At 42.4% G+C, this 72,089-nt stretch overlaps 1 long non-coding RNA gene across 1 annotated transcript; it reads left to right on the forward strand.

Annotated features, from left to right (window-relative positions):
- Nucleotides 1–2,403: 2,403 nt before the first annotated feature.
- Nucleotides 2,404–45,221, forward strand: LOC141370890 (uncharacterized). Its single transcript, XR_012375370.1, has 5 exons — nt 2,404–2,584; nt 2,681–2,769; nt 41,327–41,880; nt 43,913–44,004; nt 45,164–45,221. It is a non-coding gene; the product is annotated as an uncharacterized lncRNA (long non-coding RNA).
- The last annotated feature ends 26,868 nt before the right edge of the window (nt 45,222–72,089 follow it).

Here is a 72,089-nt window from a genome sequence, read left to right on the forward strand (position 1 = left end):
AATGAGGTAGATGAAAAGATCCTCAAAACATATTTTTAAGTAAACAAAACAAATTGCAGAAGAGTTAGTGTCATGCCAGGTAAAAACAAAACAAAAGCACACAACAGAGCAAAACCATCATTTTTCTATCTGCACATGTATGTGTGAAGTCACTTATTGAGAGTATGGAAGGACGCAGACCAGAGTGATGCTAGCGGTTACCTCGGGCGTGAGGGGAACAGTCAGAAGGCAGGACTGATGACTAAGGACGGTTTTCCTTTTATCTGTGTAGTCTTAGCTTTCACAATAAGAATGTGTACATGTATTATTTAATTAAAAAGTAACTGAAGAGAATGGATACTTTTGAAACACACAATTACCATCAGTGGAAATAACATAATCAGAGTTATCTTGGGATTGAAAGTCCTTCCTCCAAGGAAAAGAGAACATACCGTTGCCATAATTCTCAACCTGAGCCCTGAATGTCATTGAGGGATATAAACCAGATTGGGTTACAGAGACTTGCAGCCAGACGAGCCTAATATTAAATAGAAGAAAGTCCAACGGGCAAACGAAATTGAAGGGAAATCTGCTCCCCCCCTTCTCTGACATTATCTCCTCAAGGAGAAATATAAAACAGTTTAGAAATGCCATAGATCCTAAAGGTCCATAGGTACCGTAGCTTGGGATCATCTAGAGCCTCAGTAAATAATGGTGAGATCAGATGTGTATTTAAATCCCTTTCTGGTCTATTAACATCCGCAAGGCTGTCATTTCTGGCCAACTGAGGTTAAAATATTGGAATATTTCCATACTGGTTAGTAAATAGCCACTGTCATGTGGATCAGACGCCTCCCAATCCACCCCCTCCCACCTCACGCTGTTGCCTCCCCCTAGACCTGCACCTCCGCAGGAATCAGCAAGAAAAGGGGAAATGTCTGGCATACCAGGAGCGCCAGGACCTTGCTTGACAGGCCAGCATCAGTCTGATTGGCCAGTGCCAGGCGCCTGCAGTTGGTAAATATATATGTTTACATATATAAAGTTTTAAGTAATTCAGGATGTTTGATGCACGGCATCAGGTGAGAAGGATGCCAACCTATGTAGAACATTAAAAGCAGGTACAGGGTTAGTGTAAATGATAACACCTCTTTCCCTCTCCCTTAGGTCATGATGGTGATGGGAGGAATAGAATTGGAAAGAGATTGGAGAAGTTCATATACTATCGGGGCCTATGAAATTTGGAAAACGTGTCCCCTCTGGCTCGACTTGGCTTAGACATGTCAGGTTATAGATTCCATGCTATTAACAACACATCCTAAGATTTCTTTGCATAGGTCAATATAGATAGAATGCAGTGCAACATAGGAGTGCTGTAGTGAAAGCCTGCATGGGCTTTGAGTACCATGGGAGCCGAGACAACCGGATGGATCAGGGAAGGCTTCCTGGAGGAGGTGTTGCCTGCACCTACTTGGCCTTTGGAGGACAAATAAGAATTAACCAGCTGAAGAGAAAGAAGAGTATTTCAGGCAATGAGAAGAAAAATGACGGGGGCGGGGGAATAAGAAGCAGCCTTAAAAGAGAAGTCTAACAAGGTTGGAGAAAAGAGTGTGGATCGTGGGCTGGGAGGAGGCTGGGCATAGAGGCCAGGGCAGATGCAGGTGGGAGACCTTGGTGACAAAACTAACTCCAGGACAAATGCACCGTGCTGGACCTAAGGCAAAGTTCCACATTCCCCACCTTTTCTATGCTGCCTGAAAGTATCTCTTTATTCTTCTTAATTCTTGATTCTCCTTCTCCAGAATCAAACTCTGTGCCTTGCCACCTCCCGCCCCAGGGGACAGATTGACTTTTGCACAAAAGCACTAGCAGAATGGGAATCTTAAGCAGCAACTGAATTTGAGCTTCTCTGGCAAAGATGTAACCCATGGCTTAAAGATGACTGACCTGGGATCACAGGCTCTTGGTTCTTGACCCCCAGGGGCAGACTGGAGTCACCTGAGACAGATGAATAATCATGGAATATGGAACTCTTAAGTCCAGAAGGGCTGGTCTCAGGGGACCGAGATGGACACCCTGCTCCCACCTCAGACAGAGTCTTGGAGGTAACCCCATCACCTTCAGCATCTTCACCCTCTCCTATTGATGAAGGTGCTGGGACGGGTGAGACTCACCAGGCTCTCAGGAGGCCTGGGGGCGTGGTTCATGTCTTCTAAGCAGAGTTTGGTGGCGAGAATTCTGATCTTGGTCTGTTAGCTACTTGAATGGTTATTGGCGTGGGTACTGTGGACAAGTTGTTTACGTTCTCTGAGCCTCAGATTCCTCATCTGCAATTTGAAGAAAACAGTTGGCGCACAAAGCCCCTTTGTGGTTGTCCTTGGGCCGTGTGTAGCGGGAACAAACTCCTTTTGTAATACCTTCTCATCACCTTTCCGGCGGCTCCTGGGGATAGAGTCATTTTTTTCGGGAAACCTGTGCTGTTAGTCTTAGACAAAACTTTTGATGGCCTTTTGGGTCATATGAAGGGACACCCAGCCCCTGTTCCCAAATAGCAAGTTTTGAGGAGATGAGCAGATAAACTGCTTTGTGCTGGGAATGCCTCTCTGTGTGTGGTTTGCTGGCCTGGTGCCAACATGGGAGCTGGCTGGTGTGGGGCAAATGGTTTGTTTTATTTGATTGTTGTTTGTTTCTTTTCTTGCAGGTCCAGGGAGGAAGTTGAGGTGCCCAGGTGAAGCAGCACCCCAGAGGATGACTTGAATACTGATGGTGGTACCAGTGAGGAACCTGGAGGTGAGGAATTTTTTTCCCTTCTTTACTGAGTCCAAAAAAGTTTTGAGGGGTGTGTTTCAGGATAGAAACACATGGCCAAAGGAGCTCCCTGGTAAGGGGATCCCTGCAATATGGTGGCAGGCAGGGAATGGGGGCTAAGGTTGGGGGAACCGCAGGGGCTCCCCGTGAAGGGCATGTCTGGCAGTCTTCAGGAGCTGTGATGCCCGGTATTCAATTGGAGGTTTTTTTCTCTTTTTTCTTTTTTTCTTTTTCATGTTTTTTATTCTGATTATTCTCAAATCCTCACCAACATTCTGCTAAATGTTTAGTTTTTCCTAGTCTTACAACGAACGTGTAGGAAAATGAAGTCAGAGCCAAAGTCTCCCTGGGGCAGAGAGTCCTGCTGATAATGCAGCGCTAGCAGGCTGAGGCTGGTGTGGAGGAATGGCTGACAACCCCTGGGCCAAGACAGTGGCTGCGAGGCCCAGCAGGAATACGGGAACCTGCTAGAAGAACAGGCTTCCTCCAGTTGCCCAGGGATGGGCCTTGAACTCTGGAGCTGGGAGTTGTTTGTGTTTTTCAGAGCGAATTCGTCACCTCCTCCCCTTTCTGGATTCTGAGAAACAGACACAGGGTCAAGGTGCAGTGTCAGCAGCCCGGCTGACAGGCACCCAACACCAGAATGAGAATCCTAATCCACATTTTAGTCTAGATGTCAGCTGCCTGAGGGGAGAATTGGGTTCCTCAGACAGATCTTTACCCAGCAGCTTGTGTGGAGAATCATAGCGCCCTCACCTGACATAGGAGGGATTCAACAGCCCTAACCAGGGAAGCCACCCATCGCTTTCCTGTTACAAAGGGATGGACCAATGGAAATCACATTCCCACCCACGCCACCAGTCCCCAGGCAGAGAGCTTAGCAGAGGGTGAAGCAAAGAGCAGAAGGTTTCTTCCTAACATCTTGAGGGAGAGAGAGAATGGTCCCCCTTCTAGGTGTTCAGATTAAAGACTATCCTTGAAGGAGGTAGGACCCGGAGACCTATATTTACAATGAATGGTAAATTAGGAGACGCAGATATGGAACTGGTACACGTGCGCACAGAGGGATCATCCTGGCTCCGCTACTAACTAGCTGTGTGACCTTGGACATGTCGCTTAACATCTCTGAGACTCAGGTTCTCATCTGTAAAATGAGGGGTGATGATAATATCAACTTAATTTTTGTTGGATTGAATCTGCATTGTTATAAGACTTAAATAAGCTAATACGTGGAAAGCGACCGGATCACTGTTAACGCGGTTGCTTTAACTCTTCTGATACTTACATGCTCTATGCAGACCCTGGCACACAGCTGGTGGTCAATGGTGGTCGAATCCTCTGTTTTATCTTTGGGGTAAAAATCGTCACTGACAGTGAGTGGGAGTGGTCAGTGGGAGGAACAGTGGTTCTGGGTACCGTCTGCTTTTCAGAGAAAATATAATAGATTGTTGCAATAATAGCATTTGGAGAGAAATTCCTGTCCCAAGTGGAGCCAGTGATTTACTCTCTGGTTATGAGTATATAACGTTACTAATGTAGTGTGTGTGACCCCGGCTCTTCTAAACTTTCAGTGTCTGTGGGTTTTAGCAATCCCTGGCCTCTCCTAAACGTCCGGGGCGGGGACGTGTGTGTGTGGCTGTCTCCCCTGCCCCCCCCCTGCAGCCCCTCCCTGCAACGCTCTAATGAAATGGCAGTCCTTGGGTGGAAATTCTGAGCTTTCAGGGCCCTCACCCACGGGAGGCTGGCTCGGCTTGCCCGCTTCTTTACTGAACGCAGGACGAGGCAAGAGGCCAAGGTGATTTCCTCTCTTTTACTGCATCATAAAAAGGCATCTCATTCTGCATGTGACACCTCTCAAGTGCTCATGCCCAGGCCATGATTAGCAGATAATTTCATAAAGGCCTGTGGTCCAGCTGCTAAGACCCACCTGGGGACGAAGTGAAGGCCTACAACAGAGACCCTTTCCTACAGCTTCGAAGACTTGTTTCCTTGAAGTCACTCTTTTCCCATCTGGGGATAATCTAGGCTCTCCTGCCCCTTGCTGGCTTGGCTCCCTGGCTGCCATTTTCCTTTCTCTAAGAGAAGCTTGCTCCCAAGCACTCAGACCCTTCTAAAGAGAGGACCTCATTCTCTGACTAAATTACAGAAGTACTGGGCTGGAGATTTTGGGAATTGTCCAGTAGCGAAACGCTTTCATTGTAGTGATGGGGCAAATGAGGCTCAGAGACATCAAGTGACTACCCCGGCATCATACCCCAAAGGAATGGTAGAAGGGGGCTTGGAATCCAGATCTCCTAATGCTCCTCTGAAGGAGCCAGTGTCTACATTGCTGCTGACCGTAAGTCAGGCCTCTGTCCTGGCTGAGGGTTTATTGCGTCAGAGCAGCCCAAGGACTACCTGCTGAGATGGGGCCTGAGCTCCCAGGCTGGCCCTGGAGCCAGCTCAGGAACTAATCAGAGCTGCATTTTGCCTGTTCAGCTCATCAAGGACACCGAGGAGAGGGCAAGGGGATTCACAGACTGGCTGGCAGCAGAACCCCCAGAGGGAGCCTGACTCTCCACTAGATCTGGGTGACCAGCCCTGGCCACTCCTCTTCCAGCCTGGAAGGAGCACAGAGCAGAGGCAATGGCGTGGGTGTGGGCGTGGGATAGACTTGCGTTCCAGTCCTGACCCTGCCTCTTTCTAGTTGTGTGACATTTGGCCGTACAATTCTCTCGGAGCTACGTGTCAAAAATAAGAGTAAAAATTGCTGGCATCATAGGCTGTTTTGAGGGTTAAAAGGGCTTCTTCACGGATGCATCCAGCATGGAGCCTGACTCAGGCTGTGAGCTCCGTGCACAGTTATTGTCACTATTATTATCTTCCCTCCGACTATACGAAATCAGGCAAATCACACCCTATCTGAGATTGAAATTTTTCATTATTTTCTCTATAATAGTGAGATTATTACTACCCCACAAGCCTCACCAAAAGTTTATGGAAAAGCACCTAGTGGGTTCTCCAGTCAGCTTTAATTTCCTTCCTTCCATCTGGCAAGCCCACGAGGGAGTTCTGGTAGACAGAAAGAAGGGCAAGTTAACTAAAGGTTAAGGCTCAAGTTCTGTTATTTCTGCCATGGGTGCTAAACATCTATACTTGCATCTGTACCTGATGTGTTTCTGTGTCTGTCTTTATATCTCTATGTCTATCACCATGACATGTATGCTTCTAGTTTTTCGCTTTTTTTCTTTTTTTTTTAAGATTTATTTATTTATTTGAGTTAGAGAGCATGTACAGGGCCAGGAGGGACAGAGGGAGAGAGAAACTCAAGCAGCACCGACCCCCCACCCCCCGCATCCTGATGCGGGGCTCTATCCCATGACCCTGAGACCACAACCCAAGCTGAAACCAAGAGTTGGATGCTCAACCGACTGAGCCACCCAGGAGCCCCTCTCTTTCTTAAAACAAAGGCAAACCATTCACTTGTATTTGAAAAGAAATGTTCGTGCTCCTATAAATAATTAATATAATAAAGTTTAGACATGAAAGTAATAAAATAACCCAAATAATACTACTCAGAGATAACTTATATTGAGAATAAATAAACGTCATCACTGTTGTCTTTGTATTTGCATACTGAGATAGAAAAATAAATATCTAAGAAAAACTTTAATAAAAATGAAATCATAACTCTAAACACTATTGTAAACTGTGAAGCATTACCTTTAACTTTCCTGGAATTTAACAGAAGAAAACACACCAATGTAAAATTACAGGCTATTGAATACATGCTTCTTTGCTGTATTTTTTTTTTTTTGAAACACAAGTATTTCCTGAAAAATCTTTTTAAGGTTGATGGAAGTGATAATAAAAAGCATCAAGAGATGGCACTCATCATGCCTTTTGAAACTCCACATTTCAGTGTTACTAGAAATTGTGTTTGGGCCATGAAAGGTAAGACATTAACACCCTCAAAATTTGGATTTTGTCATATGATTATTTGTACATTGTTCAGACTTTAGCTCTGTCTGCTCCATAACTAGAATAGTTCTGTATTTCTTGCAACCAGCTCCCCTGACTTACTTACCGTGGGGCAGGGGCAGGTAAAAAAAACCACAAAAGAGTAAAATACACGCTGTATTAGAAAATGATACATGCTCTAGAATGAAAGCAAAAAGTAAAGCAGGGGAAAGGAGGTCCTGCACACCGGAGCGGGGCGAGCACTCTTGCCCTAGTAAAGAAGGCAGTTAGTGTGGGCTTCCCCGCGGACGTTGCTCGTTACCAGTATAGATAGTAACTAGACCTACCACCCACCACTAATGCTCTTTCATGGTGTTTCTGTTCCAAAGTTATTTTTTTCCTTTATTTCTTAATTGCCTGAATTTCATTGTCACATAGTTTTGTTCAAGAAGGGCCCATAGGTGCTGTTTTACTGGTTTCTCAGCTTTGAGAAAGTCTGTTGCTTTTTATATTTCACAGCATTCTTGTGTGGTTATAACACCTGGGGTGCATTTTCTCTCTTATTGTGAACACTGCCTTTTGGCCTCAAATGTTCTGTGGCGAAAGCTGAGTCCAGCTTGATTTTAACCCTTCATAACGATTTGCTTTTCCTGATTGAATGTTTCAAGTTGTCATTTTTTTAAACTCATATAGATCTATCTTGAGCTGTCTGTATGAAATTTTCCTGGAATGTGGCATATCTTCCCATCTGCATATTCAATTTTTTTATTTATTTAGATAATTTTAAAAATTTTACCTTCTGGTTTGGAAACTTACTTTTTTTTTTAACGTACTGGGCTTTAAAAAAATCGATTAGTTTCCCTGTAGCTGTTCCTAATATCGTTGTTTTAATCCGCATTTACTCTGATTATTTCAAACTCTCATCCATCTACTTTTATTTTTAGTGGAATATACCTGCTCCTTGCTCTAATTTTTGTATTAGTTCTATAATGATGTGGTGTCCTCAGTTTGTTTCCTTAGATCCTCCATCTCCTTTGTTTGTTTTCAACCTCATTATCTTGTCTTTCAGCCCTTCTGTTCTTGAATTTATATTCTTGTTAAGATGTGCTATAGCCTGAGAGGACTGCAAAGGTTTCCTTTTGTTCCTTCAATGTGTTTTCTCCCAGGTTGGTTTTCTGTCCCTTTTCCCTCCCTGTCTTCCTCCCTCCCTCCTCCCTGTCTTCCTCCCTCCCTCCCCTCTGTCTTCCTCCCTCCCTCCCCCCTGTCTTCCTCCCTCCCTCCCCCCTACCTTCCTCCCTCCCTCCCCCCTACCTTCCTCCCTCCCTCCCTTCTTTCTTTCCCTCTCCATCCCCCCAGCTCACTTTTCTTCTTTCACAATATGTTTGCATAGTTCTTTCATAAATAAGAGAAATTCTTATGATGCTCTTTCAACTCACCAACATAACATCTGTAGAAGCTCATTATAAAGGGGCTGATTCCACTTCCCTGCCTTAAAAAGTACCACCTGGGGAATACATCTGAATCTGTGTTCGTTGCCTAAGACCCTGGAAGAGACTGGGGGTCTCCATTTCTACCTGTTTCTTGCCTGCATCCAGTATGGTGGGCTGAGGCACAGAATTTAGAACAGGGGACGTCACGGGGCATCCTGGCTGGCCGGTGGGCGGGGACATAGACCGATGGGGCTAATGTTAGGACTAGAAGCTGTAGGAACTAGAAGAAACTGACTCGAGGGAGCCAGAATCCAACTTTTATTATCCACATTGAAAACTTGGAATTAGTACCTGTGGTGACTGAGAGAGCTTATGTTCTGGAGAGAAACTGGTGTTTAGTCCAGGCTCTGTAACTTAGTGGTTTTATAATCTTGCTCCTCTGCCTTCCCATCTGTACGAGGGTGATGGCGATGGTATCCTTCTCATAGAATTATAGGGGTTAGATGAGGTAATAAAGCAACACCTCAGTGCGGTCAGTTTTGTAAAGGCTAGCATTTTCTATCATTATAATTAATGAGACACAAAGTTCTGATAGGCATTGATATCACAGAATATCTGATCAGAAGGCACTGAGCAGCAGAAATATGTATCAAAAGTGACATGGGGGGCGCCTAGGTGGCTCAGATGGTTAAGCGTCTGCCTTCGGCTCAGGTCATGATCCCAGGATCCTGGGATCGAGTCCCGCATCAGGCTCCCTACTCCTTGGGAGCCTGCTTCTCCCTCTGCCTCTCTCTCTCTCTCATGAATAAAAAAAAAAAAAGTGACATGGGGCCCCTGGGTGGCTCAGTCCGTTAATCCTCCGACTCGATTTCGGCTTAGGTCATGATCTCAGGGTCATGGGATTGAGCCCCGTGTGGGTCTCCGTACTGGGCATGGAGTCTGCTTAAGATTCTCTCTCTCTCTCTCTCTCCCTCTGCCCCTGCCCCCACTTACATGCTCTCTTTCTCTCAATCTCTTTCTCTCTCTCTCTAAATAAGGGAGGGAGGGAGGGAGGGAGGGAGGAAGGAAGGAAGGAAGGAAGGAAGGAAGGAAGGAAGGAAGGAAAGAAGGAAGGAAAAAAAAGTGACACAATGTTCATTTGGTGCCAAGAACAGTATTTAAGGTTGTTGGTTAATTACTCACAGTAGGACCCCAGGCTGTGGCTGGGGGACCACGGGGCTCAAACTCCTTCCTCTATGGTGCTGGTGAGAGGTGAGGGGAAAAGAGAAACCTATGAGAGCCAGACAGGGTGGCTGGCCACAGTCCAGTGGTTTTCAAAATGTGGTCCCCAGAACCCTGGCATCAACATCACCTGGGAATTTGTTACAAATGCTAGTTCTCAGCCCCCACTTCACACCTACTGAATCAGAAACAGAAATTGAGACCTGGACATTTGTGCTTGAACTAGCCCTCCTGGTGATTCAGAGGTACTCTTAGGTTTGAGAACCACTCTGACTTCTCCTTTCCAGCTAGTGTTTGGGGAATTGAATGGCCAGAATGGGAAGGCAGTAACCCTAGAGTACCGTGGCCAACATCTTGGAAACTTGAAGTAGGCTTGAAGTGATTTTGTGGGCAGAATTAGACTGAGTTGCACTTGTTAATAGTCAGTGAGCATTTTAATAGGCATATAATCAACCTGTAAATTTATTCCTCTAAATGCATGTCTTCTCTGTATCCTGTATCTAGATGTGGATACTGCTATGCTTAACCTGTTTTTTCATGAACTATAATTTTGATTATAAAATGATAAAATGCAGAGAAACATTTGACTCTCGTGGTAAAAATCTGGGGCTTACCCTTAAACCAGAGTATCATCTGCCATCTGGTGGCAGCATACCCCACTGACAGGTTCCACCAGTAATAACTATAAATTGAAGATGTCAGAGAGATAGGAATGGGGGGGCATCTTGGGTCTGAAGAAATTAGGGGAAGGTTCACACTCATTTCAGGTTGTTATGGTTCCCTCCCAGAGGAGTGAGGTGGAGTGGGGAAGAATATGGGCATTAGCATCAGACAGAACTAAGGTAGAGCCACTTTTGGAAAGATACTTAACATCTTTGAGCCTCAGTTTCCTCATTTTCAAATGGACATGAGAGTAAAATAATGCTTCAATTTCCAGATTAGGGTGGGGGTCAAATGAGGGAATTGGTTGCAAACAGCTGGACCTGTTTGGAAAACTGTTAAGAGCTACCCAGATGTGAGTTGTTTATTATTTATGTTTGAAACTTGGTCTTTAATTGTGGAATGTAATGTTCTCTGTTGGAGGAATTCTAGATATTAGCAAGCAGGTGGAGAAGGTATTTGGTGTTTGGGTTTGTCTTGAAAAAAACTTTTAAAGAAGTTAGGGGTGAGAGTTTCTGCCCTGAGATGACCCCGACTGTGATTTAAGAAGGAAAGTGGAATGACCAACTCTACACCCCACCAAGGGGTGGGGCAAGAAGACTAAGTGTCCGTGGCCGTGAGCCATTGTGGTGTCTTTTGTCCTTGTGTCATTTGGACTTGGGAGGAGGAAGGTTGGAGAGGAAAAGAGGAGGCTGGATGGAAGTTTGAAGAGACAACAGTGGGAATGAGGGAAAGGGGGAGAAAGAAGGAAAGGAAGGAAGGAAGAGAAAAAGAAAAGAAAGAAAGAAAAAGAAAAGAAAGAAAAAAAAGGAAGGAAGGAAGGAAGGAAGGAAGGAAGGAAGAAAGAAAGAAAGAGAAAGGAAGAAAGAAAGAACAGACAGAGGGCAGGAAGGGAGTCAGCAACCAAGAGAATAAGACCGAGAAGGAAGAGTCCTTGGAAGAAACTAGGTTAAAAGAAGCCTCAAATAAAGGGAAAGAGGAAGGACGTGTGCCCTGGTGCTATTGCCCTAGTGGGTTCCAAGGCCTTTCCAACTGGCAGCCCTTTGTGAGTCCACTTTTTTCTTCAGGGACCTTGTGCTTTTGTACACGTGAAGTGTTTGGATCCAACGTGCTTAGTGAAAGAGAAGAGTCATACGTCGCTGGAAAAAGAGACCAGATGTCTTTGAAATCATCTAAATTGTCTCTATTAAAAAAAACAAAAAAAGTTACTCTTTCCATTGCTACCAGATCTGAAAGTCCAATTTGCCAAGATAATATATCCGGTGTGGATAAAGATTTCCAAACTTGAAGTGTTTGTTACTTAGCAACCTGGAGGCATGAAGGGCCCACTTGGGCTCCACCATTGAACCCTTTGGGAGACCAGGCTTCGCTCAGAAGCAGGGATGGGCTGAGTAGGAACGAGGGCTCACTCAGGCCTTGAGCCCACTGTCCCTGCCCTTGCAGATTCCTTCCCAGGTACTTGAGGCCAATAAAATGTAAACAGAGAAGGAAAGGGAAGCAGAAAGAGGCAAAGAGAAAGGGAGCCGCCTACAGAGAAAGGTCCCAGGGACGGACAGAATCAAAAAGAAAAACACCAATTGTGCGGATGACCTGATCCTGGGCTTTCAGCACACGTTCTTTAGTGGTGTGGAGCAAGAATATTTTTGTAGTTTCCAAAGGCTATTTTTTAATATTAACTTTAAAGAAAAACTCCAAATATTATTATTATTATTATTATTGCCATTTTCCCTGTCTCTAGTTTCAATGGAGACTCGCCTACCTACTCATCTGTGCCCCACTGGGGACCAGAAACATGAAGGGTGGGCTTTGTGGTAGTTCCCCCAATATCCCTTCTTTTGGTAATTCCCCCCAGTTGACCCTTCTTTTGGTAATTCTTCTGATGTTCGGTCCAGTTTCATCCTCCTGCCTCTGCACAGTTCTAACAACAGCAAAGAGGTGACACTATACCCAGGGCCTGTGGTTCAGACCAAGGCTGCTGTGCACAATCCCATCTTCGGGCCATAGTCAACTGCTTCAGGGACAGGCCTGTGACTGCATTCTGGCTACTGAGCTACAACAAGAGAAGTTTGCTGGGGGTTCCTAGACGAGCTCTTCCTGGGGTACCTGGAGAAATTTCTGGCGGTGGCCTTGTGTTTTTCTCTCCAGATACTTGCAGCCATTTTTGGGATCAGGAGAGGGAGACAGCTTTAATGAAGCTGATTCTGGGAAGGGCAGGATGAAGGGAGAGGAAATAGTGAACAAAGGAACAAATTCTTGGTGGCATAGTCAGGCTACTGAATCAAACTGTTCCTGAAGCCCAGCTTGTTCTTCACTCTCCAGTTATATAACCCAATAATTGTCCTTTATTGTTGAAGCCAGTTTGAATCGGGTTTTCTATTACTTAGAATCCAACATTTTTTACTGATGCAGTAACATTTATTGAGCACCTACTCTGTGCCTGACACTCTATAAAATGCTCTTATGTGTATTATTCTCACCTAATCCCCATGGTAACCTGGCAAGGAAGGCATAACATCCCCACTTTTTCTGCTGAAGAAAACTCCAGTTCTAATACCGCAGTAGTCTGTAGCAGAGCTGGTGTTTTAATCCAAGGTGGTCCGACTCCAGAGCTCGGTCTCATCCCCATGCTCAGATTCTGAGCTGGCAGAGGAGGAGATCTGCTCTGAGCAGAGGCAGGAGGGAGAGCAGAATGAGAAGTCCAGTGTGAGCTCTGAACTGACAGGATCAACAGAGGTCAAGACAAGGGCCTTAAGTAGAATCTGCAGTGGGTTCAGATGACCTGGCTGGTTCAGGGTCCTTACGTGGTAAGCCATCTTCTGACACCATGTGGCCCCCACTCTCTGGCCAGGCCACAGCTTGCTTTACCAGTACCCTGGACACCACGAGGAATAACAACTTAATGACAATTACTCAGCCCTATAAACATTTGCAAAGGCTTATGAAATATTATTTTATTTCACTCGTTTTTCCCAATTTCATATCTTCCTTTCAGTCTCCCTCTTCCAAGTTAAGACTTATTAGCAGACCCCTAGAATGACAAGACCATGGATGCGGACATGAAGGTACTAGTTAATGTTCACGGAATAGTTACTTTGTGCCAGCCACTCTTCTAAGAGCCATCCATGTGCAGCTTGTATGTTATGGGTTAGTGTATTGTCACCCCTCTACTACAAATGTGGACATGGAGGCTCAGAGAGGTTAAATACCTTCCCAAGGCCACACAGCTACATCCTGTGCTCTCAGCCACTACCCTATTATATTGCCTTTTCATACAGACAGAATGAGCGAAACCTCCCGCCAAGGTTCTTGGCCAACAGGATATAATAGATCAAATGATAGATGGGGCATGCTTGACTCTAAGCACCAGAATTACCCCATTCAGTATGGAAATGAACGAAGTGTGGCTATAAAGTTGTGAGACTGATTTTTTTTTAAAAACACACACACTTTATCATGCATATTACTGCCACACTTTTAAAAGTTCTCCTCCACCTTATACCCTCACTTTTGAAAGAAAGAAACCAGAAAAAAATCATATAAATAGCTTTGAAAAAGAAAAATGATAAGAGACTAGCATTGCCAGATACTCGATATACTACAGAGCAACAGTAATTAAAACAGTGTGGTCCTGTGGGTGGAAATAGACAACTAGATCAGTGGAAAAGAATAGGAAACTCCTTCCGACTATTATTTGGTATACAATAGAAGTAGTATTTCGTATGTGGAGATGGTACCTAGAGACATGTTGATCTGGATTCTTTCCTCCTACCACATATCACATTAAATTCTGGATAGATTAAAAAATAAGATATAAAAGGTGAGGCCACACAATATCTAAGGGAAAATTTAGGGTCATGATTAGGAACGGCTCTCCTAAATATTGCATCAACAGCCAAAACCATGAAACAATTTAATAGATTTCACTCTATAAAATTAAATATTTCTGTAGAACAAATATACCATAAAATATACAACAGACAAAAGGTTGATCGCCTTGACATATAAAGACCTCTTATAAAACCAGTAAGATAAAGTGGAGAACATAGCTGTGTAAAAACAAATGTCAGGGCACTTCCACAAATTGTAAATGGAAGTATAAATTCACACATGATGAAACACAATTGGGCCACATATATCAAAGACCTTAAAAATTTGACCCAGCAGTTCCCCTCCCAAAATCTATCTTAAGAGAATGACTGGACAGGGACGTCTGGGTGGCTCAGTCAGTTAAGTGTCTGACTTTGGCTTAGATCATGATCTCAGGGTCCTGCGATCGAGCCCCACATCGGGCTCCCTGCTCATCCAGGAGTCTGCTTCTCCCTTCCCTCTGCCCCCCTTCCCTGCTTGTGCTCTCTCTCTCTCTCTCAAATAAATAAAATCTTAAAAAGAGAGAGAGAGAGAGTGACTGGACAAATACACAGAGACATTTGCGCAAAGGATAATCATCACAACGTTATTCACGATAATTTTAAAAATTGAAATTAAGCTAGGCGTCTGCAGAGAGAATAGGTTAATAAATGATGGTATCTATCCATCTAAAGAACACTTAACAGTGACTAATAAAGATGGTATGCATACGTGTATGATGACATCAAAACATGTTCTTGATCCGTTGTAAAGTGGAAAAAGGAACTTGTAGGGGTACCTGGGTGGCTCAGTGGTTGGGCATCTGCCTGCGGCTCAGGTCATGATCTCAGGGTCCTGGGATCGAGCCCCGCATCGGGCTCCCTGCTCAGCAGGAAGCCTGCTTCTCCCTCTCCCACTCCCCCTGCTTGTGTTCCCTCTCTTGCTGTGTCTCTCTCTGTCAAATAAATAAATAAAATCTTAAAGAAGGAACTTATAAGTACATATCAAAATATGATCATATTTGTGTATAGATATAACCCTCTTCCTCTAAGGATAAAAATGCCTAGCATGCTATTTACCTAAAAATAATTTTATATTTTATATATATAAAAATATATTTTATATTATATTATATATATATATATCTGTGCTTTCCAGTATTTTCTAAGATAAATATACATTTCCATTTAATAAGCTTAAATACGTTAGGAACTTATTTTGTATATATAAAGTACTGTGTAATAAAAAACAAAAACTGGAGATGTGCCTATAAATAACAAGACCATTACTTCCCTTCTTCTTGCCTGAGTGACTTGTGAATTGGCCCATTAGGTTGCAAGGAAAAGCACAGGTTTTGGGAACCCCACTCATGTGGTTTGAAATTTCAGTTGTAAGATTATAGGCACATTTCTTAAACTCCTTGAGACTCAGTATTCTCATCTGCAAAATGAGAATAATATTTACCTTGCGTGATTATTATGTGGAACACATTAAAATGATAAAGCCCCTAGTTCAGTGACTGGTACTTAGAAGAGTCTTAGTAAATTGCAGCAAATATTATTCTCCTTTAGTTACTACTCAACTTGAATGCCTCTCTGGATATCTTCCCCAACTACATCAGACAGTTGGTTCTTTACTGACAACTTTCTCAGAGCTCTTTATGGACACCTGCTCTTGCCTACTCGGCATTGACCCACTAGGTGTGAGCTCCTGGAAGCCAGGGATCAGATATCTCTGGATCCTAAGTGTTGGGCACATAATAAGGGCACACAAATATTTGTTGAGTGGATAAAGGAATAGATGAATAACAATTAAGATCATTGACAGCAAGGCTGAAAAAGGAAACATTTCCCTAAGAGAACAACTTTTAAGGCCTGCACTCACTGGTATGTATATTATGGTGCGTTTAAAAAAAAAAAAAAAAAACTACACGAAGGTCATTTTGGAATGGAATCCCATTTCATAAGAAATGGGACTCTTAAGATAAAAGATATATCAGATATATTATAACAATAGCGATTGCAGATATTTATTGAGTACTTAACTGTGTGCCTCACACTATGCTAGGCACTATTTATTTATTTATTCCTCTCAATAGATAAACAGTGAAGAAACTAATGATCAGAGAGTCTAAGTCACTTGTCTCCAGTATCTAGGAGTGGCAGCGCCAGGATTTGAACCCACGTCTTACCGGCTAATTTGGCATCCTATGCTCTTACCCGTGACTCTCCCCAGCTTGGCATTCTAAAGACTTTATCGAGAGGAATGTTGCAAACCCTGGAGCCGCTGGACCAATGGGTCTCAAGGGCACTCTCGAGACACCGAGAGCGGTGGACGGGGAGGAAGAGGAAGGGTGTGATAGGAGGGGGTAAAAAGGGCGAACTGAAGGAAGGGGGTGGGTAGGGCGAACTGAAGGAAGGGGGTGGGTAGGGCGAACTGAAGGAAGGGGGTGGGTAGGGCGAAGCACGATGCGGGCGCCAGACAGAGTGGGGAAAAACCCTCCGTTGACCACCATGGCCTGCCATTTTGGGAGGCAGCATTTTTACTCTTTGGGCAAGATTTTGAAGCAGGCAATTCGAATGGTGTAACCAAGGCAGGGACAGCAGTTCTGCAAGTGCAATTTCGTTTTGTTTTACAGTTTTCAAAGATCAGCCGTCATTAAAAGAAGTATATTGATTTGTTGTGTTGAATTAAAGCACATCGACTGTCTAGGAAAATGTTGGCAGTAGGAAGAGGTCTTTTACCCCGCTTCCCCACAAGCCCTAACCTTCCCCCCACCCCCCCAGCCTTTTCGGTGTTCTATTTCTGCTAATCCTTGCTAAGAAGTAACGGGTGAGCAAGAGGTTAGCTGGTGGGGTCTCAAGGTGCGACCTTTCCCAGGGGCATTTGCATGTTAATAGAGGATACTGGGAACTCAGGAACAGCCTCCAGGTCCCAAATGAAAGCCGTCCTGAAGGTGGAGGAGAGGCCTGGGCACAGCCCCCAGGGCCCCCACTGTGTAGGCCACATGGATTCGGCCCGTGTGGATGGCCACTGCTCTGGGCTTCTCTCCAGCTGCTCTCACAAAGAAGTGGTTTGGAGAAGAACAAAGCGATTGTGTTTATCCCCAGGCAAGTGCTCCCTTGCCAGGGCTCTGCGCACAGTGCCCAGCTCGGGGTCTGCACCCAGACTCTGCTTTGCTTAACAGTTATTTGTTGGATGAATGAAGAAAGCCCTTTCCTCCTCCCACCTCCCTCCCCCTCACACCTTTAGCCCCGCTGCCCATGAGCCCCTGAAGCCCAAGAGCCCAGGCCCAAGACCTGGGCGACTGCTTTCTAGTGATAAGAACATTGCCAAGGAGAAATTCCTGCCATTTGCATTTTATTAGTTTTCCTCCTTATAACTAGAAAACCTCAAAACTTGTGCTGAATTGCATGACCTCACTGACCACGTTTCATGTTCCTCGTTGAACTGTGGTTACAGCAATCTCCTTCCTAACTACGGCCGACCTGCAGAAAATCCCTACGTGGACACGTTCTCATGCGCAGGCACATTGCAGGGTGCTGGGGAAGGAAGGCGGGGGGGAGAGGAGGGAGCAATGAGGACAAGACTACTTTTCTGTTTGGCTGAATTCATCAAAAATGTCCAAACCCCATACCGAACATTCATCGCTAATTAAATCCTAGCACCATAATTCAGAGAAAACAATTACAGCATTTAGAATTTTTAAAGGAACCATTATTGCTGCCTTGGCCCTTTTAAAAATTATGCTCCCCAAAGGACAAAATGTGATCCATTAATATGTATGTATTATTACTTTTTTTGTAAGGGAAGATTGCTGATGCCTGTGAATATGGAAGCATTTATCGGTTGCCGACAGCCGCTGAGTTGACTTGCAGTTTTAAGTGCAGTATTTTCTAGAATCTAAGAGGCTGTAACATTAATTACCTTGCTGCCTTTAGCTGGTGGCCCTGCTAGTCTCTGTCCCGTGTTCTCGTCTCTTACCTTGTCACACTGGCAACCTGCTTATGGAGTGAAGGGGTCAGTCAGACCCAGGAGTCAAAATGATTACTGGGAAAGATCACACAATGATCCGTTCAACTGAGGGCCGTTCCCCCCGTTAATACACCTGGTGCCTGGGTGAGTCCTGGTTCTACATTTTTCAGGTGAGGCCCCGTGTGCGTTGGGTCCTTTGCTCGCCCCTGAGTGAAAGGCATTCTGAATTTCTAAGTCAAGTCCGTGGTTCTTCTATGTCGAGTATGCCCAGCTAAACTGGGATCTGACTTTTTTTCTCCTTCATTTTATCCTTCTTTGTCTTGATAATTGAACAGAGTTATTGAGAGGTAAATTAGATGAGTGTGGCCCCAAGGATCATACGGTTGGCCTCCGTTAAGGTATACTGCTTACTTGACTTGTGTGTGCGTGCATGTATGTGGGCACGGGGTATACATATGTATGCGTATATGTACGTATGTATATACATATAAAAGCACGACTCAGAAATTTCCATTCGGCTCCCTGATCAGTCTATTGTCACATGCATTTGGCATTCATTATCCATGAGCCTCCGGCGCCTCTGGTCCTGTGCCCTGGCTAACAGTGATTTGGTTTATAGAGATCATATGGCAGGGAAACAGACCTTGAAAGACAGAGTTCTGAGAAGCACACTTGATGAATTTCCTATGATTTGAGTCTGGGTTTATTCTTCCCTGTGGCGGGGCAGATACCCCAGAGCACACACAGCCGGCCTGGGAGCCCAGCGAGGAGTGGAGGCTATGACAATAAGCACACTGTTTTTTTCTTCACACATCTCGGGTTGCATTTCCTATCTGGGAAAAAAAGAAAAGAGAGCCTTGTAAAGGATCCAAAATCTGGGCAGGAAACCACACAGAGTGAAGGTTGCCATTGTCATTAGCAATTAATGTAACCACCAGGGCTGGAAGGAGAAAGCCCTGCCAAGGCAGAGGGAGAGGGGAGGGGGCGCATAGGCTGTTGGAGGGTTGGGGGCTGCTCACCCCATTCACCGGAGGAATGAGCAGGACATCTCCCTAGGCATTCTTGAGAGATAACACAGTACTAGAAATTTTTATTTTAAAACAAGGTGCCCAGGACTTGATAAGTGAGTTATAAAATGTCTCTGCCACCCATTTGCAGTTTCTGTGGCTCCAGGTCCAATTCCTTAGTCCCCTTTATAAGTGATTTTTTTTTTTTTCTTCTCTTTTGGTCTGTTGAGACTCATTTCTTTGCCGGTATTTACTGAGTGCCTTCCCTGTGCCAAGTACTTGGGGTACTGGACATGATGCTGATGCTAATCTGCAACATGTGTTGAGTGTATGTGTACCAGGCATGGTGCTGGGTATTTTTTAATCATTACCTCATTCGGGCATCGCTACAATTCTGTGAGCTAGGTTTTCTTCTTACCCCAATCTACAGATGGCACAACTGAGGCCCAGGGAAATTCATTTAGTCTCTCCAGGTCATAAAACTGATTCATGGGCTAACTGGGATTGGAGCCCAGGCGAATTTGTCTCTTCAAACCTATGCTCCTAATCCTTGTTTTATGCCCTCGAAGAGCCCACGGTCAGGGGGGAGTTTCCAGCAAGTTACTCAGTGATTAAATGACAAGGTGATGTGGGCTGTGATGAGGATAAGCTTAAGAGTCCTCAGGCGTCCTGAGAATAGACACCTAATCTAGCCTGGGGAGACACTCAGGGAAGGCTCCCTGGAGGAGGTGAGTTTGACATTCCTCCTGCCATCTCTTGTGTCCCAGTAGTATGTTGGCCAAACTAGTCAGTCTGGAAGTGGACGTTAAAGTATTAGTATCTCTGCATAGCTTCCTATATAGGCGTTGGAATGTTCTGCAGATCTGTCTAGTCACCAGAGATGTCTGCTTCTTGTGTCCTACGCAGTGAAATCCCAACTGGGTTGGTAAGAGCTGGGACTGCCAGTATTTCTTCTACACTTGAAATGGATTCCAACCTCTCTCCTATTCCTCCTTCCCCCTCCCTGCTTTGTCTCTCTTCCTCTTCATCCCTCCCCTTTCTGCCCCCACCCTCTTTCTCTTTCTTTCTGGTAGTTTAAATAATGCCACTTTTCATTAATGTGACCAAAATGTCATCAAGTAGTTTAATGCTCTTTAATGTCCTTGTATCGTTTACGTTTTGCGAACAGTGTGGAAATGAATCCCATCTGTGGGTTCAAGAACATCAAAAAAGTTGGACAGGCTATTTAGACGTGCTACTTCACATTGCATTAGAGTGTACAATGTCAGGGGGCTGAGCCAAGCATGGCCTGTCCGGGCCTCAGCCCCCGCCCCTTCCCCAGCCTGGGAGGGACAGATCGCTTACCTCTAAACCCAGAGGCAGTCCTGGGGATGGGTTCTGGAAGGCTGCCCAGAGGCCCCAGGAAAAGTGTGAAGCTTAAATAAAAAATGAGAAATGATTCAGGAAAATCCCTCTCTTCCTTTCTGGTGCCAAGATGCCCCAACAATAGCTTTTTCATCACTTGGGTGAGAGGCTGGTTATAAATCTGTTTGACTTCTTCAAAAGTGATTGTCTAGTCCCTCTGTCTCTGTCTCTTTCTCTCTCTCTCTCTCTCTCTCTCTCTCTTTCTCTCCCCTTCCCACCCCCACTCCAACTCCCCAGGGAATGAAGTTCTGGGGCCCAAATTAAGCTGACAGTTTGTAAGAAGGTAGCTATAAACCAAAACTGACCCGAGAGCGTCAAGTTCAAGGCCAGCAGAGCTCATAAAAGAGGTGCTCTCTGGATGGCCTTGAGAGGGTCTCAAAACCTCAGTCAACAGGGTGGGGATTCCCTGACGACCCTGTTGCTGTAGCCTCCCAGGGAAGGGTGCTGATGTTGGAGTCACACCTCTTGAATTCTGGCCTCTCTGGCTTTCTAGAAATATGGTCGTGAGCAAGGGAAGCCCTGTGTCTGGTTCCTTTCCCGCAAAATAAGGATACCAATTGTATCAGCCTACTTCGATGAGCTAATTATGTGAAGCGCATCGACTAGTGTCTGGCCGTAGTAAGTCCTCCATAACGAGTAACTACCTGTTGTTAATAGTATGACTTTGTTATCCTGCTCTTGCCACCTCACGCCACCTACACGGTGCCCCTTCTGGTGTGCTTCCAGGTGGAGGCAGCCCCTTCTTCCCTGCCAACTGAACTCTCAGCCTGAGCACTTAGCTTACCCTCCCCTGCCAGGATGGCAGTGAGGAGGAGGGGCAGGGGACCTTGACTCCCCAATATCCTGGCTTTTTTCCAGCTCTGTGGAAACTCCTCATTTTAATGCATTCCCTGGAAAGAAAGGTGGCTTTTGCTTTCAGAAAAACAAAAAGCAAAAAGCCCCCACATCTTCTATTCTGCCCCAGATATGGGGAAGAACATAGAGTGGTTTTTGAACTGTTAATCACTGTAGCCGGATGAATAATGATCCACCCCTCTAAAGGCTCTTAATCCTTAGCCAGTATTCTAAACCACTCCCCTTTATTTTGCATTTGCTCTTATGAATGAATAACCCTTAATTTTAAATACAAACATAAGCAAATAACTTGATTGTTATTTCCCAATTTTCAAGACAGGGTCATTCTGTTTTAACTTCTAAGTTAAACAAACAAACACATTCCTTCAATGCAATTGCCAGAAAAACAATTTGCTTCTAAGTTCTTTATAGGATGTGCTTTATGAGATGTGCGCCCATCAACCTGTTGATTATTTATGCTAGGGCGACTGGGAGAATGCCAAGGGGTGTTATATCTGGACTTCCCTGGAGGCTTGTGAACACAGCTTATAGCAGCCGCTGCTCCAGCCTTTGTGTGAAGACTGGTGGGAAGGACCCTGGATTCCAAGAATCAGCAGGCCTAGCTCTAAGACCTGCGTCTTCCCTTCTTGCTGTGTGAACTTGGACAAGTCACACAGTCTCACCCAGCCTGGATTTTTCCGTCAATGCAGAAGGGTGTCTGCCTTGTAGTGAGCTTGGTGTCTTGTCGTGGTGACGTTAAAATGTGCTCATCCTTCAAGCTTCAGTTAAGAAGGTCTTTTCTGACCTCCTGACTGGATTACATGTGAGAACCTTCCTTTAACCCATCTACTTTCCATCTGCACTCTTATGACACTTTTGTTGGCTGGGGGAGTAACACTATAGCTACTAGCAGAGGTTTGGGAGCCAAGCTACGTGGGTTTGACTTCTGGCTCTGCGGTTTGCTGGCTGGTGACCCTGGATAAGTCACCCAACTTCCAAGACTAAGAAGAGTATCCATCTCAAAGGACTATTGTAAGGATTAACTGGTTTAATATGTGTCAGGCACATAGCCCAGTGCCTGACACATAGTGAATGTTCTGTATAAGTACATCAGTTTTTATTCTCTCTTCAATTACTTGCTGTCTCTCTTTAGTCCTTCACGGAGAGTTCTCTGAGGACAAGGACCGTGTCTGCTTCCACTGCCATAGCTCACGCACCACTGAGCATAGTGCTGGGCACCTGGAAGACTCTCAGGATTATTTCTTGATGTGTGTTGAAGTGAAATCATGTAAAAATGCTTTGTAAACCGGGATGCAAGGAATTTTTTTCTTACTAGCTCTGGAAGAAGTTTATTGGATGAAATATCTCCAGGGCGTGCCCTGAATTGCTGCCGCTGTTGAACAGAACAGCATGTGATCAGTTGACTAGTCAGTTTATGAATCACACTTGTCACCAGGCTTCCCTACATTCAGTTCTTGTCTTCCTGGTTTGTGCTGAGGGGGTCCGCCAGAAAAAACGTTTGGGTTCGTGAATACATACGACTCAACCAATGTTTACTGAGTGTTCCTCACAGGGTGGCCCCAGGCTGGGAGAGGCTGCAGACAGGAAGCAGAGTGGGACTCATTTCCAAGCTCATAGTCTAGGAAGGGAGGCAGATGTACGAATCCAGGCTTAGCCGTGCATATTATAATAAATGAACACTCGATTCAACCTGGGCCAAAGCCCTTCCTCAGGATTTTATATATGGTGACTGAGAGATGCAAGCTCTCTCTTTCCTTTGGGGTCAGAGGCTGGTTAAATGTAAGCCTGGACACGTCTGGAGACCATACTTCCTCTTCCCGTGTTGCCTGGGGAGAGCCCATCTGACATAGCAAAGGATGAAGATGACCCACAAAGTGAAATGGGGTGGGGAGTGAGAGAGAGCTTTGGGGATTCTCTGTCATTGAAGCAAAGCCAGCCTACTCAACTAATATAAATGCCATCTTGCCTAAAGGTCTTTCTGTTGCCACATACCATGACCTGAAATTCCCACCCTTTGGTAAGCTTGGGAAATGAGTTAAGGGATTCCAAAGCCATGGGATGTGCAGGAATCTTCAGCAGAGTTCTATTTGTATCTGTCTTGTTGTTGACATCTTAGTCCCTAATGAGGTCATTTGAACATCTGTAGCATATCTGCCAAGAGCCAGTTAACTGGAAATGACATTAGTCACTGTTAGCACAGTGTCTCTTCCCCTTTCTCCCTTGGATCTGTGCCTTGGGGACACTCCGGCACAGCTCAGAGGTTCTTAGGGGCCAGACATCAAAGGGAGGGATATAGTCACCAGGAGACCCCTGTCAAAACATTCAACATTTTGCTTGCTGGCTCCCAACCTTTCTGATAGTGAAGACCTCTTTTACTAATCCTTCTGTCTGGGTGTTGAAAGATCAAGTCTTCAAACATAAATCACTGATTAAATCATAATATATTTATCTGCCCATTTCCTATTAATCTGCCTTCATATATAGTACTGATCAGATCACACTAACAACACAGAATTGATTAAATTTCAGACCAAAGAAATTTTAGTTAGGCTGGGTGGGCTTAACTATGGTAAGAGGAGTGTTTCTGGTAGGTCTCTTACTTTATTTTTAATTTGCTTTCAAAAATGAACAATTATTGTTACACCATTTAAATGAGTGAAACAGCTCAGGAATCCCTACCTTTGAGCACCTTAAAAATATGAGATCTAAAACTGCCTAATCGTCTACCATTAATGCTCACTTTAGCTAATTGGTACCTATGGGGCATGGGGCCTGAGGTGCAACACGGTTTGCACACTCACTGCCAACCAGGCCTGGGCCTGAAGCTTTAAAGTCTTAAGATTTTTTGCAGTAGAACCACAGGAGTGTCCCAGCAGGGCCAAGCTCTGGGATTCTTAGGGTAGCTCTTACTTAGCTCTTGGGGATGAAGTGTCAAAGGAGGCCAAGAGCCGCAGATACAAGAGCCTTGTGCCCCCTGTGACCAGACTCAGTACTCAGAAGGAAGGTGGTCACAGCTGCTCTGATAAGAGCAGCTTGGTCCCCCTCCCTGGTTGTGTGTATGTGTGTGTTTGCACTGAGGAGTTGGTTTCCTCACAATTTGCTTTCCTAGAGGTTTTCACTATTTCCATCAACACAAGTAACCAGGCAACTCTGCTGTGACTTAATGGAAATGTTGGAAGGGGCCGTAAATCTTCAGCTCAGAGATGAGGAAACCGTAACAGAGAGGCACTCTGAAGTGCCGAAGATCACACGTCAAGGAGGGGAAAGTCAACATTTCTCTCAGAGCTTCTGGTTCCAAAGCTTGTGTTGGGTCCACAGAGACTAGCTCAATTTTCTCAATGTGCAGATGGGCAAACTGGGGCTCAGAGAGGATATGACCTGATCCAGAGTTATGATCAGTTCATAAAAGAACCAGGGATAAAACCCAGGCCTCTCAATCCTAATTCCAGTGTACCTAAAGAATTTGCATGTCTATTACAGATGAATGGGAACTTGGAAATCCATTCATTTAATCATCCATTCATTCATTCCACCAACCAACCAGCCTTCATGACTCATTAGAAATGAGGACACCTTTCCCAGAGGCCTCCTTCAGCCATATCTCTTTGGCTAGGATTGCGTCCCATGCTGAAGCTTAACCCATGGCTTCATCCTCAGTGCCTAGAACTATGTCCAACACAAAACAGGTGTTCAGTAATGTTTGTTGAATGAATAAATGAGTGATTAAGGAATAGATGATTGGCTTAGACCCATGAGGATCCACCCCTTGTGGATGGGGATGGGCCAGTCTTTTCTAGAGGAGGGTGCATACATGAGCAAAATTGGGTTCTACTAGCTCAGGAGGAAGAGTAAATGGATGTTGCATAGATGACCAGTAGTGTCTATTACATCAGGCTTGTCCAGTTTCTATTATTATGGAGTCACTGAACACTTTTGGATGAGCTCAGCATGTCCCTCTCTGTTTTGTTTAAGCAAAACAACCAGCAGGAGGGTGTGTACTGGCTCGCTGGGGCTGGGGCTGGGGCTTGGCCAGAGTGGGAGCACAAGGTGTCTATTCTCTAGGCCCACAGCAAAGCCAAGAAATGAATTGTGACTTCCTGGGCCAGTGGGAACTCAGGGCTGGGCTCCATTTGTTATCTCCCCTGGTGACAGGCTGGTCCCCAATGATGTCATCTGAGCATCTGCAGGCACCTCTGCCAGGAGCCCACTAACTGGAAATGACATCAGCTACCAGCAAAGTGACTCGAGCGCCCGGCAGACACGTCCTGCTGATCCCTTGTCTGGAGCTCATCTCCTGCCTACCTGGAAGTCTTCTGGCTGGCACTTTAGCAAACAAAGAGGCATTTGAGAGGGAATTAAGTTGACTTTAAAAGATAGCCTCAAAGTGTTTCCCAACACATTGATGCTTACATTGAATTATAGGTGCTAATAAAGCTGTCAGAGCCTTGGCTCAAGAACCAAACTCAAGCTGAAGGATCCCTGGGAAATGAGAATTCATTTGGGCCTGGAAAGTCAGTCCCTGGTCCAGCTGGAGGCTCACACACACACCACAAGCCTAAGAAAGGGCTGGAATTATCCATTCCAACTGCCTTGTGGATTGGCCCAAAGGGCTTGCCATAGACTTAAAACAGAAGGCAGCTTTGGGGACTCCTCCATGTCCCATTGCACTCCAGGACTGTCCTGATACCTTCCTTTCTGAAACACTCAGTGTGGCCATCAAGCCTGAGTGACTATCAGACTTTGCAGTCAAGAGGAGCCATGTTTAAAGTGTTGGGGAGAAGGGCACACCACAGAGCACTTGTTCTGGGTCTTGCCTAAGATCAAGGACTTTAGTGTCTGTGATTTTGTTCAAAAGAGACACACAGATAAGTCCTAGATCTATCTCACATACAGCTCTCCCTACTAAGAACTTATTACATGGCAGTTCCTGTGCTAAGCTGTATACATTCATGATGCCTTGAAAGCATCCAGTAGTCCTATGAGCAACTTAACTTTGTATGTGTGCATTCATTTCAACAAATATTTATTGAGAATCTCCAACATGCTAACCCCAGCGCTGGACTCTTGGGATGCCGTAGGGAACAAGACAGACACGTTCCTGTACTCTGTCACTTGGGCTTGGTTGTGTGAGCAACAACCATTAACAATTGTAAATGCAGTGAGTATCGAGGGGAAATCTGGTGTACCGTGTGAGGAAATATTGAGTGAACCTAAGGCTGAGGAGACAAGGGAGCCTGCCTTGAGAAGGTGAGATTGAAGCTAAGAGCCGAAGACTAAGTGGGACTTAAGGAAGAGAAAGGGTGTGCCTGAAGAGCTGGGCTGTGCTAAGGCCACTGTGTGAGTTTCCTATGGCTGTCGTAATAAATTACCACAAATGGGGTGATGTAAAACAGTTCAGATGCATTCTTTTGCAAATTCTGGAGGTCAGAAGTCCAGCATTGGTTTCACTGGGCTAATGCCAAGGTGTTGGCAGGGCTGGTTCCTTCTGGAGGCTCCAGGGAAGAGCCTTCCCTTGCTTCTTTCAACTTCTGGCGGCAGCTAGCATTCCTTGGCTTGTGGCTGCATTGCTCCGGCCTCCACTCCTGTGCTCCCGTTGCCTTCTCCCCTTCTGTAGTCAGACCTCCCTGGCTTTCCTCTCCTGAAGACTCTTATGATGACATTAGGGCCCACCCAGATAATCTGGGACCATCTCCTCATCTTAAGGAATGTAATCACTTCCACATAGTCCCTTTCTCTATAGAAGGTAACATTCACAGTTTCTGGGGAATAGGACATGAATATAGTTGGGGACCATTATTCAGTCTATCACAGCTCCCCAGTGGGGAAAAGCCAGGGAATGTGTTTAGAGAAGTAGCATAGTATAGTGATTAACATGTGGTCTCTGGAGGCTGACTCCTAGGTCTGTAACCTGGCCATAGTGATTCTTTGCTGTCTGAGGGTGGACAACTTATTTAACTTTTCTGCCTCTCAATTTTTTCCACCTGTAAAGTGGGGCTAACAATAATACTTATTTTTGTAATAAAGAGTAAATGTATTATTTCAAATAAAACATTTAGAGTAGTGCCTGGCATGTTGTATGTGCTTAATAAATGTTAGTTTTTGTTATTATTATTTATTATTAACGATTTTTATTGATACACAGTTGACATAGAACATTGTTAGATAAGTTATATATAATTATATTACATTGTGTTATATATAATTGACATATGTATATACTTATATATGGTGGAATAATTATCATCATAGGGTGGCTAACACCTCTATCGTATCACATAATTACCATTTCTTTTTTGTGCTGAGAACATTTAAGATTTACACTCCTAGAAATTTTTGGGTACATAATACAGTATGAATAGATCCCCAGAGCTTACTCATCTAATAACTGGAAGTTTGTACCCTGACCAACATCTCTCCATTTCCACCATTCTTGTCTCTGTTTCTATGAGTTTGAATTTTTTACATTCCACATAAAGTGATAATCTACACTATCTGTCGTTCTCTGTCTGGCTTATTTTGCTTAACATAATGCCCTAACGTTCTATCCATGTTGTTGTAAATTAATGGGCCATATATGCGTGGATTTATTTCTGGATTCTCTGTTTTGTTTCATTGATCTCTGTGTCTGTTTTTATGCCACTATCACACAGTTTTGATTACTATAGCTTTGTAATATAGTTTGAAATCAGAAAGTGTAAATGCTTTCCGCTTTGTTCTTTCTCAAGATTACTTTGGCTATACAGGATCCTTTGTGGTCCCATATCAATTTTAGGATTGTTTTCTTTTTCTATTTCTATGGAAAATATCATTGGAATTTTGATAGGGATTGCATTGAATCTGTAGATTGCTTTGGGTAGTATCGACATTTTAAGAATATGTATTCTAATTCATGAGCACAGAATCTCTTTCCATTTCTCCTGTCTTCTTCAATCTCTTTTATCAACGTCTTGTATTTTTCAGTTAGCAGATCTTTCACCTGCTTGGCTACATTTATTCCTAAGTATTTTATTGTTTTTGATGCTATTGTAAATAGGATTATTTTCCTACCTTCTCTTTTGGGTAGTTTGTTTTTGTTGTATAGCAATGGAACTGATTTTTGTATATTGATTTTGTATCCTGTAACTTTACTGAGTTAGTTTATTAGTTCTAACAGTATTCTGGTAGAGTCTTTAGGATTTTCTATATACAATATCATGCCACCTACAAATAGAGACAATTTTACTTCCTCCTTTCTGATTTGGATGCCTTTTGTTTCTTTGTCTTGCTCTGGCTAGGACTTCCAGTACTACGTTGAATAAAAGTGGCAAGAGTGGGCATCTTCGTCTTGTTCCTGGTCTTAGAGAAAAAGCTTTCAGCTTTTCACCCTTGAGTATGATGTTAGCTGTGGGCTTGCCATATATGGCCTGTATTATTTTGAGGTATATGCCCTCTATACCCAGTTTGTTGAGAGTTTTCTTATCATGGAAAGATGTTTAGTTTTGTCAAATGCTTTTTCTAAATCTCAAATTGAGATGGTCATATGATCTTTATCCTTCATGTTGTTAATGTGCTGTACCACTTTATTATTAACTATTATAATTTTATCACGAACATTTTTTTCAAGAAACTGAGAGAAATAAGGAGGAGAGTATATAAGAGGTCAGAATGGCAAGCAGAATTTGTGGATGATGCAGAGAGTTACTTGAAGCCCATTGTATGAATTTGGATCACCGTCCTAATGATGATAGGAATCATGGGAACGTTTTAAGGGGAGTGGGTGACACAATCTGATTTGTCTTTAAAAAGATCATTTTGAAAAAAAAAAAAAGAAGATCATTTTGGCTGCATGGTTGAAAATGAGTCGAGACCAATTAGGTCTCTCAACTGAGAGATGATCGTGGGTATCACCATCCACATTTACTGAGGAGGAAGCTGAGACTCAGAAAGATGAAGTTACTCATTAACATGCCCTTAAGCTAGTTTGAGCCTTTAGTTGTTAAGGTCACTGAGTTAACAAAAAGTGGCAGTTAATAACTTGTGGTAGGATTTGAGACCAAGTGTCTGATTATGAAGCCTGTGCTCTTTACTCCAGGATATGAACACCAATAGCTATGGCCATATGAAAGACTTGCTGCTTCCAGACCCACCAAGGGCAGCTGCCTGAGGACCTGCTGGGAGACCCCTATATGGGGGAAGCCTTTACTTTCCTTGTCTCTTCCAGCTCAGCTCCTCTCACATTGGCAGAGAAATGTTTCTTCAACTGTAATAAACTGGCATGTCCATCTAGCCAATCTTCTACTCTACTCCCAGGCTCACTGTCTGCCTTATCCTCCCAGGTTAGGTTCTCTTGGTCCTTGACAGTTTGGGTCTTGTTCTGAAAGCCTACCCATCAGTGGTTTCAGTGGCCGTCCTGTTAGCCATAGCTAACATCCTCAACTCATTTGGACCAGGGCCCTTATATTATACTGGATTCTTTGAGATGCTAGTGATAGAAATTTAAATCAAACTGGCTTAAGAGTAAAAGGGAACTTTTTTAAACTGATAAAACTAAAAACGTCAGAAGGGGTTGCTTTCAGGTATGGCTGGATCTAGGTGCTCACATGATATTGAGAATTCACCTTATTTTATTTCTCAGCACTACTTTTATTTGTATTAACTTCCTTCCGAGGGTGATTCATTTCATGGCAATACAGCCACTGACTCGAACTGCTTCTAGCTAACATTCTATCCCAGTCTAGGTTTTCTTTTGTAGTAGATCCAACCAAAGTTTCAATATGAGTCTCATTGGATATACTTGAGTCACATGCCCATCCTTAAAGGAATCACTGTGGCAAGGGGAATAAAATACCCTCATTGGCTGAGTTAGAGCCCTATATTTCCTCTGGAGCTAGACAGGGTAAGCTCACTCTTATCCCAACCAGGTAGACCGAGAGTTGGAGTGGGTACTCCCCAAAGATAAATTTAGGTGTTGTTAGCCAAAGAAGGGAAATTGGTGATGGGCCCATGAAAACCAAATAAATATCTTTTTTTTTACCAACCCCAAATGCTTTTCAGTCTTTCCACATCAACCTACCTGAGCCCTTCCACCTGAAACATCCTCTCTTGACACTCTACCAGTAGAAATCTTCCTAGGGCCAGACTCAGTTCCTTCTTCTCCCAGGAGAATTTCCTTCATCCCAAGACAGGCTCCCTCTCTTACTCTCCCCCTAGACCCTTCTATACAGATTTTTCTTTGGGCTAAAGATGCTTTGCATTACAGTTATCTGATCTCTTCCCACCCCTCCTGACTGGGCATGGTCTGAGCAGGGACTGTAACATCTCCCTGGAAGTTTTGCCCCTGGACCAGGCACAGAAGAGATACTCACATGACATTTGCAAAATCAGTAATTGCCTCTGATATAGTCATGATAAAAAATATTGCAAAGACACGATTACTAACAATACTTTAGTAATGAGTTGAAGTAAGGTATTTCATTACTCCTCACCCCTTCCTCTTGCCTTTCCTGCTCCCCCCACCTCCCTCTCATGTCCCTACTTCATAGAATTAGAGATTCTTCATGATGAGAGAAGCCTCAGGGAACACTCAATTCAGATTCAGGGCTGGATTAGACCCGAGTCTTCTGATAACTGGTTCACTGATCTTCCCATTCTGACTCATTTTTTCTTTTTTCTTTTCTCTTTTTTGGAGTGTACATTCGTCCTTATAACAATCTTATAAATAAGGTATTCTTTTTTTCTGTTTCATGATGTGGCTAGTGAGGCTCAGAAAGATTAAATGACTTGCCTTCCTCCGGGTTTCATTTTATGATCCTACCTTTTATATTTGCCTCATTCCTCTGGTCTTCTTAATATGTATGCATCCTTTATTTTAATTTTATTTCCTTCTAGTATGTTAAAAGCATTTAGGTGAGCCACTTGGAAACAGTTTTATAAGGAGGTAGTGTATAAGCAAATGCTGATGTAAAGAATAATGCGCCCAAGGACCCACGGGCCAGAGCTGACTCCCTACTGCCAGACTGTCCCCACACACAGGGACTGAGAGTGGAGGTCCCCCGGAGGAGCGCAGGAGGGTAGGGTTACACTTGGAGCCAAGAAACAATATGATTCACTTCCCATCACCCTCAGATGCCTTTTTCTTTCCCCACTAGACATGAGCTCATGGAATTCTGTTTCACGTTCCTTTCGATAGATTTTCCTTTTCCTGGAGTAAGGTTAAATGGAACCATCATGGGATGCTTTCATCCAGAGTAGCCATTGGACAGTAAGAGGATAATCGTACCCGGTCCTGGTACAACAGAGATGATAACCAGCATTGCCTTAAGAATGTGCAGAGGCCACACTTACGTTTAGGGCAGCCCCTTTGAAAACTTTGGCATAGGTCCCCAGCGCTGTTTTCCTTCCCGCAGTGTGATGTGAGAACACTGTTACAGTGTGTGCCTTGTTTAAGCACAAGCCAGGCACTGTGCGGCCTGGGAGGTGGATTATGTCCCAGATGATGGCGAAAAGCCTTGGCAGGGATGGATTCAGTTCCTCCAGGCTCAGTGTATATATATTATGATAATCTGCGTTGCCCACAAACTCTGTGGTTATCATACCAATGTAAGGAGCAGCTGAATGTGGAAGACTAAGCGAATCTTTTGATTGTTCATAGTCTTGATCTTGACACTCAAGGCCCTCTGTATTTTGGTCCAGTCTTCTTTTCCACTACTACCGTATATATATATATATATACCTTAAGTCCAGAGGACAGAGAGGTTTCATTCTCTGTACCAACTGCAATTACTTGGGAGTGTTTGCCTGGGACAGCGTTGAGAAGGCTTCTGAGGCCAAAATGAAGCTCTGTGATTGATTAGTGAGGTCTGCCGTAGGTGAGGGTGGTGAGTTGTGCCACCCCCAGTTCTGTCCAGCAGATTCACTTCATTAGATAAGCTACAATTATATACCTCCCTGACTTTTCCCATCTTCCTGTTTGTTAGGAATTGTTTCCTTGTGGATATCTGTTAACATTCTCCAGGGATCATTACAAACTTTAGCTTTTTGTATAAAGCTACTACTGGACCCCTGGGCAGGCTTATTCTTCTTTCTTCATCATGCCAGCAGCCTTTGGTAACCCTCTCAGTTAAGTACCACTTTCTGGCTTGAATTAAAGAGCTATGTATATATGTACCTTATTTCTCTTGCAGGACTGTAAACTCTTTGATGGTAGAAATCAAATCTCTTTTATCTTTGTAACCCTATGGCCAGTTGCTCAAAGAAAGGCTGGAATCTGAGAATGGATCTTAGCTCCTTTGGTCTAGTGCCCACATTTTACAGAAGGACTGAGACTTAGGAGCAGTTAGGACAGTTTCCAAAGGTCACACTGCAGGTTAGAAATATTGGTTCTGATGCTGTGAAACTCAGACTCCCGGAATGTTAGAGCGGGAAGGATTCTCTGAGATGCTTGGTTTAGCTTTGACAGCCAGGAAGCTCTGAGTGGAAGAACTTCACACTTCTGCTGGCTGTGTCTTTATTCTGGGCTTTGATTGTCTATGTTCATTTTGATCACTCTGTGGTAAACATGAGTTTATTGTGACCCACAACAAATCACTTTTGGAAACAAGCTGGGAGCAAACAGTGAACAAATAAAAATAAATTCTTCTCTTCTATTCATTCATTTCGCCGTGGAAAATTATTGACATTATTCTGTGTCCTAGGGATACAGTAGTACACAAAACAGAAAAAAGCTATGCCCTTTTGAAGTTTAAATTCTAGGAGTGTGTGTGTGTGTGTGTGTGTGTGTGTGTGTGTGTGTGTGTTTGGTTCTACTTGTATTAACTCATTGAATACAAATTATATGTGATAGTTAATATTATCATCATCCCCATGTTGCAGATGAGGAACAAAAGGCCCAGAGAGGTTAAGTAATTTGCCCAGTGTTGCACAGATAGAAAGTGATGAAGGTAGGATTTGAACTCAAGTGGTCTGGCTATTTACAGACAGAAAACTGAGAGTCAGAGAGGGTAGGCCACTAAGTCAAGGGTACATAGCTGGTTTGGGGGCTTAGTCGGGCTATCTGACTCTCAGATCTGGTTCTTCTCAGGCCACCAGTCTGCCTTTTTTTCCCAAGCTGTGGGAAGGAACAGGATAGACAGCATCAGTGGGCACGATGGCCTGGTAAGATGTGAGAACACACAATTTCTCTTGCAGGATAGACACGGGTTGTTTGTTTCTTATGCTAGTGAGATGGCGGGAGGGTGGGGGACAGACTTCCAACACACCAAATATTACCCTAATTGGCTCAAAGGCCATGATTGTATCAAGTTCCAGAAATTATGAGTGAACCAGACAGTTAGGCCACCGCAGCTGGTCGGCAAATTATTGGCTCAAGTGTTGTAATTATTAAATGCAGCAGAGAGAGAGAGAGAGAGAGAGAGAGAGAGAGAGAGAGACCGCGAGCATGCAAGACGCTCAGACACTTTGTCCGGGATAATTGATCCAAAAATTATGGGTTCCAAGAAGGCCAACACTTGCTTAAATTTAGATTTGGACTCAACTCCTGTCACACGCACACAAATGACTACTGTTTCCTGGACACCCACTCAGCACACACAATCGGCCCCTCAGCTCTGCCAGCCCGCAGGAACAAAAGGGATTTTGATTCTGATTATTTTTAAACTTTAATGACAAATCCTTTCCTTCTCCACATTAAAAAGTAAAGGCTGTGCATAGTACCATTAAGGGACTGCTCGCTGCCGCTTGATTCTCGGAGGCACTTACGTTGTTTAAATTTTAATTTCCGGGTTGAAATTTTTATTGAAAACATCACTATCTCCCTATACAACCAAAAAAAAAAAAAAAAGTTTCTTCTCTTGCCACTGGACTAGCTTTTTCTTTTACCTGCTCACACTTCTCCTCCTCCATGGGAGGTTTTCCTGCCTCTCCAAGGCTCCGCGCCTCCCAGAAGCCTCCCTCCGGCCCGGTGATCCACACTGACTATTCCTGCCCTGGACAAAAGGTTTTTAGTCATTTTTTTTTTTCTTTTGTAAATGAGAGTTTTTGTCTTAGGGGCTGGCTGAGGACTTAGGTCTGCAAATCCTTGACCACTGGGACAGTGTCTCTCTAAGGGTCATGGTGACTGTGGGGATGGTGGTGAAGTGATGCTAATGGTGTGAGGAGACCCCACTAACTGATCACTTCCCGCGTGCCAGGCGCTGTGCTGTATTATCTCCTGTATGCCTCAGCACACTGCAGGGAAGCTGTTTTTACCCTGTCTTATAGAGACAGAGTCTGAGAAATCGCAGCATCATGTGACCCCTTAGCATTCTAGAATAATGTGGGCAGTGACAGATATCCCCAGAAGGTCAGATGGGAAGGACTGAGTGAGATCCACAGAGGATCACCTTTTAGTAGGTGCTGGGGTAAACCAGGGAGTCTTCATGGCAAAGAGGGCATTTGGGCTAAACGTGGGAAGCAGGGTGGATTTTTGACGTTCAGAGAAAAGGCCAGAGAATGTCCTTATTAAAGACAAAAAAGTGGAGATGTGTTTGGGAATAACTGGTTTGGCCAATTGGGAAAATAAAGAGTGGAGTTAAAGGCAAAAGATTTAAGGATGCAGTGGTCAGTTCTTGGAGGGCCTTGACTATCAGCCCAACAGTTATGATCTTTTCCCCACGGGCAGAGGGGTCATCCAAGGGTGTCCATCAAGGGAGTGACTACATTGCAATTGCATTTTTGAAAGATCACGGCAGCAAAGGGTGATCAGGACATTAGAAGAGGCTAAGACAGGAGGCAAGGAGGCCAGAAGAATGGCTTGAGATAGACCGTTCTCCGCTCTATTTCTGATCTTGACATGCTCTTCCTGGTCGCTGGCTTTGGGTCCCAGCCCCCCACCTTGGACTCCCAGGTTGCCCTCTGGTCCCAGCCTGCCCTCAGATAGCTCTCTGCTGCCCCCACCTGGCCCAGGCAGCCCCGACACAGCTCACTTGCTGGCCTGGCCTGAGGATCCAACTCCTGGGCCAGTGTCCCTATGAATAATACAACTGCAGCTACACTAGCCAAGACTCAGAACACGTGTGATGTGCCAGGATTATTCATGTCCTTTACAGGTACTAAGTGCTTACCCCTCAAATTCTGTGAAGTGGCTACTATCACTACTTTTGTTTCTCAGAGAAGGAGATTGAGAAGTAGATCTGCCCTACCTTAGAGTTTTCATAGGATACTGCTGGGAAGTCTGAAATTCCCGCATTAGAGTCAGTTCGGTCTAGATCCTGTGGGAGGACCTGGTCAGAGCCCCAGTGAGGGGAGCTGCCCATGGGGTGAAATGAAGTTGTGGCTATTTCAGGGACCTGACCCGGGCTGGAGAGGGCATGAGGAATAGGGGGAGGGGAGAGAGTAATCATGTCCAGCGTCCTAGTGCGGAGAACTGGGACCAGAGGGAGAGACAGAGCTTGAGCTCTCAGGGGCATGGAGGCAGGAGACCTGGAAGATAGAAGCAGAGAAAGCCAGAAAGAAGCATGAGGAATGTCAGAGCAAGGCTTCCGGTCCCTTCCCCGCCCCCCCCCCCCCCCCCCCCCCCCCCCCCCCCCGCCACGGTGGTGACTGGCATGTGGGTGTCAGGCTGGCTTTGTGTGTTTGTTGGTTTCTTTAAACAGACAAGGTTCTCACTGTCCAAAGTAATCTTTCTGACGTGACAATAATTTGGGGTTCAGGCTCTGACCCTTCGGAGATTCTTGTTAAGGAAAACCCGCTGGCATCTTTCAAGCTGAGAGGGGGCCCCTGAGGAGGCCGGAGGCAGACAGGGCAGTTTTTAATGGGAAGAGGCAAGGCATGGGCCCGGCTGGCAGTCAGCAGGAGGGAGCAGCCCAGGGAGGTGTGCGGGGAGCCAGATGCTAACTTCTCCTACTTCCCAGTTCGGCCTGGGGCCAGCCCTGGGCCAAATGATAGCATTGCTGTAAAACAATTCTCAGGAAGGCTGGCTTGAGAAGGCCAAGCGTACCTTTCCACAGTTAAGTACATCCTGCCAAATTAAAGACCTCTCTGGGATCCACTGAGGTTGTGATCAGGTTTCGAGTGCACACAAAGTATCAGACCACGGGTGGGAGTAAGAGCTGGGAATGTGCAGATGTGCACACATTCTCAATGTCACATCATCCTTGTGTCCAGTAGGACCTCTCACTTCCCCAAACACTTCTTGGCATCTTGTTGCTGGCAAAATGCAGCAGCAGCTGAGCCCTTCCAAGGCAGACTAATGAAAGGATGTGAATCAGAGTGGGAAGGAGACCATTCTGGGAGAGCTACTCAGGTTATTGTTGGCAAGAAACAGACCATCTTCAGACAAGAGAGGTTCAGTGTTAGGATGTGTGAGCTGGAACCTGCGTATGCTTCAGACCAAGAGAGCCTATAAACCCACTTCTCACTTAGTCTCACATGGGCTGTGAGGTCCTGTGTTCATAGCTTCATAGGCCCTGCTTCGGTCTGCTCTAATCAGATCCCTTGGTCAAGTGGACGCATAATTGTGTCTGTATGCTGCAGCCCAAGTTGTGGAGGGAGACCATGTGATTGACTTAGCTAATTACTATTGGTTCCACTGGAGAATGTCCTTTATGACTGCCTCAGGGGGCACTGTTTAGCCAGTGGACAAGATGTCCAACTCTGAGCCAGTTGCTGGTCACATAACACCAAGAACAGCTTATGGCTGCTTCCCACAGCGGTGGTGCAGACAAGTTGGTTTTAGACAAGAGACAGTGTAGAAGTTGGGGGTCAAGCACCACAAAAACATGCTGAGGACAGGAATCCATCTGATTTTGGTCTCTACGTAGGTCATCTTAGGAGTAGGAGAAGGAATGGAGGAAAGAAGAAAACAGAAGGACATGCATGGAACTAAAACTTATTTCCTGGAACCACAAAAGTTGGAGCTGAAACATAGCTTAAAGAGAACCTGATCAAACATCCCTGTGTTACAAACGGGGACACTGAGCATCAGAGAAGGAAACTGACATCAAGATCATCAATGAGTTCTTCCTTTATTTCTGGTTGTCCTCTCTCCTTCAAGCCACCCATGTAGGAGAAGAGATTTCATAAAGCAGATGATTCAATGGGTCAGCCAATCTCTTTACATATAAAGGACAGGTCTGCGCGGTTTGGGGATTCACTGAGAAACGTTTAAGTAAAGACCTTGTCAAGGAAGAATGCTTGAAGTCCATAGGGTTAGGAGTTAAGTGTAAAAAGATCAAACCAGAGAAATGAAAGAAAAATTAAAATTTTGATTAAATATCTGAATTAGAAAGGGTTTTATAATCTTAAAACCAATGCAAATACCAAAAGGAAAGATTGATAGATTTGACTGCAGAAAAATATAATACTTCTGTATGTGAAAATTAACATAAATTAAAGTGGAAAAACTCGGAAAATTGGCACAAATGTCAAAGGATTAATATCCTTAGTATGGAGATTTCATAAAATTTGTAAGAAAAATTTAAGTTCTTAATGGATAATGGGGAGAGGAGATGAACACGCATAAGAAAGAGAAAATACGTGATCAATAAACATTTGAACAAAGTATCTGCTTTACTGTTGAGAGCAATGAAAATTAAAACAGCAACCAGATGCCCACCTCCCTTCTTCCTACCTAAGTTGGTAGCTCCTACAAACAGTACTTGGTGCTGGTATAAAGACAACGGAATAGCCGTCCTCCTACACTGTGGTGAGGAATTGCCAATAATATACTCATTTTGGATAATAATTTGGGAATAGGTATCTGGGAATTTATCATAAGGAAATAATCTAGAATTCAAAAATGTTCATTAAAGTATTATTTCTCATAATGAATAATTAGAAAAGCCTGTTGTTGGTACAACACAGAGGAACATTTAAGTAACACGTGGTTTCTCTATATGCAAGAATGCACAGCTGTGAGAGTATCTCCACCAACCTGTGGCAATGTTAATAACATCGTGGTGTTACATCTGTGTGCGTGCAGTGTGACTACAGTCCTGTACAAAACAAGGCACAGCAGAAAAGCATGCATGCCAGAATGTCTGTTTCCTCTGCTTAATGGACATTCTGGATCAGTCTATTTTTATTTTATTTTTATTCTTTTTTTTACTTTTCTCTGCAATCAAAATAAACATGTATTATTCTTATAACATAAACAAAATAAATCAGAAAATAATGGGTGTGGGAATTCATTTGAACTTGAGTGCAGTGAATAAAAGGAATTCAGAGAGTAAGGAAAGAAACATGCCGGGCAGTGTGTTGAGTCCCCCAGGATGTGTCAGCCTTGCAGTTAGAGGAGGGAAAGATCCCACTCCCAGCTCTGTGGGTGGGCCCTGACGGCTCTATATCCACCAGTATAACCCCTCCTCCCCACCTTGCTATAATTTGGTGTGGTTAACCCAGGCTTAAGCCAAAGAGACTATGGTTGTTGTTCTGGGGTCCCAGGAGAGTGAAGTGAAGCAACTTAAACTGATGTTTGTGGGATCCCTTCTCTCCGAGGAAGCACGTGGCCCCAACTGCTGCTGGTCGCCATCCTGCAAACTTGAGGGAAGCCAGCCTGCAAGCAAAGACAACACCAAAAGGAGGACAGGACCTGGGGGGCTACAGAGGGACAGGGCTGCCCCTCCCCTACCCAGAGCTTTTCCGTTTTTCTTTTTTTAGATAAAAATTCCAAATTTAATACATAATATATTCACTTACATATATGTACATATATATTTAATTTAAACACACTGAATACATGCTCTGAATTTTACAAAAATCTTCATTTTTAGCTTTTGTGAGAAAGAAGCTAAAACTTGGAACACTTAGGAAACTTTTAATACTGTGCCCAGATAAAGGCAGTTTATTACATTTTTTTAAGTTTTATTTTATTATGTTATGTTAATCACCATACATTACATCATTAGTTTTTGATGTAGTGTTCCATGATTCATTGCTTTTCTATTAAGTGGACTTACAGGGCATTACATTGGTTTGAATTTTTTGGTTTATGTTTAATACTATTATATAGAACCGTAAGACTTTCTGATTCAGGGAGACATCGGACATTATTTCCCGTGGACAGATTATACTAGAAATAGAAAGGAATACAGGAAAAGGTGGGGGCATGTGTCTGACCTCACTATTGGGAGAAAGGAGCCTGAGAAAGGGACCTGGAAACCAAGCTAAGTCCTAGAAACATGTGATGTAAGGAAGAGTTAGAAGTGCCCCCAGGGGAGGCCTTTAAAATGAGGGTCAGCACAGCCCAAACACAGCCTTATCACTTCTCATCTTACTCCACTTTATTGTCCTGATGGTCCTGCCAAATCACCCAGACTGGAGGAAGAAAGAATGATGTTGCCTGAGAGAGATGTTTTTGTTCTGTCTTGACATACTAGCCAGATCCTAAATGGTCTCTGGAAGTTGGGGTGTGCTCGGCTGGTTACTGGGTGAACCTCGATGCCACGAAACACACAGTACCTTCCCTCATGTGCCAATGTCTATGCTCTGCTGGTGACTGATCCACCAAAGAGTGCCCGGTTAGGGATGAAGGCAAGGCAAGCTTTGCAAGCTCTGTGTAGTCCCTGACTTTGGATTTGAAACAGAAAATTCTCAGCTCTGGATTTGAAGAAGAAAATCCTCAGCTCGTCTAAGCAATTCTCACTTTGAAATTAAATACAAGTCGCTGCCCAGATTTTGCTGAAGAGTTGAACACATACACACGCACATGCACAGAAAATGAAAAAACAGTGATTTTCCTATTTGATACTAGGGTTTCCAGGAGATCTCTGTGTATCTGGTAGGTCTTCTCATTCTACTCAGTCACCCAAATGAACTCAACCATTCATTTAATCATTTATTCATTTACCAAAGGTTTATTGGGGACCTACTGTGAGCCATACATGGTACTAGGGCTGTGGAAAATAAGAACAAATAAAATAAATAAAACGTATTTATTCAACCCATATTATGTGCCAACATCATAGCAAGCACTTGCTTGTATTATTTGTTGTATTTCATCCACTGAAATAAGCCTATAGCTCAGCACTGTTATTTATTTTAATTTTACAGACAAGGGAAACTAAAAATCCAATAGGTAACTTTCGCCAAGGCCATACAGTGTCCAAAGGATGGAAACAGCATTCCAACCAAGAACTTAAACACACTTAACCTTTATGCCAAAGAGAAGATGGAAGACCCCTAAAAAATGAGTTAAATTCCCATGGGATCATATGTATATGGTGCTGGGGAAGCTGGGAAGGTAACTCTTAATTCTGTTGGGGAAGGCTGGAAGAAAAATTCTTTTGAGCTGGATCTTGCCAAATATGGAGAAAAATAGTAAGTACTAGAGAGGAAGTATATTCCAACAGAGAGCAGAGCAAATGTGGAAATGAATGAGCATGGTGTGTGGGTGCCTGGGAACTCTCCAGGTTCAGTGTGACTGGAGAAACTAGTTCAGTGGGGCAGCAGCAGGGAAAAGGATGATGAGAAAGGCTTTATTTGCCAAGCTAAGAAGTTTGAACTTGACTTTGCAGGTAAGGGGAGCCAACAGAGGTTTAACTCCAGCCTGGGGGTAACACGATCAGATTTGTGTTTTAGAAGTTTCTTGTAGGTAGCCAGTGTGCTGGAAGGGGGATTAAATAAAGAGAGACCAGATGTACAGCAACTTGCTGGAGAGGCCTTTGAAAACTCGCAAAAGAAGACCTAAGCCAACCCAGGCCCCACTTCACAATCATTAGAAGCTAGTCCTAATTTAGAGTTCTGTTTTTCTAGAGTTACAGCTACAAATGGAAAGGCAGTATCATATAATAAAGAGAGCTTTGGTGTCAGACATTCCTGCTTTCAAATCCTGACTCTATCTCTTAGCTAGCAGTAGTGTGTGACCCTCATTTTTCTCATGTATATCCTGGCAATAAGACCTAACTCATAAGATATTGAGAGGATAGGATGCAGTAATTTATATAAAGTGCCTAGTGTAAAGAAATTCAACAAATTATAGTTCTGTGCTCTGCCCCTTCATAGTGGCAAATGACAGCATGGGTACCCAGGTTAGTTACAAGACCTGCCACACACTGATAATTTCCAAGATAGAATAAAACATTTAGCTTTGCTTTCTGATCTTTTTTTCTACATTGATTTACTAAATTGATTAATTTTAGTACTTTGTCTACCACTCTAGTCAGGATAGACTAGGGTATGCTACAATAACAAATTATCTCTGGAATCTCAATAGCTTAATAACATGAGTTTATTTTTCACTCATTTTAGGTGAACAACACCAATCCCTAGGAGGCTTTACTCCATGTAGTCAACTTAGGGGCCCAAGCTGACAAAGACCCCACGGTCTTTTAACTGTACAGTCTGGAAAGCAAAGTCTCTAATGGTCCTGCAGAGAATGAAGAGAGAGATGGAGGACATACACATGTTTTTAACTGCTTTGAATCCGAAGTGACACATGTCACTTCCACTCTTGGTCCTTTGTTCTGAACTAGCTGCATGGCCCAAGCCTAACTGCAAGAGAAGCAGGAAATGGAAAGAGGATGTGAATTTTCAGTGAACTGTAATTGCTCTGTTACACTAGTGATAGCCCTACAAAAACGGTTAAAAAAAAAAAAGATGCATTTTCTTCTAGTTAAAGTCCAACCTCTCCTTGATGAATGAAGTCATTCTTCTTTGTGTTAGTTCTCATGGCAGTCATTGACTTCAGAGTAACTCATCACAGAGAGGTCTCCCACATTCTGAGTCTTCAAATAACAGAGCTGGAGGAATCTCAGAAAGAACTTCCAGGTCAACCTTTACATGGAAATCAGTGCTCTGAATTGGTAAGTGACCCAATAGAACATACATTTATTTTTTCTTTTGACTCTTGCTGCTTTAACAAGACAGTGACAAGAAAGCTTCTATCAGTACTTGGCATGGAGTGGGCTAAAGCGTAGATCATCTGTCTGTTCATGGAAGATATTTCCCCCTCCCCACATAAACTATGAAAGTAAATAGGCTTTTTGGGTGTGTTTCTAAATCACTGTCTTTCCAATTTAGGGACCTAAAACATGCTCTACCAGAGTCATCTGTGGTATCCAAGTCCTACCCTAAATATACTGAATCTGTGAAAAAAGGCTCCGGGATCTTTAACAATGCTTAGTCTTCAACATTAAACCCAAGAAAACTTTACTCTTTTGTGTATCATGGTCCATTCATGAGCACAGATTCTCTGGGGCTGGGCAAGATGAAGGTGGGATGGCTGTGTGTGATTGCAAAGACTGGCCTTGAGGAACCACCATCTTCAGGATTCACTGAGGAGCAGCCCCTTGGGTCAAGGTGGCCTTGCAGGAGTGGAGTCACCTAGGGTCCTCCCTTCCTTGAAGAATCACATTGACCTGTGCCAGAGATGAGACAAGCCAGACATTATTTGGCATGTACCGGCAATGCCAGGGACAAGGAAAGAGGCCAGTGCTTTATGGTGGTGCCGTGTGGCAGGGAGAAGCTTTGCCAGCAAGTCTGACAGTTGAAGAGCAGATGAGAGCACTTGCTCAAAAGTGGGTGTCTTGCCTGTACCTCTGAAACAGATAATACATTGTATGTTAAAAAAAAAAAAGAAGATAGTAGGAAGGGAAAAATGAAGGGGGAGAAATCAGAGGGGGAGACGAACCATGAGAGACTGTGGACTCTGAGAAACAAACTGAGGGTTCTAGAGGGAAGGGGGGTGGGGGGATGGGTCAGCCTGGTGATGGGTATTAAGGAGGGCACGTATTGAATGGAGCACGGGGTGTTATACACAATGAATCATGGAACATTACATCAAACACTAATGATGTAATGTATGGTGATTAACATAACATAATAAAATTAAATTAAAAAAATAAAAAATAAAAATCTTAAAAAAAAGAAACCAAAAAAAATTTTTTTTAATTAAAAAAAAAACAACAACAAAGTGGGTGTCTTGTAGACCCCTTTTAGACTGTGTGAGCCCTCAAGGTTCTTAGAAAATTGAAGAGTGGAATGCTCAAGAGTATGATGCTGAGTATCTCTTTATCTGGTGGCTAGAGACTGTAGCCTGTTTGAAACTGAGTTTGGAGAAATGAAAAAGATACGAAGGAACCTGGCCCAGGGAGTTGTGGAGAAATTCATACTGATTATAACCAGATGGGAAAGTTGAGATCCATGCAGGCTTACCTGAGCGAAAACATGAAGAGTGGCAGAGCAAGCTTCATATCCAAATCTCCTTACTCCTAGTTCAGTGCTTTTGCTATAGAACCAAGCTGCTCACAGCAAAATTTTGAAGATCTAGAAAGTGTCAAGGTTCAGTTCTGGCCTCCTCTTTTCTTCTTCAGTACCCACTTCTTCTGTTTCTTTTCCTACCTTTGTCATTTTTTCTTGCATTTGATTCAAACAGACTACTCTGGACCTGGGCAGGGATAGCCATGGGCAGGACAAGGGTAAAGAATATACCTTGGGGATTTAGGAAATCTGTAGGACAAAATTGGAGCAATGACATCCAAGATGCCAAATTAGTACAAATGAACTCATTTGGTATATCTGATGCCATTGCTCAAATCTGGCCCCACAGGCTTCCTTAATTCACCAAGGTTAAGTCTTAGTTTAATAGCAACTTTGTTTACATAGTTCATATCCCTTCTTATCAGACATGGAAAAATCATGTACATGAAGTTATATATATGAGAATGATGTGTGAAAATCATTTAACCTCTCTGAGCCTAATTCCACTGTCTGTAAAATGAACATACTCATAACTATCTCATGGGATGAAGTAAGACAATGTAATATTGTGCCTCTTAGAGGGCCTGACATATGGTAGATACTTAAACAATCTTTGATTTCCTTCTTCTTTTTCAGGCTCACTCCTGTTCATGAGGAATGCTGACACAGGAAGAATCTAAGAAACAGAAACCCCAGGACTCTTTTTGCACTCTTGCCAGCCCACCTGGGTACTTGGCAAATGCCTTAACACTTGACATGGCTAATTCTGAAAGTCAGATACTATGATAAAACAGTGTGGGAGGAAAAACTGTTGACCTATTTCCTGGAGAATAGAGAAAATTCTGCCAAAACAAAGATGTTTCCAGAGAGTGGGTTGGTTTTGATAAATAATTAACTTGGTTTGGTTTCATTGTGTCTGGAGGAGTAATTACAAGAGCATGTTCACGCCCCTGGAGTTTTGTTGTCACATTTTCCACAATAAAATCTCCTTTGAAAAAAATGTGTTCAGAAACTTGGCTATAAAATGGCTCTTGTCTGAAGAATGCCATGAAAACTTTCACAGTTTATGGGCAACATTTTTAATTGGATCAAAAGATGCTCTATTGTTTCCAACTGGCCTCAAATAAACCAAGGAAAATGAAATTGTCTTCTCTTGGGAGGCACCCCATGGCCACCGAAGTAGAATATCCCTTCTGTTGACCTATTGAGTATATTTCTCCACTCAACAGTTATTGAGTATGCTGTCACCTTGACATATATCTTTCTCTGTGCCAGGTGCTGAGGGTGGTTGGGAGGTGGATATAGCAGCAGCTCTCATTTGATGTTGAGCTCCCAGTTTAACTGAAGAGATAGGGCTCCTGGTATAAAAGAGTACTGAGATCAAGATACTGATTCAGATTTAAGCTCCTTCACTAACAAAATCTAAGGGTCTCAACTCCACTTTCTGTGAAATGAGATCATTGGATTATATGGCAAATAGATTCGAATTCTTAGGCCAACTCTGGTGGTAGCAACTGCTGTATTGAGTAGCGTTCTGAGATCATGTCCATGCTTGGTGGGAAAGAACATTACAAAGGAACAAAAGAATGCTTAAACTATTTATGAGACAATGAGAGGTATGGAGGGAAGGAAGGAGGAAAGAGAGAAGTATGAGGGAGGAACTAAGAAGATGATATGGCAGAAACCATGCAGCGTCTCCCTTCTGGGACCACTTGCATCTACATTTCCCAGCTTCCTCTGTGTGTGGGGCCATGTGACCAAGTTCTGGCCAGTGAAAGTGAGCAGAAATAGTGTGTGCCATTTCTCTGCTTGTCCCCTGAAACACCCTGTGTGGTTCTGCATACTCAATTCTCCACACTCATTTCCTTGTCTCTCAATTGGATGCAGAAGATCCAGAGGAGAACTCTGAGATGGAACCACAAGAGGAAAGGAGATTCAGTTCTTGGGTCACTGCATAATACTTCCCTCCACGTAACCAACTGGACTATGATGTGGGTAAGAAACACTTTTTTTTTTTAAGCCACTGAGATACTGAGGTTGTTTGTTATAGCACTTAGCCTACCCTAACACAGACTGTGGGAAACAACATAGAGAGTGGTCAGGGGGTACCCCTAAGGTGGAATGGTAAAGGTGATTTTCCAAAAGAATAGGCATGCCTAATATCTAATTTGAAGTCGTTAACCCAGTCATGATGGGAACCCTCCTTCATCTCAGCCCCATCCCTAAATCACAAGTGCCTGGAGAGAATCCATTTTTAGTGAAATTTCATAAGGAAGATAAATGTCACGTCTGAGCTGATAGAGAAAAGAGATCACATCCACAAAAAGTAGAAGCCCCAAGGCAAATATGACCAAAGTACGTAAGTCCCCTGGGGATTTGCAAGAGACTCACAGAAGATATGAAATGAGCTTTTGACTCATTTTTGTCTAGACTGTAAGGAGGCAGGGAGGGGACTCCAGTTGACCTCAGGGTTACCAGGACATCAGCCTCAAAACAAACAGCCATCCAGCCAGCACCCAAGCACAGGTTCCCCTCCAGCCCCGCCCGACTTCCAGCCTGGCTCTCGTTTTGCCACCTTCTCCTCTGCTTTTCTCTGCTTTTTTGTGACCACTCACACCACAAAAATGCCATGCTCTAAAGAATCTTGTCTGTCAGGAAATCCAAAGGCCCTGCATCCTTCAGTGACAGCGTTAGAGTCTGGCTCCAAATTTTGGATAAGTGAAATAAGATGAGATCTTTGTGGAGCGGAGCAGACTATTTCTCATCTTTGGGGATGGAGCTGCTTATAAAACAGGATTGGGTTCTATAAAATTCTTGGGATAGATATTTGCCTATTTTCTTAAACTATATTTAGATAAGGTTGGCTTGGCTGTGATTAACTCCCAATGAATCTGTGCCAGTGGACAGTGGAATGATTTTTGTTGGATCCAGTTTCTCCACAACTCTCAAATAATACATATTTTTAGATGTGAATTTCAGATTCAGAGTCTTCTCCTTTTGCTACTCTTTCAGGAGACTTGCCAGGTGGATGTGTTAACTTTCCGGGCCAGTGACTGAAATCTGAACCATTGTTTTCGTTTGAGATTATTTGTCAGACTGCTGAAGTCTCAAGATGTATCCCCTGTGCTGTTCACAGTTTGTGTGTTCTCAGATCCAGAATGATTTAGTTACAGATTAGAACCCAACACCTTCCTGCTCTTTCAGCCCCTCCCTGGGCAGTCCAGAAATCAAGGATGATGATAATTCTCAGAAATCCAGGGTTAGTATTTACTATTTCACGGACTTCTGGCACTGTGAGAGCACCCAATGCAACTAGTTACTTAGCCACCGGACAAAATAATGCCCAGAGAGGTGAAGTGATATGAAGAAGCTTATACAGTGAGTCTTAAGTCACAAACAGAAAGTGAAAAAATGATCATATGTTTCTGAGTACAATCTCATTTTATTTAAGTGTGATGTAAAACAATGCAGATTGAACTGAGGAAGAAAGAAAGAAAGGTTTTGGAATTAGAGTGTAAAAGACATCAGTGAAAGATGTTCCTGAAACCTCCTTCTTCCCAAATGAACAAGAAGGAAAGCAAATTGAAGCACATCACCAAAGATTAAGCTATTAACCCAAACCAGAGAAGTATTCCAATATCATATTCTGAGTGTTATGAAAAGCGGTGTTCAGATGTAGAACAATCTGGACAGAATTGAAAGACAGTGCCTGGCACGAAGGAAGAATGGCTGTTTCAGATTTGGAGAGATTAGGATTGAAATGCATGTTGTTCCATGGAAAACCTGGGGAATACCCCCTGGGAGGAAGCTTTTTCCCACTGTTGATTAAAAACAAAAAGCACTACAAATCCTGGTCTGGAATTGCAGCCTGCCTTTCCTTTGACCTCTGGCAGGGCTGAAGGTATGAGAGGCATGGAAGAGTCATTTCTTACGATTCCTGTTTTGGGCTGTACCAGCGACAGCAAACATAAGCTCATTAGAGTGTAGAAATCAACACACGGCAAACCCAAGTCAAAAGCATGTGAGAAATAAGGACAGAAACAAGGACAACACTTTTGTATAGCCAGTCACCCTGAGAGAAGAGCCAGCCCAAGTCCACAAAGCTCACCTCCCCCCATTCCTCCACAAGACAGAGGAATTGAGTCACCAATATGGTGGTGCTAGCCTCAGTTATTTCCAAAGCATTATAGAAAAAAAAGAGCTGAGACAAAATTCTCTAATTGTGGTTACACAAAGCCCCAGCTCCTTGTCCACACCCTTTGGGCACTTGTGTGGCTAGAGGGAAAAAAAACAAAAACAAAAATAAAAAACATCCAGTGTCCCAGCTCATATTCCAAAGAAAAGATTCATACACTGCTCAGGGCAAAAGGAAATCCACACTAACTTGGGAAAGGAGCAGCTTCAGATACAATGACTCTGTTCAAAGATGAGTGAAAAGAAACCCCTGCAATAGGAAACCACAATCAGAATTTGCAAAAATAAATCCATGAATAAATGGAACATAACGTGAAAAATACAAATGGAGTACCTTTTGAAAGAAGATGTATTCAAGGAAATAGAAGAACATTTTAATTGCAACCACTTCATACTCTCAAGTAAAACATAGACTTTATGGAATGAGAGATATATTGATAATTATGCAGCTTATTAAAAGAGAAAGGAAGCTGATACAGATAAAGAAAGGAATTTTTCTTTTTTTAATATAAAGCATTAACTTGCAAGGACCAAAACTAATATCTAAAAATATTAAGTCGATGGTGTGGAGACAGCACTGAGAAAATACTGGGATGAAGTATATGTCAGAAAAGATGAACATATTCACCAATATAATAACATTATTCAGACTGCAGAACTTGCAGAGCAAAACATGGTATTTGAAGAAAAGAAGCATTGTAAATGGAATAGAAATGTGATTCTAAGACCTAAGAGAAGAAAACTTGAGATTTGAAGGAATAACTGACTTTCTCATTTGTTTTTTTTTTCTTTTCTGATTTTCACCCTGTTGCAGGAAATTTAACAGAGAACAAAAATCCCTCAAATAGAGTCTAGTGAAGCTATTAGGTTTCCAAGAAAACTAGAAATATCTTTTTTAAACACTAAGATAAGTCACCAAAGGGGAAAAACAAATTAGGTTGAGTTCAGGATGCCAGAACATAATTGTGCAAGAAACAAAAATCCTATAACTAGTTAAGTTGCCACCATGTATAAAACCAACAGAAAAGTATTCTCAAATATAAGAAGTTAGAGAAAATATTTTAGCCATGTACTCTTACTGAGAAGTCTACTTAAAGATAAAACTTAGACAGCCAGGAGATTTTTAAGAATAGTAAAAGAGCTCAAGAATGGGGAAATCTGAGTATAAAAAGGTTGAATTGAGCATTAAGTATGATAAACATATAATTATACCTGAAGAATTGTGGTAATTATAGTTGGAAATGGTTGGTAAATGTTATAATTTAAAAAAATGTTAAAATTAAAAACTTAAAAAAATGATAGTAACAGCATATTAAAAATAACATTATAATAGATTGGGTAGAAAATCCCAGAGTAATTACATTTCCTTATTTTATCATGGGTGTGGGGGGTCGAATTGATGACTGTTAATATATTTGGTTATGAAAAATATAGTTTGATCTTATTTGTAAATATGGATGTAAAAACCCAAAACAAATTAAACATTACCAATTCAATTACATTAATTGATCAAAGACTTATTGAGCTATCATGTTCATGTTCTAGGCCTATAACAGTGACTATTCAGATAAAATTCCTATCTCTCATCGATCTTACATTCTATACCATGGTGAAGAATGAATGATTTGTCTCTTGTTTATCTTTATTTAATTTTAAATTTTCCACAATGAAGGTGCACTTGCTATCTTTGTAAGCAAAAAAAAAAAAACAAACAAAAAACTACATCAAATTTAAAACAGAGTTGGTGGACATTTAAAAAAGAAAAAAAAAAAAACTTCAGATGCCTCATTGCAAAGCAATGATTCTGTTAAAATCATTTTGTGAACAAAACATTTCATTTACCTGGAACTATCTTAGCAGGAAAAATGTTTAATTTGCTCCTAACAGAGTTCCTGTTATGCAAAGATTTTAAAGTAGAAACAATTGTTCAAGTTATGAGTTATACAAAGAATTGTGCTTTGCACTGGTAAGACTATTATATGATTTAGAGTCATCTTTTCTCCCCACCCTCCTGAAGATTTCCACTGGTATCATGGTGGAGAGGCCACCTACTGGTGGTTCAAATGTAATCGCAACATGGACTACTAGATTTAGTGATAAAAGGAGTCAAAATATTACTGAGGTGAAGCAAAACATATTTCCATTAACGTCATTTTATAGTTAAGCACAATCTTGCTCAGAAGTGATGTGACTTGAGCAAGTCAACGACAGCCCTGAGGCTTGTTCTGAAGCCATGATTTGCAAGTGGCTCTCTCTTCATGTTCTAGAACTATAACATGAGTGTCTTTGGAGTTGCCTAAGGGGCCACATGGGTAAGGAGGGCTCCGGGTAGATGGGATTCAACCAGAGAAGCTCTGCCTTAGACTATTTTATATATCGGGCTTCCAGCCAAGTCTGAAAATCAATCTGCTAGGTCACACTATTCCTTCTCAACAGTTTGCCCTTTGAATATAAACCAACGCACCAGTGATCCAGCCCAAGGCACTTTCAGACTGAGACTTATTTTCATCATATGTCCACAACCTGATTTCCTCAGAATCCAGCCTAAAGTCTTGGGCTTGCTGGCCAAGGCCTTCTGATTGAATATCTCTTTTTTCTTAGTCTTTTCAAATTATTGGGGTCAGCGGGAGATCTGCCCCTGGATATACCATAGCTCATAGATCTTTAGGGAACATGTCTTGTGTGGGAACGTGTCTTGTGTGTGCACATGGGTTTCATACATAGGTGAATGCTTCTATCCAAGGTGGCTGAGAGCAGAATGAGTGTAGGCAACCGACCCTGTCCAGGGTTACTGTTCCAGCTGACATTTCAGTTGAAGTCATAAATAATCATATCCTTCCTACGCGCCGCCCCCCGCCATGAAATCAGCATTTTGAAAGGGATTGTGAGAGGTAGATAAAGTGCCTACTGTGTGCCAGGCAGGGTGTCATCAGAGTGTTAACTGGAATGCATGTCTTGTAATTCTCCATTCATTTGTAGAACAGAAAATATCAGACCCAACACATTTTGGATGAAGCTTAAAAAGGAGCAAAGTAGGAAATGTACACACTCTTTGGTTGGAAGTGCTGGAAAATCAGAGAGTCTTAGAGATAGCAGAGTCTTTAATGCATGGCAGCTCTTAAAGTTGCTTTTTAAGGTCATTGTTCAAAGGTAGAGCATGTCATTTCTGTTTCCATTTAAGGCAAGGGTCCACAAACTGTGACATGTGTCCTTGGCCTGTTTTTGTAAATAAAAATTTATTGGAAGGAAGCCACAGCCATTCATTTGCATATTGTTTATGTCTGCTTTTGAGCTACAATGTCAGAGTTTAATAATTGTGACAGAAATGTATGGTCTACAAAGCCTAAAATATTTACTATCTGTAATATTTGCTATCTGTAAGACTTTATAGAAAAAGTTTGCTGATCCCTAGTTTGTTGTATTTTTCAGCTCACTTCAGCACTTTTTAATTGAAATTTCCCACTTTCCCAAAGCCCAGGAATGAATATTAATTCTATTGCTGGTTTTTTTAAACTTTTGGCAAGGAGGTTATTTGTACACGTAAATATTCTGGCACAGTTTCTAGCACACGTGAGCCCCTATGTATATATACCATAGTGATGGAATGATTTCTTGGGTTTCACACCCTTTTTATAAGGTTTGCCTGTGGCTGTGGGGGAGGGGTGGTGTCAGGCTCTCTCTGCGAATTCCAGTTCAGGGGAGAAAGGATAGCTGTGTGGTCCAGGGGTCTGCTACCTTGGCTGTTACCAATCGTGGACTCATTAAGGACTAGTTAGAGCTGGAAAGCAGGTGCCCAGACAAGAATGAATCTTTGACTTTATTGTGTAGAAGCTCTGAGGTCTGAAAATACTAGGTTAAAGCAGAAGTCTTAGGTGTATTTCCAGGGTTGCAAAAAGTCCAACATGAGGTCCCCTTTTGATAGTGAAAACCAAAGAATTGATTTTGTTTCCATTTTTGCCCAGTGTTGCAAGATAGTCTTGGTGAAATAAGATGCCTTTTCATGGTACTCATGGTGATCCTAATGATTGCATATTTACAGTTTTCTTTCTCTTGGTCATGATTTTTCATTTATACTTACGTTTCCCTATTTTTTCATTTCACTTTATTCTTATTTCAGTGTTTGCATTTATGCTATAGAGAGTCATTTCAGACAGTGGTAAGAAATGGGGCATAAGTGCATACAAACAAACATTCAGATAAATAAATAAGCCTAGTGGAAAGTGTACACTTGTCCAAAATAAGGTCAGGCAGCCTACAAATATGTTCAGTTTCTGCACTTTGGGATAGAATTTCTTTGACTCTGTCTGGTAATTCTGGATATCTCGTGTGAATCAGAAGTTCTAGTTATCTCTTGCTGCCATTGTAGGACTTCCTGGGGTCTTTAGGGGAAATCATGAAAAGTAGTTCTTAACAATAAAAAGCTTGAGCACCACTATATTAAAACACATCTTTCAGCCCCTGACCATGGCCACATTGTGGATGTATTTTCCTTGGCACAGTCCATGAACAGCTACTTTGCAAATGCATGCAGGCGAGTGATGGAATTCCTTGGAGCAGTGAGCCAAAGCTCATGGAGGATATTAGAGAGCTGAAAGGTGCTATTTAAGATCTGAGGAAGAAGAGCATGAATCTAAAACTTATACATGGAACTGGCTTTGGGAAACAGGTGTGATGTTCACAAAGATTGTGCCCAAGTGCTCCTCCACCCTTAGCCCTTTGCCCACCTTTGTCTTCTGGGTTGCTGTCACGCCTCAACCTAAATTGACACCTTGTACCTTTGGCATGTCCCTCCTTCTGCCCCCTCATGAAAATCCTTCTGTCCCTTAGAATTTTGCTCTTTGTTTGGCCTAATCTGATGAGCACATCTGTGCAAGTCATAAAGAAATGGGTCCTATTCATATTAAGCCAAATCCTCTTACAGGGATCCACTCAGATATAACCCTTTGGGACATTTAGTCATTCTGACAACCAAAATAAATTTGGGGTGGAGTGAAAGTAAGAGTGCAGAACCAGCCATCACAAGACCTGGGTCTTGTTCCAGTTCATCCATTGATTATTTGAGTTAGTCATCAAAACTCTTCAAGTATCAGGTTGCAAATCTGTAATATGGGTTTAGGAATCCTAAATGGATGGAGTTGCTATAAGCAACAGATGGCTTGCTTATGCATGCCAAAGTATGTTATAAACCCAGAAAACCCGCATAAATATAGCATTGTTATTATAATTATATCTTTAATTTCATACATTGTGGTAGACTATACAAGGCCAAAAAAAGTGAAAGACAATTAAAAATGATGTTTCAAGGGGTGCCTGGGTGGCTCCGTCAGTAAGTGTTCGACTCTTGATTTCAACTCAGGTCATGATCTCAGGATTGTGAGATCAAGCTCCACGTCAGGTTCCACACTGGGCTGAGCCTGCTTAAGATTCTCTCTCTGCCCCTTCCCCTACCCTCTCTCCCTCTCTAAAAAACGTGATGTTTCAAGTGCAACTCTGAAGAGTGTCCTATATTTTGGGAGACTGAGCAGGACTACCATAGGCAGTGCAGACTTTCTACAAGGCTTTTGGCTAAATATGGGATTGATTGTTGTATAGTTTCAATGGTTCCCAGCTATTTGAACAATTTTTCCCAAGTAGGAAGTGGAGCTCATATTAAAGTGCACTGTCTATATTACATTTTTCAAGGCATTATCTTAAAACTATTTAATTCTCATAATGATCCTGAAAAGGAGAAATGAAAAGTCATGACATGAGGAAATTAAGACTTGGATATGCTAATTAACATTTTCTCTCCAGAGCTCTTTCCAGCAGGTTCAGAATCACCTGGGTTAGCTTACAGGCCAGTCCCTCCATGTGGTGAGTCTTCTGGCCCATCTTAGGCTTGTTAATTCATGAAAATCACATTGACAAATGATGCAAAGCTCAGAGTAATCACTAAGGGCCAGATGGTAGGACCAGGAGTCAGAATAATATTAGAAGGCCAAATATTAGGTCCAAAGTACAAGATGCAATGTGACAAGATGAATGCCATGTCTTTTATTTAGCTTTGAAAAATCAATTATTCAATCATAAGATTGAAAAAACTTGTTAACTTGTGTGTGTGTTGGGGGAAAGCCTAAGAATTTAGTTGGACAAAGTCAATAGAAACCGCAGGTGTGTTGTGATTGCTAAAAAAGTTAAAAGGCTGAATTTATAGAAATAGATTGCTCAAAGTAAAGGAGGTGAAACTGTGCTGTTATCTGTATTGCGCAAACTCATACTAGTTGTACTTTTATTCAGATCTAAACTACTATTACGTACTGCTGCTAGGCTAGAGATCATCATCAAAGAATCAGAAATTGAATGAAGTGAGGAGCAGTTCAGGTGGTTACATTTAGAAAGAGCAGAAGCAAGAAAACACTTGTTACTTTAGGGTATACTGATTCTCACAAAGAAGAGGAATGACACTCATTGATCAAATGGTAGAATAAAAGCCCATGAGAGAAAATGTTACAGATGTAGAATTTAGCTCATATAAGAAATAATTTTCTTTTCCAATTTTTAAGATACTGAAGTTTACTTTTACTGAAATTAAATAATATTTGCTCATAACAGAATTTTTCTAACCTACAAAAACAAAACTATAAAAAAGAATTTAAAAATCAGCCATGACCCAGACAATTGCTGTTAACACCAGGATTGACTTGGTAAGAAGATCCATGAAAAGCTGAAGACTTTTTCTTGGGGGTTATGGTAGCTTAAAGAAATAGAATAGGAAACATCTGAGTGCCTGCTCTAAGTGTTAAGATCCCATTTTTTATGATTCTATATAAAACAAGTTCAGGTTAATGCATGCCTCCCAGAAAGCTTGTTTGCATCATTTCCATAAGGACTTTCCATTGGTTGACCCAGGGTCAAGACAAGTGTTGAACATTCTAGACCCTAGGTTGTGACCAGTACTGGGAGAAGAGGGGAGGAGAAGGCAATCTTGTGTCTTTCAAATCACACATAGTGATAGCTAGCATCTGTCAACCTGATTATATTATACAACACCCAAGTTTAGAATCCTACAGCATCTTGGCTTAAGCAAAAATTGCTCCCCTCCATCTTAGCATTGAAAGACTGGGAAGTCCATGATGTCCTAGCCTGACTGGAGTGACAGCTGTGTGTGGGTCCTGAAGTCCAATCAGGCAAATGTTATGACCTCCCAGGAGGGACTGGGAGGCATCGGAAGAAGTTAGAATGGATGGACAACTTAACGGCCTGGACAGTGAATACCAGAGTGAGCATTTGAGTGAGAGCAAGGGTGAAAAGCTTCAGGAGCTGAAGCAGGAGCAAAACACAATTACTCGAGGAAGATATCGGGGCAGGCCAGTGAGATCCCATAGGATGTGTTTTGCTAACATGAGACTCGTTTCCCCCCTCCCTCCCAGTAATAGAGCTTTCTATGAGGATTCCAAATTCTAGTACTAATCTGTAAATAGCAGATATAAAATGGGGAAATGTGATTTAGAGAGAGGATTGAAGAAAGGAGTCCTTGTAAGTGGAATTGGTTTCATATGGCATTCTAATGACACAGGAAAGTATGTGCATGCCCCTTTGGCTTGTGTACCAAACAAGAGTCCGGCCTTTGATTAACTGAAGTTAACCCAGGTGCTGGGAAGTGGCGGGCACTGAGCAGGTCCCCCCCCGCCCGCCACCTCAAGGCGCACCAGCATCAACATCAAAACAGCAACACAATCTTGCTCTTCCCAATGCACACTTTTCAAGCAGTGATTCAGCTGACCAAGCTTGAAAAGAAAAATAAAAGGAAATAAATTAGGAGCAGGGAAAGATTTAGTCTATATCTGAATTTTTTCTTCCAAGGCTTACATAGAAATGCCAACTCTGAAACTTTTTAGAGTTTCCACGGCCTACTCATGGCTTTGTTAGTGTTATTGTTGCTGCTTACTTATAAGCAACTTGGAGTCAGAAGTCCTAATAAGTGCTTCTCATTTTATCTGTCATTTTCCCAGTCACTGGCAGGATCAATAATTGGATGCCTACTTAGAAGGGAAGGTGGTATTTACCCTGGTTCTCTGCTTCATCATGATCCATGGCTCCTTTGGAAGGCTAGGAGCGCAAGCAGTGGCCTGTGATGGTGTTGGAGACACAGATGGGCAGAGAATCAGAAAAGCTTGGAGTCACTGACTCAGAGGAGCTTTTAGAATCGCGAAGTCCTGGCATCTCAGATTGGGAAGGGGCATTGAAGGTCATGCAGTATCCTCCCAGAGCTCCTCGCGTGAAAAGGATTATGGTAAAAAAGAGAGGGACGAGGAGTCTAGCCAAATTGCAGTAGCTCTACCAACAGAGATTTAATCCATTTCACTTAAATTTAATTTATGACTACTTTGGATTGGTAGCATTGTTGGTAATGAAAACCTAAAATATGACTTAGTCTCCGATTCCAAATAATATCAGGTTTCTTCATCTCGCAGAGTGGTGGGTTTATATTTTGTTGTTGAGCTTTGTTTTAAGGGCTAAATCAAAACATAGCCAATCTGGGGTTTTTTTTTTTTTTAATACGTATCAGCTGAGGCTTCAGAACACTTCCAATAGACTGTAATAATGAAGAGAAGCATTTAGTAAGGTAGACTACTTAGCAAGGCACTGGAAGCCACATGCCATTATAAAGAAGCACGTCTGGTTTGGCCGAAATCCTGCCTTTGTCTCCAGAGCTATTTTGCTGTAAATTTAGAACAGAAATACCCTTTCTGGAATAAAAATGTAGCTTTGTTGGCTACAAGTGCATGTTTGCTGCCTCACAATTTTAGAATTAGACGATAGACTTATTTAGTAGACATCGGAGGGCAAAAAGCAAAAGCCCGTAATTTAAAACATTCCACTCCACCACAGTCCAAGAAAAACATGGACCGGTGAACAAAACCAGCAGTATTGTAATAAGAAAACAACTAGGTGCATTTTTTCCAAAACCTAAAAACCAGGAATCTAAATGTATGAGTTACTGGCTAAAAATTCCATTTTCATGTCTCAGTTTTGAGCTGGAAAAACAACCTAGACACCGTTTTAAAAAATGCACAAGTTCTCCTGCAGCCTGAGGTGTGGACAGCAGCCCCGCATCCATCTTTATACACTCAAGGGCACTTTCTGTTGCTTGGAGGAATCCTATGCTAAAAGGCTCTTACTTTGCAGAGATTCATAAGCTTGCAGTCAGGCCTGCAGTGACTTCTGAGGCTCCCTCCCCACGAGTTACGTGGCAATGCCGTCAAGGTATTTTATTTTACCCCTAAACACTTTGGATATCTGTTCGAGGTCTGCAGAGTTTTCCGGGGCAAATGATGTGGTAACTTTTAGTACTGCAGGTGGGCTCGCCCAGGCTGAGAGACAGGAGGGATTGGTGTTTCTTCAGGAAGAGGGCCGAGGCTGACATATGGGCCTCTGTTTGGAGACAATTATAAGCATGAGTCAACCAACCCGTGGCACCAATGGTGTTAGTATTTAAGTGTGTATGTGTGTGTGTGTGACAGAGAGCAGGCACAAATTTCTGAAATTGGCTAAAAGTGACTCTAAAACTACCAATAACACATATAAAAGTTGACTGAGAAAAGTCAATCTACCTGAGAGCTGAGACTTGATTATACAGCTGGTCTGGGAGCTGCAGACAAGGCTGCAGTCAGTGAAGACAGAGTTCCGGCTCTGTTACAACACAAGACATGGTAACGTAAAATGATGAGAAAAGTAAAAGTTTTGTGAGGCAGGAGAAAGAAGAAAAGAGCTTTATGAGAAGAGGAACTTTTCAGGAGAACTTGTCCTCATCAGCGCTCGGTCACCCACCTATGGGTGCCTCAGGGAGAATCGTGCAGGTAACCGGTATGACACCTGAGTGAGCGTGTCTATCACGTGAGCATCTGTGATGTCAGAGTAAGTACATGTGGTCTCTGAAGGAGTAGGCGTAGGGAGTGTGAGTCTATACATCTAAAAATCAGGATAGCATAACAATCATAATTTATAGCACATCCACCAAAGGAAACCTCCTGCTTAAGAGTTTTGACAGAAGGAATGTGTGGGGATGATGAAAGTGAAGGGACCCATTGATGGGCTCTATTTAAACATAGGCTGTCTCTTTTAATTATTGCCTCACTGCTCAAGGAATGAGTCAGGGTTATTTTTCTTCCCTTTGAATCTTTTATACTTTTGTTGAAGGCAAAAGCGAATGGTGCTGGTCACTTGGCATTTCAACAAGACGGGGTTTATTACCTTTAACCAGTTGGTATGGCAAGAATGCCATACATGTCAGTGGTGGCTAAGTTCCCAGGTGCCCAGTTGGCTTTTCTGGCCCCCAGAGAATTCCTTTTCTGTCTGCACTGCCTACGTGTCTGGAGACTGGACCTCTGGAGCACAGCCGGAAGAGAAGCGCAGGCTGAGGCACCACTGGGGAGAGGCAGGCGCGTGCCTCCTGCCTCTGGCGACCACTTTCTTCATCACTCAGTGATGGCCTCATCAGAATTGTTACCTGTACAATGATTCCTCTTCCTCGGCTACCCACTGGCTGGTTCTGGTGGAGGCTAGACTCACTCCTTTGACTGTCTGAATGGCAGAAAAGGGGAGGGAGACCACTACGGGCTGGAATTGAGGCAACAGATACCATCTTGGGCTCTGACCTGATGATATCATGAGCATCAGGGAGATGTAGGGGGGCAGTTGATATAATGTGTTCCATAAAGACCTCACCATTACCTCTTTTGTCTGAAGACCAATCACAGCCATTTCTCTGGTTGAGAGCCAACCTATTGGGGCATAATGTGGGGAACATGCCAACCCAGGCATTCAGAAAGTTGTGTGTCATATTTGAGGGTGTATTTGTGCATGGTAAGGGCTTAAAACTGTCCTACTGGACTATGATACACAGTACCTTAATACTTCTCTGCAGGGCTGTGAAAAGGCTTGATCATTTCTACACAGCTTTACTAAAGCTGGAGGCAAGAAAGGGAAATGCATCCAGACCATAAGCTGGCTGACAAGCCATGTTTTGCTCAGAGACTGTACACCATCCTACCTCCAGACATGCCTTTTTGTGACCAAAGCCATTTCACCACCTAGCACCTAGCATGAGACGATCCACCATTCATCAGATCTGGATCCCTTAAAGAAAGCAGGGAGCTCTTTCCCACCTGCAAAAGGGTTCCTGTTTACTGTATGAAGACCTAGCTCTTTGCAGGATGACTGATGACTGGTAGGCCATACTCATTGCCTGAGTTTTCAAGCTTCACTATGATAGCTTTGATCACATTCATATCAAAGATGTACCCAAAGAGCAGTGAAGACAGAACAGATCTTTGCTTAAGGCAAGTCACTTCTTTTTGAGTCTGAGTGAATTGGATGATGGGCTGTGTGAGAACTTGTATTCTAGGGAGCTCATAGCCTATTCTACAAAGATTATTTATCTGGATGCCTTAATACTTGATCTTAGCCAAAAGGCTGAGAAGCTATTCTGGATACCTTAATAAACTGACATTTTTGCATTTCACTTGTATTCCTTCATCATAAAGTATAAAACTGTAGGACTGTCTCCATAGAAGCATTTTATATACTAATCCCATTTACTCTTTTTCCCTATGAAGAAAAGCTGTTAATTATTCCCATATAAAAAAATGAGGAAATTCAGGCTCAAAGTGATGAAATGACTTGTTCCAATTTACATAGCTATTAAGTATCTAAACCTAGGTCTGATGTTAAAAGGCATGCGCGTTCTACTCTGTCATGCAAAAAAATGGTTGGGACGGTAGCAAGTGTACTGTTCACTATGACTATTAAGGCTTGGTTATTATTATATTAATATACTACCTTTTAGACTATAAGCTTCATGAGAGCAAAGGTCAAGATTCACTATATCTTCAGTGCCCAGCACAGTACCTAATACAAAATAGGCAGATGAATATTTATTGAACTGATGAGTGAACAAATATTTTGTCCAGCACACCAAACAATAAATTGTATGTTTTTGTAGGGTTTTAATAATTATGGTCATGTGTATTTCTGTAGTATTTAACTTTTCAGAGACCTTTCTTTTCCTTAATAAAGTTTGCCTTAGCACAAAGTGAAAGTTAAGGACCAAGACACTGGGAATACACATTGGTTTCCTGACTCTGGAATGAGACGATTCATTGTGAAGGAGACAAGCCTCACAAAATTGCTTCTGCAGCCTCTTTCTGGGCCATATGTTCCAGGTTCTCTGGAACATTCCTGGTTGCTGTATCTATTCCATTGTCCCCATAAGGATATTCTTACTTGTCAGCCATGTGTCCTGATTTTTCATTTAGGAAATATGGTCACCATATGCAGGTTATAAAACTCGAGTCCCTAGACTAACTTCACCCTCTGTGAAGGTATTGCTAAAGCTCATATCCTGCTGAATTTTCTGCATGCGTTTCAAGGAAGCGCTGATTCTAGCTCTTGCATTGATCATAAACAGATACATTAAGTCTATTTAGATTAATAACTTAGTTTTCTATAGAAAGATGATTTTAATGATTCATTAGAAAAAGCACATTTGAATGATTTCTCTAATGTAATCAACATATGTTTTTTATTCAATGTGAACATTTTCTGGTTTTCTGAAAAATAAAAGGTTGTGATGATTCTAATAGGGATCCATGAAATAAAATACACTTTGACATCATGTCAGATTTGTTATTTTACACATTTCCCAAACAACATGGGCCAAGTCAAATGGATATATTTTGATAAACTTTATTATCTGATTCCATGGATATCCTGGGTGAGTTTTTGAGACAGAGCAATCTGTGTGTTTAAAGTCAGAGCAGACATTGTTTTTGGCTTAGGCTTTAATACCAACGTATTCTGTGACTGGGCAAACTTGGTCTACTCTTGGGGATCGGTGTTCTCACTTGTAAATTAACTGGCTTGGTCTGGGTCAGTGGTTTTCTTCCTCTGCCCTGTGAGCCCAAGGCCTTGGAGGTCTAAGGCTCTGCTTGGGAAAACTCCCTCCCCTGCCCTTACTTCATCAGAGCAGCTTGGTACGTATGGGTTATTTATATATACCAGTCCACTGTAGAAAATATTGTTTGGGGAAAAAATCTATAACTAAAACTGTTGTATGGTCTTTTGGTTTCTGGATCTATATTTCTACCTCACTTCATTAAAATATCTCTGTGAGGCATATGGGGTCTACCAGCTGAAGAAGAGGCTTAAGCTTGTGTATAAAGGTTGAATAGGATAAGAAATCTTTTAGTATAACCTGCTGGAGAAAAGGAGGTTGTGGTTAAGAATATTCTTAGGCTGGGGTAGAGTAATGAGGTAATCACTGACTGAGTTATAGACCTTTGAGGGAAGGATCAATGTGGTCAAGGTAAAGTTTCAACCTAGGGAGGGGTCTCAGGTTCTAAGCATTGGTGGGAGAGAGAAGCTGAGTCATTGGTCACAGCATGGAAATAGACTATAAAGTGCACTGCATATAGAGATATGTGTTGAGAGCTGGTCCTCCAGAACATGAGCCAAACTCTGATGTGGTTATATGGATGCAGGGATTGAATGGGTCTAATAGGGAAAGTTCCAGAAAACTGGAGGAAACCGAAAGACTCCGTCACTGAGATGATCAGTCCTTGACATCTCAGTTATGGGCCCTAGTGTTTTCCGTCAGGTCCATCCCCCTGAAGACATTCTCACCCAAACTGGCAGAATATTTGTAGGACCAGCTCCTCTATATGGTAGAGCCCAGAGCTAATCTTGTTATACTTAGCTCATTATTTAGTGGGCCATAAGAGGTCATTCACGGTCCCATATGGCCTCTGAATTGCTTATTTACCATTATTCCTGACACACTGATCCACTCAAACTATTGACCCGCTGAGTAGATTTTCTTTGACAGAAACTGCAAACCGAATTCAAGCTTGTGCTCACCACACTCATTTGAACATCTATAAAGGAAGGTCCTTTGGGATTCCTGGTAGAGAAAGGTCAGTTCTTTTTTCTTCTCTATCCCTTCAGTCTGTACTGCTGAGGTCCCAATATGTCTTGACATAAGTCTGTCCAACTTATAACCATTAACATCTCTTGCTTAGATGCTCAGAAAGCAGCAAGATTTGGGCTGGAATCTTAAAGCTCTGCTTATTCCAGAATTCTTTAAGTCTAGAGAAGGTCTCTTTCATGGGGCAGGATCAGACACGTGGAAGGGTCAATGAGAATGCAGCTCAGTTTCAGCCTTGGCAGGTTGTGCAGGACACCTGTTTTAGTGGTTCCAGAAGCCTCTGCTGCTTTCCTGACCCCTGAGGGTCATTGTGGCTACTAGAGCTTAGAGTGAATTAAACTTTACCTAACTTATGTCCTTTTTAGTTCTTGGACCCATGCATCGAGAGTCCGTGGTGCTCTCTGTCTCTCTCTATTAGTGTATATCTACACTTAACCCTGTTGTGGCTCTTTTCCAGGAAACTTTGATCTCTGTCTCTGAGGACTAGAAGCCATTTCCAGGAGCTGAAGGCTAATTCAGAGGATAATTGGCCTCAAAATGTCCCTGTGTCCCTAGAGAAGAGTAGGCCAGAATTCTAGCACCTTGGGGATAATGCCACATTATCTTGTTCTCTTTCTTCCAAGATTCTGTTCCCTGAAATAAAGCTTCACCAGCAGAGCCCATGACAAGTTAGCTGATTTTCCTAGAATGTGCCATAACAAATCTCTCTCCCTAAGGAGAGGTGGTGTGACAGCCTCATTATGTGTTCTGACCTTCAGAGTGCACACCACCCCCAGCCCTGTCCCCCACCCTGACCTTCTTTGCTTTCCTTCCATCTCTGTGGTTCCAACAAGAACTGAGTGAGACAACAAGAACTGAGTGGGACATCTGAGCATATAATGCCACCTCTGCACACAAGTGTGTTTTGTTCTCCGATGGCAGATCCTTTAGAATAGGGTTGACAACCCCTTCCCTATTCTAACCACCACAGTCTGGCTGAGCTCAATACTGAACACATGCTTATGGTTGACTGCGTGTGTGATAGTGCAAACCTGTGTGCTTGTGCCTTTAAACAGCACAATGATTTCACTTGACCTTTCATGATAACCATGGAAATCAGGAAAGGCTGAATTCGGCTGGGAAGTTGAGTTGGGGTCTCTGTCTTCATGTATTCTAAGGCCTCCCCCTCTCCCAGTGGCCTCTCCATTTTTTTTCCCCAAGTGTGCTTTCTAGCAGGCGGCAAGATATCTTACTTGGCAGCTTAGGGCTCCTAAAAGTGCAAACATGGTCATCACATACTCTTAAAGCTTAGGCTCAGAAGTGGCGTGGCATAGTAGCATTCCATCCATTAAAGGGAGTCACAGCCCAAGCCAGCTTCATTGTGGGAGGAGACTACATCAGGGCATGAATACTGGGAGGTGTGGTTCATTGGGAGAGATCGTCTTATCTTTGAAGATTGGCTACTATGCACTGTCGTCAGTTTCTTGGATTCAAGGATCTTAGTGCTGTGCTACTATCATAATTTCTTGGCTAGTAAGAAGAATGTCAACGTAATTTTAAATCAGCAGCATAAGGCTCTCCCTCCTGAGTAATCCTAGAGTTTAGAAGGAAGAACTAATACTTCTCAAGAAGATCCTCTTAAATCAGAATGATGCTCTGCAGCCTTTCAGATGAAGATGAAGATGACCATGGGCATGTATCCAGGATAGCCTTAATGAATAAGTAGGCCATGTTACCCCTTGTGGTTGGCATATTTGAATGAACAGCCAGAGATGAGATAATGGCAAATTAGGATCTGTGTAGGCCTCCAGTTAGCCCCAAAGCAATGACCGTTAGAGGTATATGGTATACAAAAAGGGCAGGAGCATTCCAATTAGCCAGGCCTGAGTTTGGTTCCTTGTGTCCTCACTAAGCGGCTATGGGTGCTATAGTCCCTCCTTCAGAGTGGCAATTTAATAAACATTAGATTTACTTTTGATCAGGTACTTTTGTGAATTAACATAAACAACAACAAACAATTAGAGAGACTACACAGTGAGTCAGGTAATGTTCTGGTTGCCAGGAATATTTTTACTTGCTGGCTGGAGGATGTAGGGTGTAAAGGAGAGGGAGAAGTAGAGGATTACTCATCTACCTATTTGTGGCTTCAGGAAGCCAGATAGATGGTGAGGTCATTCACTGTACTAAGGACTACAGCAGGAGGAGACTGTTTCTCTCCTCTCATGGGATTTCCTGGCTATTATAACATCATCTCGGAACAGTGGCTCTCTTCCTTTGAAATCACATTCTAGTCTAGAAGTGGGTATATCAGCCTTCACTGGGTAAGGCTCCCATTACACACAAACAAAAGAAACCTCTGTTTTGGGAAGTCACCGAGATTTTAGGTTGTTACCATGGTCTCACCCAGTGAAAGCTGACTAATGCAGAAACTAGTACCAGAAGTGAGGTGTTACCATAACAAAACAAAACGAAACAAAAACAACCAAATTAGGTGGCACTAACTCATACTTGAGCAGTGGGCAGGGAGGACTTTATTATGGAAGCTGGCAACAAAACGACTCATGTCAGCCAGTGCCTCAACATTTGGTCAAACTATTTCCCGGGATAACTTGGAAGACAGATAATTCACCTAATGATGCTGTGGCTTTAGATGAAGAACTTGGCAGACAGAATGAGACTCATGTGGCTTGCTTATTCTTAGCTGCATGTGACAAGATACTGTAGGACAAAAATGAGTTCAGAAGTACTTGTCCGGTTTTCAAGCAGGAATCAAAGGGAAAAGAGAGACTCAAGAACTTTCAGGACTTGTAGGATATAACTGATTCTCATCTACAACTTGTAAAAGTTAAACTGAAAAGTGTGCTGAGCAAAAAGGCTAATTGTGTTTTGGCTTCAAGGCCAAGGTCAAATCCAGGGTGTAAACTGCGCACCTTTTGTGAAGACTTTTAAATGAATTAAGGTGATGCTCAGCAAATTATTTAAACTGGACAAAATAGTTAATAGAAAGGAAACTAAGGGTTTGCTCTCTCATGAAATCATGGTAAGTTTGAAGCACTTCTAATTAATTCTGGAAAGAGAGGCAGGTCTTGAAAAGAATTCTGAGTGTGGCTGTTGACATATAAATTTGGTTGGTGAAAAACCAATAATGTTTTTGAGAGATTTTTATTTCCAAAAGAGACACAGGCATGAATTAAGAGACTGTAACTATTAAAGATACACAATAACTTTAGAGTCTCCAAATTTCTGCCACTCAGCTCCCAAGGACAAAATATTCTCTAATGTTCTCTACAGATATATCCCAAGAGGATAATGGAAAAGAAAGGAATTATCAAAGTATGGAGCCAAGAGCTATGGAGAGCAATACTGGCACCCAGGGAACCTTGGTATCTATTCAAAGAATATTTCCTACTCCCAGGTATGGCTTTACAGTATTTGTCCAGTCATATTTCAAAATTGCTATGGACCAGTGACCACTCGGTGCTGTATTTTCCTCTTCTTCTTTAGAAGTGGGAGAGCCCATTGCAGTTATCCTGGCCTCATTCCACTGACGTGTGTTGAGTTTGGGTAAAGAAAAGATAACTGTCTTTTGTCTTGGTTTGGTTTTGGTACATAGATCTCTGGATCAAGAAGAGCCAAGCCACATTTTGCTCATCTTTGGTGTAGAGACTATTACGAGAACTCAGGCTTTTGCCTTACTGTCATGAGTCTTTTGGCCTTCTCCTTTAAGAAGTGGGTGTATTTTGGGGCGCCTGGGTGGCTCAGTCGTTAAGCGTCTGCCTTCGGCTCAGGTCATGATCCCAGAGTCCTGGGATCGAGCCCCACGTCGGGCTCTCTGCTCAGTGGAAAGCCTGCTTCTCCCTCTCCCACTCCCTCTGCTTGTGTTCCCTCTCTCGCTGTGTCTCTCTCTGACAAATAAATAAATAAAATCTTTAAAAAAAAAAAAGAAGTGGGTGTATTTTGTGTGGAAAAAGGAGGAAAGCAAATATTTGTAAGCAGGATGCTCATTATGGGATACTGTTTCATTGTTCCCAACTTTTTCTTCCTCCTTTCCAACCATATTATATATCTCTACCTCTTGCCGTGGGATTTGCAGAGCTTCCATATGGGACGAATATAGTTCCTTGCCCTATTTTCCACTTAGTCATGTAATTTCTGGTTAATGAAATAGGAGTGAAATTGTCATGTGCCATGTGTGAACAGAAGCTTTAAGAATCAATGCATTTTTCCACTAGCTCTCTCTCTCTCTCTTTAATTTAAATTCAGTTAGCCAACATATAGTAGTACATCATTAAGCTCAAGTGTAGCATTCAACAATTCATCCATTGCATATAATACCCAGTGCTCATCACGTCATGTGCCCTCCTTAATGCCCATCACCCAGTTACCCCATCTCCCCACCCACCTCTCCTAAGCAACCCTCAGTTTGTGTCCTATAGTTAAGAGTCTCTCATGGTTTTTCTCCCTCTTTGATGACTTCCCATTCAGTTTTCCCTCCCTTCCCTATGATTCTCTGTGCTGTTTCCTATATTCCACATATGAGTGAAACCATGTAATTGTCTTTCTCTGATTGACTTATTTCACTCTGCATAATACCTCCACTATCTCTCTTGCTCTTTTTTCTTTGACATGATACTAATATAGAGGATGCTTTCCCAGGCTGGTTTCTAGGATAGGGAAGTCTTCCTCCCTACCATCCCAGAATGCAGCCAATCTACAGTCCACATGTAATGTAAGGAGTAAATCTCTTTTGGAAGAAGCCTCTGGAATTTGGGAATTTTTGTTATTGTAGGCTTGCTATCATCATATAGCTGACTGATGCATCTGGATATTGGACTAGTAGACCTTTGGGTCCCAGGGTGGTCCTGTCCCAGGCCTCTAGGTTACAACTCTAGAAATTTACTAGTTTCTATCTGATTGCTTTATTAATCATAATTTTACCTTCTGCCCTTCAGAAACTCAAGGAACTGAGGGATGCCCTTTTTCTGAAGGATACAGTCATAATTTGACTATATCCAATGTATTACAGTATGAGAGTACTTAAAATACAAGGGAAGTAATGTTAATGGAGTGACATAAAAACTTTATTTCATGTGTGTATGTATATATGCATCTATCGATCTCTCTATCTATCTACATATAATTATAGAACATTTTAGGAGTTTAGGAAAGAAGAAAAAAATCCTGTGTGCAACACTACTATATTTTAAACATTTTATTTTTAAATAAGTAAACTTACCAAAAAATTGCAACAATAGTATAAATAATTCTACATACCTTTCTCTCAGATGCCCTGAATGTTTACATTTTATCACATATATATCATCGTTCTTGCCATATATATGTGCTTATCCATTATTTTTTTTTTCTGAACCAATTTAGAATGAATTGGAGACATGATGTCTTTTTATTCTGAAATACTTAAGGATGTATTTCCTTTTAAAAAGGATAATCTCTTCCATAACAAAAGTTAATTTAGCAGAATTAGGAAATTAACCTTGGTACAATGCTATTATCTAATGGATGACCCTTAATCAAATGTCTCTAATTGTCTTAATAATGTCTTTTATGGCAAAAGAAAAAAAAAATCTGCTCCGGGACCTAATCCATGATCAAGCATTGCATTTACTCTTCATGCCCCTTTAGTCTCCTTAACATTGGGACAGTCAGTTCCTCCATATTTCTATTTTCTGTCTTTCATTATCTTGTCACTCCTGAAGAGTACTGGTCAGTTTTGTACACCATTTCTCAATCTGGGTGTGACATTTCTCACCCCACCCCGCTGTGATTGGATTCAAAGTGTGCATTTTTGGCATGAGCCTCAGAGTGGAAAAACAGTGAGCTTCTCATTACATTATATCAGCCACAGGATATACATTCTTCCCATTACTAAAAATGTTAAAATAGATCCATTGGCTAAGGTGATATCTACAGGGTAGGTACAGGTGGTATCTACAGGTGTGAAGTTACTCTTTTTCACTTTGAAATTAATAAGGATTTGGGGAGAAGATACTTTGAGACAAGGTAGATATTTTGTTCTTCATTAACATTTCATCTGCATTAGTTTAATCAGATATTGATAATTCTTGTTTGAATCACTTATTACTATGGTTGTCAAATAGTGATTTTCTAATTTTATGATTCTTCATTCATTTGTTGAAATTCTACTATAAGGAAGAACTTTCTATTCTCTCCAGTTTTTTTAAATTAAATTGATTAATTAATACATTCCCCCAATACATTATTTTTACAAACTTGAAATTGTACTATGCTGAAATTAATTAATTTCAGTATGAGCTCATGAATTCTTTTTTAATTCCATGGGTTATAACCCATTACTATTATTTTTTCAGATTCTCAAACTGACCTAGATTTGGCCAGTGGGAGTCACTTGAAGCTGGTTTCTGTGCCCTATTGACACGTCCCTGTCATTTTTTTTGAGCACTTCTGTACTGTTGGGGACAAGATGATATCTCAAGCACATCTTACATCTTCCCAGTTTCAGCCCTGGAATCAGCCATTTCTCTAAGGATCTTTGGTTCCTTCCAGCTGGGAATGGTATTTAGAAACCAAGATCTGGATGCTAGGTGTTCTTATTGCTGCCAAGGAAGGTGTCATTTCAACATTTAATATTTAATTTAATATTTTGGTGTTTCGCCTTGCATTTTTTCCTGTATGTTGTTTTTACAAACTTGAAATTGAACCATGCTGACATTTTTATTCCTGATTTTTCATTTTAACAGTATAACATGGCACTTTCTGGTTATTCCAAGCAATTTTTTAGATGATTAAATAATTTTTGTAAGTGGATAATGCCAAAAATTACTTCTGCACTTAGCATCATTGGAAAATTAAGTTATTTTCAATTTACTTTTGTAATCCACAATAAGTAATAATGATTACATTTGTTTTTAAGATGCTTTCACAAGCAGTCTCTATTTTAATTCTCAAAACAATCCTACAAGCTAGGCATTTTGATGCCCTTCTCTAGAGAAAGATTCTGGGACTATGTGGCTCAGAGATATTCCATGATCCTAAGCTCATCAGAGTCGGAAGGAAGCCCAGGTCCTCTGGTTGACTTACATTGTTGGTCACCAGCTTATGTGTATGCATTTGGTCTTCCTAACTTAAATCTAAGCTACTTGCTTGAGGGCAGAGGCCATGTTTTAATGTCATTGTGTCCCCACAATTCCAGTACACCATGGATGCTCAATAGAAATTTATCACTTGGTACAGAAAAGTCTGAAAAGTCTTCAACCCATGCAAATTCTTGGGAAGCTTTTTCACTGGGAGTTAGTTATAAAAGCATATCTCCCTCCTTTGTGGACATTGGTGACCAGACATCTTAATTATTGCAATTCTTTGCAGGAGATGTCATCAGCAGGGGAGGGAGAGAAAAGCAATCAGTTTGGATAGGGAGGGGTAAACCCAATAAATTTGCCAGCTGCATTTGCTATCTTAGCAGCAAAACAAACCATCCCACACTGCCTTTAACTGAAACACAAGATAGAGGACATGATAATAAACTATCCCATGGTAAAGATCCTTATCTGCAGCAGATTATGGCCCCAGAGATCACATGGGGACAAATGTGTAATTAATGATATTGTTCCAATTAGGGCCTGGTTCAGCTGTAAATTAAAAGCACAAAATCAAAATCCCTCCATCCTTAGCCACTTCCTCGCAGACTTCCGGACCAAGAGGCTTTTTGATGTTGATTGTCTCCTTGCAGCTTTCAGTCGAGGACAAGCCAAATTGCACCACTTGTGCTAATTATCCCTCCTGAAATTGCAGATTCCTAGTTAATAGGGAATCGGTCCAAACTCCTTACTGAGTGTCCAAGGTGGTTGCTCTGGGCTGGGGACCTGGGCCAGGATAGACCTCATCTGCTACTGGCATGAATATTTCTTCCTGAGAGCATTTACCAGGAAAGTGAAGGACTTTAGGACTTTCAAGAAAGAGTGGGAATAATAGGTGCTTCTGTAGGGAAAGACAAATCATCTCCTCCTCTAGATCCCCTATCTCAGTCCATGGCTTTACCATTTTCCTAGCTTCTTCCACCTTACCCTTCCACACATGCCCCCAACACCCAAGCACTCATCAAGACCTGTTGCTTGTGCTTTTTAAATGTTTCTCATAACTTACTTCACCTGTCCACACTGCCATTGCTTTACTTCATTCAGTCTGCCATCATTCAGGTGACAAGAAGTAGAACTGGTACTTGAATTCAGAATTAAGGTGCCAAGTCTCATAACTTTTGCAATCTGAGGTGTGTTTTATTTAGTTCACTAGTTTAATTGCAGCAAACTCTAACAGGATTTAAAATGGAAAATACTGAGCTGAGAAGTTTTTCATGAGCCACGTTCTAGTTGGGAAGGCTTAAGGAACAACTATCCCCCTAATTATGGTTAGGGCCATATTGCTGCCATTGGTAAATTTTCTATAGGATCTCATAGCAAAGTGAGAAAGAGATTGTGCTGGATCTTTCCACTGGCTCCTCTGGACCTTCTACTAGTCTCTATCCAGCTCTGTTGCTGGGAAGCTAACTTCTCTGGATTGCTTTGCTCAGACTCTCTTGCCCTCTGGCTGTGGTTGGGTTTGATTAATGGAAAGCACCAGCAGGAGAATGGAATATGGACCTGGCTCCATCTTTACCAGAGTACTGTAGATGGTTATATTCCTTTGTGAAGGCTACAGCTCCTATCAAGAGACCCTCTTTGACAGCTCTAGCCTCTCTTTTGGCTCCCCTAAATACTCCCTGACTTGCTCTTTTAGACCAAGGAGTGGCCATAGGGCTTCCCAATGTTGCTAGCCCTGGGGGGCTGCACCACTCCTCATTCGTTTCCATTGATTGATCCTTCCCACACCTCTATACATAGTTGCTTCATCATATTCTCCTTTATTACCTGTTTGAGTATGCCATCTCTTTCCTGCCTGGACCTTAATTGATTTATGGCTTTGAGTGACTCAAAGCCACAAGGAGAAGAGATGTGTGGACAAGGGTATGGCATGCTTGATTCTAATCGAATTCTGAGCTCTTAATATGGGCATCAAGAGCTTCTGCTATGTAAAATAACTGTATTAACTGATGATAATAATAGTAGCAAGCTTTTATTATACTCTTAACCATGTGCCAATGTTCTAACCATTTAATATGTATTAACTTATTCTATCCTCACATCCTGTAAGGTAGGTACAATTTTTATCACTATTTTCTAGACGAGGAAACTGAGATACAGAAAGGTTAAGAATCCTGCTTAAGGCCCTGCATTTAGTGTGTTGATCATAACCAAGCAGTCTGGTTCCAGAGTCCTTAACTTCTACACTAGACTTCAAATGGACAGAAAGTCAGTGCCAATGGACATATAATTTAATTGCCCAAATTATACAATCACCTGAATATAACTTTTGAAGGTAAAATCCCTAATGTTTGAGAACTATTTTTAACTTTGGGATTTCTAACATAACTGCTAACACCCAGTAGTACCATTTTTAGAAAGCTGTAATTTATTGAGGCAGATGGAAATGGATATTGTGCCTAGATTTGAATGTTAAACACTATGTAGGCAGCACAGTACCATGAAAAAGACTCAGAAGATTTGGGTTCCCCCATTCATTAGCTGGATGACCTTGAGTGAGTCACTTAATTCTCTTGGGAACTTGCTTTCTTGTCTCAGGTCTGCTAGGTCTCTAGCCCACCCCTCATCTGATGGACACGGTCATCATCAACATGACTGCCATGAATGCAATATCAACAAACTAATGTTTGTGTACTGGTTTAATTTATAATGCCCAGACATATATGTTATTTATCCTACTTCAAACAAGAACACATTCTGTCTTGGGTTGAATATTTACAGGGATTAGGATCTTGTTACCTTCTCAGGGGCCGGTCTTGAAGTGTAGCCTGACCACTGGCAGGGCAGTTAAAGCACCTGCAAGAAGTCCAGGTAAATATGGTGGTATAGTTGTGGTTGTGAAGGAGGACAAAGAGGCTTTAATTGCTGGTGAAGTTTTAGGAGGTGAGAAGTGACACCTTGAAAGATACAAAAGATGCTTTAGGATAAAGTCTCCAGCAAACCCCTCTGAATTGAACACCTGTTACCAACGAGAGGTTTCATGATTGCTTGGCTCACTGTTGCTTCACTTTCTCCTCCTTTACCCCTCCATACCTTTGTTCATGCCATGCAATCTGTCTAAAAGGAACTTGCCTGTTCAGTGAAAACCTCAAGGACAGAAAAAACCTCTGAAGCCCCAGGAATCCAACCAGAGGTTTCTCTCTCCCTCCGGATTTCTCTGTTGTTCTGTTTGGACATTGTTCATAGCACTCATGTTACGTGTGCTGTTATTATTTTTGTACATACTGAATCTCCCCCACTAGGTGTGAACTCTGTGCATCTGAGTGATGAAACTGGGCCTTATAATCTTTGTCAGAGAGATGGGGTGGAGGTCTACAAAGCCAGTTTCTAATGCTTAGTGCACATGTGCGTGCACGCACGCACACGCACAAACCAACTGGAAATTCATACATACCAGTCTGGCATGAAAATACCTGGGATGGCATGTTCATAAGTGGACCTTTGTAATCCACAAATTAGTCTTTGTTCTCGGCCCTAAGAGACACTGGGAGTTGTGTTGGCAAACAATAAATAGCTGGGATGCCGTTTTATGCACAATGCT

This window comes from Callorhinus ursinus, unplaced genomic scaffold (assembly GCF_003265705.2).
Source record: "Callorhinus ursinus isolate GAN/ISIS: 27379988/994484 unplaced genomic scaffold, GSC_fseal_2.0 scaffold49, whole genome shotgun sequence".
NCBI classification, from domain to species: Eukaryota; Metazoa; Chordata; class Mammalia; order Carnivora; family Otariidae; genus Callorhinus; species Callorhinus ursinus.